At 43.6% G+C, this 61131-nt stretch overlaps 5 protein-coding genes and 1 pseudogene across 9 annotated transcripts; 3 read left to right on the top strand and 3 right to left on the bottom strand.

Annotated features, from left to right (window-relative positions):
- Positions 1 to 694: 694 nt before the first annotated feature.
- On the bottom strand, positions 695 to 4053 carry LOC103717114 (putative receptor-like serine/threonine-protein kinase At5g57670). Of its 2 annotated transcripts, XM_008805377.6 has the most exons (7): positions 3607 to 4050; positions 3251 to 3505; positions 2964 to 3121; positions 2821 to 2900; positions 2565 to 2700; positions 2306 to 2455; positions 695 to 1014 (listed from the first exon to the last, which is right to left on the bottom strand). In XM_008805377.6, exons 1-7 carry the CDS (start codon positions 3827 to 3829, stop codon positions 847 to 849), a joined length of 1170 nt encoding a protein of 389 aa, XP_008803599.2. In that variant the 5' UTR covers positions 3830 to 4050; the 3' UTR covers positions 695 to 846. The 2 variants fall into 2 exon arrangements, with proteins under 2 accessions (XP_008803599.2, XP_089785236.1); XM_089929110.1 differs by having other exon boundaries at positions 2821 to 3121; positions 3607 to 4053.
- A 7472-nt stretch (positions 4054 to 11525) lies between these two features.
- On the top strand, positions 11526 to 16737 carry LOC103717115 (U4/U6.U5 small nuclear ribonucleoprotein). The gene is made up of 2 exons (XM_008805378.5): positions 11526 to 12308; positions 16492 to 16737. Exon 1 carries the CDS (start codon positions 11645 to 11647, stop codon positions 12290 to 12292), a length of 648 nt encoding a protein of 215 aa, XP_008803600.2. The 5' UTR covers positions 11526 to 11644; the 3' UTR covers positions 12293 to 12308; positions 16492 to 16737.
- LOC103717113 (pentatricopeptide repeat-containing protein At5g06540 pseudogene) lies at positions 16640 to 43082 on the top strand (annotated as a pseudogene). Of its 2 annotated transcripts, none has more exons than XR_016399520.1 (4): positions 16640 to 16741; positions 16818 to 16853; positions 38502 to 38719; positions 39320 to 43082. The product of XR_016399520.1 is annotated as a pentatricopeptide repeat-containing protein At5g06540 pseudogene, transcript variant X1 (transcript). The 2 variants fall into 2 exon arrangements; XR_016399521.1 differs by having other exon boundaries at positions 16736 to 16853; positions 39320 to 39531; positions 39680 to 43082.
- On the bottom strand, positions 33677 to 35661 carry LOC148703033 (uncharacterized). The gene is made up of 3 exons (XM_088701865.2): positions 35124 to 35661; positions 34506 to 35032; positions 33677 to 34421 (listed from the first exon to the last, which is right to left on the bottom strand). Exons 1-3 carry the CDS (start codon positions 35383 to 35385, stop codon positions 33945 to 33947), a joined length of 1266 nt encoding a protein of 421 aa, XP_088557991.2. The 5' UTR covers positions 35386 to 35661; the 3' UTR covers positions 33677 to 33944.
- Positions 43083 to 43652: 570 nt separating the features above from the next.
- On the top strand, positions 43653 to 46499 carry LOC103717112 (ribulose bisphosphate carboxylase small subunit, chloroplastic-like). The gene is made up of 3 exons (XM_008805375.6): positions 43653 to 43973; positions 45044 to 45175; positions 46029 to 46499. Exons 1-3 carry the CDS (start codon positions 43821 to 43823, stop codon positions 46272 to 46274), a joined length of 531 nt encoding a protein of 176 aa, XP_008803597.2. The 5' UTR covers positions 43653 to 43820; the 3' UTR covers positions 46275 to 46499.
- Positions 46500 to 48364: 1865 nt separating this feature from the next.
- LOC103717111 (VIN3-like protein 2) lies at positions 48365 to 59568 on the bottom strand. Of its 2 annotated transcripts, XM_088716710.2 has the most exons (6): positions 59023 to 59475; positions 58829 to 58898; positions 57179 to 57656; positions 56978 to 57103; positions 50019 to 50326; positions 48365 to 49911 (listed from the first exon to the last, which is right to left on the bottom strand). In XM_088716710.2, exons 2-6 carry the CDS (start codon positions 58845 to 58847, stop codon positions 48671 to 48673), a joined length of 2172 nt encoding a protein of 723 aa, XP_088572836.2. In that variant the 5' UTR covers positions 58848 to 58898; positions 59023 to 59475; the 3' UTR covers positions 48365 to 48670. The 2 variants fall into 2 exon arrangements, with proteins under 2 accessions (XP_088572836.2, XP_026664244.3); XM_026808443.4 differs by having other exon boundaries at positions 56978 to 57656; positions 59023 to 59568.
- Positions 59569 to 61131: the final 1563 nt, after the last annotated feature.

Below are 61131 nucleotides of genomic sequence, written 5' to 3'. Positions count from 1 at the left end.
GTGTGCAGACTAACCCCACCAACATCCACTTGGCACTCGACAGGCCGAAACCTTCCTGCTATGGCATGTGCTTGCTGCCAAAATTAACAGAAGAGTACCCTGCCATAAGCCCACCATCATCACAACTGCACACCAAAAAAAAAAAAAAAAAAAAAAAAAAAAAAAAAAAAAAAAAAAAAAAAAAAAAAAAAAAAAAGAGAGAGAACACCAAGTGGCGGCAGGGGGCGGCGCACTTTCGGTCGGACTGTTATTGAGGCGGAGCTCCAAACAGCATGAAAAGGCATCTCTTATGCGAAGAAGATAATGAGTGCAAACAGGATATGTTTCAAGTGAGACTCCACTACGATGATTGATTGGATACGGAGTGCAAACAGGATATGTTTCAAGTGAGACTCCACTACGATGATTGATTGGATACGGAGAGCTGACCAACGGAGACGGTCACTCACTGATTCGTGAGACTCATAGACTGGTCAAGAATTTGGCTTCTTTTCAAGCAATGCACGTGTATCGAAAGGCAAATAGAGCTGCGGACTGGGTCACTATCCATGTAGCTCGGCATGCTGGAGAGATCTTTTGGACTAGTGTCATTGAGATTTCCCTCTCATTTGTATCATTTTGTTGCTTTTAACTTAGCAGGTTGTACTCAAGAGTTATTATATAAAAAATAAGAGAGAGAGAGAGAGCGCGCGCGTTGAGATAGAAGGGCCTCGACCTATTAAATCACGCCCATATACAAATGGGCAATATAATCCCATTTTGCTACAACTGAGTAGTTATGTACATTCTCTCCCTCCCCCCCACTCAAATGGGGTTAGGATATTAAGAGAGATTATCTAATACTAGTTACGGTTGGGAGCTTCTCGTTGATGAAGAGGATGATGGGGTATCACATTCATCCCATTCATCGTCGAGATCATCGAAGCCCAAGAACTCATCTTCCTCCTCTTCCTCTTCAGGCATCTTCCATCGATCTTGTTGCAGCATCTCGCCATCCTCCAATAGTTCCAATACCTGTCGTCATCCATGTTCTATTAGCAACAGTTGTGTTATATGAATATGATGCCATGGGATGGTTAAACTATTACTGCACTCAAACCTCTCTCTTAGATTTATATATATATATTGGGCATGGCATCTTCTGAAGCTTTGTCTTGACTTGAGATTTCCAAACTGCCAAGCAAAGCTATTGCAACCGCAGCATCCCGTGAGTCACGAGAGTGCAAAAAATGGGGGAAAAGGCAAGAACTGCTCATGGTATCCAAGGTTCCTACACTTCAAAGTAGAGGGTGGAAGGTCTCACTGAATATAAACGACACATGATAGATTTGTCAGGACACCACAAGTTGCATTTTTATCAAACAGTAGACCCGGTAAAAGGGTGAAAGAAAGGCGTGCCATCAGGACACTGTTTGATGATAGTAACTTTCACCCTTCTATCTTTTTGGTGCTTGCATGGAGCCCATTCACGCAAGCTAATATGGTATACGGATGCTCTCTAATGCTTGCGACTTTCGATTATTTGATATTTGGAAGAATATATTATACTGCAAGTTGCCTTTGAGCATAGTCTATTACCAAAACTCTAATTTGTTAAATAAACATATCCCTGTTACACTCTGCTTTTGTCATGCACTGGTAATTACATCTGGCAGAAGAATCAAGAGGAGATTTAGGAGCTAGTCAAGGAAAAGAGAAATTAAAGATCCAGAATTACGCAAGGGAAAGCTGTATATTACCAAACACATTAACAAAGTGATTCATGTCTTGGAACTAACTCTGTCTTCAAGGTGGCAAGATTATTAAAATGCAGTTTGATACTAGAATCTGCGACTAGTTCCCCGATCAAGTGAAGGCTTCACGGCAGCTAAAAGAAAGAACTTTTTGATGATAAAATAAGTATGTATGTCTGTATACAAGTAGATAGTTGAAACCTGTGAGACTAAGAAATACAAAAAAATATCTTTCGCTTAGCCTTTTTAAGTGAGGTCCTTATGACAAAAACACAAAAAGCTCACCAGCTTGTGAGGTTTCCTTATTAATTCTAGGGAAACATTGCTGAACCTTTCTTGTTCCGTGCCGATGTTGATGCTACATTTAGTTGGCTTTGTTGATCTTTCACAACTTTTAAGCATCATACTACATTTTGCTATATGTTTCTCTAATAATTATTTCAGTACATGCTTATTTTGGTAGATTATTATGTCTCTTCAACCATGTGGTGTGCATCTTTATGAATACGAGGAAGATATCTAAACATGCTGTCAGGAATTATTGGGCAACCTACTTGAAACAAACGCAGTACCTCGGTCATCGATGGACGCCATGTCGCAGTCGCCCTGATGCAGAGAGAGGCTATGAAGGTAAGCCTCTTCAACTGTCCCATGTCGCAGTCCTCCTCTAGTCGCGGATCCACCAGCTTTTGTGTCGTGCCATCACTTAAATAAGGTTTTGCCTGCGCCAGTATTGCTAATTTAGTGGAGAAGATGCCACCTTCAGTTTAAATTTAAAAGAGATGATCCATAAGGATATAGGACGAATCCAGGTTTGGATGAGATATTTACCCAGCTAAGCAAGCTCCTGTGAGACCCGTCCACTGGTTTCCTCCCTGATATGATCTCCAAGAGGAAGACTCCAAAAGCAAAGACATCAGTCTTCTCATCTACGACCCCATGCATGAAGTATTCTGGTGCCAGACACCTAGCAATATCACAAGCTCCATAAGATGTTGCTTGTGTATATATATATATATATACCATTTCACGTAAAATGTATATATATATCATCAAAACTTGGGAGAAAGTTTCATAGATCACCAACCCGAATGTCCCCTCAATTGGCGCCACGGCGCGGTGAGTCCACTCCGATGGAAGCCACTTCGCGAGCCCAAAATCTGAAATCTGAGATGGCGAAGTTAGCCTGAGGATCAATTGAGGACGGGAAAGAGGGGCCCTGCCTGGTACCTGAGGTTCGAAATTCGCCGTCAGAAGTATATTGGAGGCCTTGATATCTCTGTGAATAATCCTTCTTTGGCATCCCTTGTGCAAATAATGAAGCCCACGAGCAGTACCCACAGCAATGTTGTACCTGAGCTTCCAGGCCATTGGTGGCGAATTCTCATCTACAACAGCAAAAAAAAAAAAGAAGATGGGGACCAGACTCGAATCCACCTATACTTGGATCTTGTCAAGGAGAATGAATTTGGAGAACAGACGCAAGTACTGTTGGCTTTTATGGTTAGATTTGCTACCATGCAGATTGGAGGAGACGGAACCATGCGAAGAGAACTCGAAGATAAGATGAAGATCACGGTCGATGCAGCAGCCCAGGAGGGACGAGACATTGGGATGCCGGACATGGCCGATCGTCCCAAGCTCCTGCAAGAAGTCCTTCTCCTTCTGCTCATCGGTCGAAGCTCTCGTCAGCCTCTTCACCGCGATCACCTGCCCGTCCTCAAGCAGTCCCCGGTACACCTCGGCGTAACCCCCTCTGCCGACCAGATTATCTGCTCGATTCCAATGCCAGAAGAACATAAAGATTAGAGAAGTGCTGAGAAAATGTATTATTCTCGTTACAATGGAGAGGGGGGAGGGCATAATCGCAGACCTTGATGGAAACCATCTGTTGCTTTGTGGATTTCTTCGTATGAGAAGCATCTCCAACTCGGCTTCTGAGGCGGCTTCTCGTCCTGCGATGGCTCCATGGATTTGCCTTCATCCTGCCCAGGCGAGCCACGCTCCTCCGGACTTCCTTCTACGCTTCTCCTTTTTCCCATGGAGACAGAGAGAAGGCGCTTGAAACTTCTGCTGCCAAGACGCAAGTGCCGCATTCTAGGAGCAGCCAAATGCTCTGCAAGAAGATAACCAGGAGACAGAGGGAGGGAGAGAGAGAGAGAGGGAGACAGATTTTACTCCCTCTTTTATCAGATGTTCTGTTCGAAAACGTACTTTGGAAACCGAAGGGGAGGGAGGGAGGGAGGGATTCAGGGAAGGGAAACAGCAGAGGGGGAGGGGGGAAGGAGGAGACCCAGCCGGTGGGAACCAAATGGGCGATTGTGGGAGGACGGCTGGGAGCGAGTTTTAATGGCATTAAAGGCCCGGAACGGCAAAAGACTGTACGCTAACGGAAGCTTTCCAAAGCAATAACATCAGGTATTAATTTTAGAAGGGGTATTTGAAAAGGTACCATACGAATCAAGAGGTGTTTTATTAGCCGTTGGGAAGAGAGGGGGGAAATTGAAGTATGGTAGAATTAGATTAGATCCCAAAACTATTTCAGAGTCTGATGCAGTGCTTATCATTGATCATGCATTAAAATATTGGAGACATGTTGCACTTGGCCATCAAAAATGGTCTGATGGAAGAATGTAAACATATTGAAGGGACCCATCAGCGAGAACTATCTCATCCAGCCATTGATGACATGTTTTGTATCACATTATGTGGTGTCCAAGGTGCTGTATTTAATAGAGGGGCCAAAGCCCTTAGTTGTTTTCGGGGTAGGCAACTAATTAGAGGTGCCAATGGGTTTGGTCGCGTTAATTATGCAAGTATCCGATTTTTTTTTGAAATAGCCATGAGGTGCAAATGGATTAGGTTGGTCCTGCTCTAACAGCTAAAGCCTATAATATTCGTACCTAGTTACATGTGGTGGTGGGATCTCAAGCTCAGTCCTCGCAATTTAGATATCACCCAACTACGACCAAATGTAACCCTATTAATTCCAAAACTAATAATCAATTTAAATGAGTTAGACCTAAGTGCAAATCCTCTTGAAAAATTAAAACCAAACCAAATACCAAATAAGTAGCAAATCTAATGATACCCGTCAATTTAACTAACCAACAATAATGCAAGCTCTTATCTACCAATAATATCATCCATAACATCTTCAGATGCATCCGAATGATTGCTAAATGTATGCTAAACTTTAGAACGTAGTTCGGCTGACCAGCTGGTTGAGCAAAGCTGATTTCAAAAGTCAATAGCCATTAAATTTGCGAGGATTTCTATAGATACGTATTTAGTTTTATATTAGTTACTTGTTAAAAAATTTTTAAATATTTACATAAATTTTTAAAAAAATAGATAATTTTTTTTTAAGATGAGATTTTAGAAGTGGGCGATCCTGACAGATGGATGCTACAGTGCTGCGGTTGCGTTGTTTGCTTGATTACGGACAGAACGGCAACAGGGGCGACCACGTATTAAAAGCCTGTCGTAGTAGGTGGAATGTAACGACGCCGCCTCCTCGCTCGCTCCACCGTACGACACTACGATTGATTTACTCGTAGCCTTTTGCAAGAACCGGCCGGGCTTGGGAGTTGGGACCCGGATGGTCCCTTCTGGTTCACCCACCGCTGTCCATGATGGGTCCCGCAAACTAAATCAACGGTTGGAACTCAACAGTAGGCCGGGGCCCAGTTCCTGTTCCGATCACCCACCTTTCGTAGGTGATGCCCCACCCAATTGACGGCGGTGGGTGAACAGCTGGACCGCCCGCCCACTCGAGAGACCCGTCTTATTTTTTAAATTTTCTTTTAATAAACGCTCTCTTTAAAATTTAAATTTACATAGATATCTTCTTAAAATGTATATTTATTTTTATATTTTTATAAACTACTATTTTTATACAAATATCTCTAATATAACGGTTCTTTTAACACCGTTAATACAAACCATATTTATTTTAATTAAAAATAAAATAAAATAATTTGAAATTATTTTTTTGTCCTAATCGTCTTATAAATTTTTTTTTCACATCTACCCATTAAAAATATTGTAGCCATTTTAATTTAAAATCGTTAATTTTTTAACGGCATTAGATGGCATGGATAATGATATGAGAAAAAATGAATCGTTCAGCCCATAACTAAAAGGTCGTCCAGTTTCGGCCCAGTAAACATCAACGACAATCAGCTGAATCTTCACTTCAGCCTAGGGTCAGCTCGTCCTCGGGACTCCACCGAAAGCTCCACCACCAACTTCAAATATTTGCCGACTCCTCCGACTAAGCTCGGGGCACATTTGCCGATCCGCCCCAACCAAGCTCAGGGCGCTTACCCCAGTAGTACGCTCCGATTCTTGAGCTCGGAGGGCTCCACCGAGCATGCCTCGGGATTTAGAAAGCCAATCTACTCCCAGCATCCGCCAAGCTAACCCCGTCAAACGCATGACGCGACTACTTAACAAGCTTGGCCCCACCAACGACCGCACCCATGTGCGGGCCTACGCCCACCTACATGGTCGTACTTCACCACACTACCGTGTCATGTCTCCATGATCAGCCTACAGCAGTCAGACGGCATCTTGACTACTCTGACTATACCATGTCGTGACTGTTAACACCCTATTGTTCTCAAGAACGGGCAGTACTGCACGTCACCAGCCAACCAAAGCTGTGCGCCATCCGGCTCAGAGCCACGCTTCCTCATGATGAAAACTGACAGTACCTCTGCCATCTGGGCTACTCTACCGAGGCTATAAATAGCTCGGTCAGGTAACTTCTAAGGAACTTTTGGCTGGACCAACTTTATCCCACTCTAACTTGATCGTCGGAGGGCTCTCACTGGAAATATCGGTGAGGCTTTGTGCAGATTCGCAGCCGTCGCGCGGGAGGTGGCTCCCGTCTTCTCTTTCCAACCACCGGTAGCTCCCTCGGCTCTACCGGCACGGTCATCTTCGGGCCAAATTTGAACCACAACATGTACACGTACAAAAACAAAGTATTTTACGAAAATATGCATGTCAATACCAGTTTTGAAAAGATGCTCATACAAAATTTGATATTTAGAAAAATATTTATATAAAAAAAATTAATTTTTTTATTAAGAAATTCAATCGAACGGCTCAAAAACCAAAACCGAGATTATTGCATGCAAATTCCCTTTAAACCGATCCGCGTCTGCCGCTACGCCTTCCCGCGACATTATTTATGAAGAAGTTTGGAGAAAAGGGGAGGGCGCTCGTAACGGTAACGGTGATGGGTTGCGTTTTCTCGAAGGTCTCACGAATTCCTCGGTTCGAATGTTTGATTTGCCTTTTGTGCTCGCCGATGCCGGCGGTCTTCTCTCCGTCTAAAAGTGCGGTAAGTAAAAAAGAGAAGGTAGCAGTTAATAAATGAGAGCAGGAGTAACAGAGAGGGTGGGGGTAAGGAGGAGCGCAGGAAATTTATTGCTCGGGCCGCCGGCCGAGGCGCACGCGTGTCTGCTCGCATGTGAAAAATTTAAAGCTTCGGGTAATTAAATTAGAAAGGAGTGGTTGCAATCACTCCGCTTGGATAGCCCAGATTTTCTATGTTTCTGCAGGCTTGGATTAGGTTCGAGTCGGTTCCTAACATCCACGCGTCTCAGTTCTCCTTCATATTCCATCAAAATGGTGCCTGAGGTGTTGCTATAAGAATGGTACTTGTCATTAAAAAAAAATCCTTCAATTATTATAGATTGACCATGTTAATGAAGAATTATCCATTTATCTATCAATTGTTTGAAGAACTATAACGACAGCTGTTGCTGGAAATTGGACCCGGGGCCGCCGCGAAGCCGGGGAAGGAGGAGCTTCGGCGCCTGAGAGGGCAGACGGCGGGGCGCCGGCCGGCCGCGTCCTCCGCTGGGGAGTGGAAGAGAGCAAAGAGGGGTGGTGCGTCCAGTCCTGTCCTGTCCTGCAAAAAAGCCGGTGGCCGGGCTCCCCGGCGCCGGCCCTCCGATGCTTAAGTCAGAGGGGGAGTATGTGGAGAGAGCAAGCAGGAGAGCATTTGGATAAGATAAAGAAGATGAAGAGGATGATGTCCTCAATCGTGTCTGTGCTGTTTTCTTGTGTTTCAATCCCCTTTCCCCCTTTTTCCCCCAGGTTCCCTTTTATAGAGGGATATTGTGTTACCCGGGAAGTGACAGGGGAATTTGTCCTCTTTTGTGATAATTGGGCACGATTTGGCCTATTAATGGCGTAGTAGAAAATAAGGCCGACTCAGACCGGAACCAGGGAGTTGTCACGGTCGATCGGACCTGTTGGAGTGGTTGAACCGCCGGCTGTGGTGGGCCTGGGGTCCGTGGATGGTAAGTGCATTTATTACCGAATGAACCGGCGGTCAGGGAGAGCCATACGCTCTGATGGTTCAGTGATCCGGAGATCGTCTTGGGCCGTGCTCATTAAATGACTGAGTGCATCGGAGACTTGAGGGAGTCTCATGCATTAATGGCAGGTCGTGCCGAATACCTGCGGAGATCTTATGCCTTGATGGCTTGGAGATAGTGGCAGGCTGTAGTAGAGTCGCGTGTATAGCCGCCGGACCTTTCGAGAAAGCTTGGCGGAGAGGAGTATTAGTTAAGGCATCGGCTCGGCAAGGGTGCCGAGCAGAGCTGGTCGCCCAGAGGGGCGCCCTGTGGCGGGGTTGCTTCGAGTACTCCTGGTCGGCGCCCTTTGGGCGAACACCTTCTAGCCGAGCGCCTCTATTTGGCGCTGTCTCTAGTCAGCGCTTTCTAGTTGAGCGCTTCTCTGGTCGGCGTCCGCTGGTCGTGCGTCTTCCTGGTCGGCATTCTTTGGCCGAGCATCCTCCTGGTCGGCGCTCTTTGGCCGAGCGCCTTTCCGGTCGGCGCTCTCTAGCCGAGCACCCCTCTGGTTGGTGCTCTCTGGTCGGCACTTTTTGGCCGAGCGTCTTTCCGGTCGGCGCTTCTTGACCGAGCGCCTCCGTGGCAGTACGACTTGGGGATTTCCCCCCAACAACAGCAAACCAACTCTCCTTTTTGTTGCTTGTGGCGCCTCCATGAATGTATAAAGACATTGATGCTTTATCTTGTTTTGTGTCTATTTTCTTATATTTTAATTATTCAGTTATTTCCGAACTTTTTTTATATATATTTGTGTATCTTTCCCTCTAGCCTAAATATTCGACGCTATTTCAGTGTTGTTACTTAGTATATGCTTCATGCCGGTGGTATTAGCCTTCTGGACTGGCTTGTGATATGTAAGCTTGAGTTTGTTCGTATTTCGATTGATCTGTCTAGACTTGATATGTTGCTCCATGAATTAAGACCAAATCAAATAGGAACAAATATTTGAACATCCACTCAACTTAGGATTAGTTTTACTTAGTATTTCGCAACTTTAAAAGGTTTTAAAGTAGTCATGAAGTTGATTAAATGGTTAAATATAGTTCCGAACCATATTTAGTACCCAACGTTGTTAAGACAGCATCATAAAGGATAATTTTGCCATCACAAAAATACCTTATTTATTAAAAAATACACTCTTTTCTCCTCTTCTCATCCTTCTCCACTCCAACCACCTCCTCCTCTTATAACATTTTCTTCTCCTCTCTAAACCCCACTGTCGTCTTACCTCTCCTCTCTATCTAACCCAGTCTCATCTGAGCTCCATCTATTTCAACCGCCATCTTCTCTTCCAACATGTCGTGCTCTTTCTCTAGATTTTGTCACTGTCCTTGTCCTTCATTCTTTCTCTTTATCTAACATAGTCTTGAGCCTACCAAAGCCCCACCCTCTCCCTCCATCTCCTCCTCCAATACCTCCTCTACCTCTTCTCTAAAATCTATGAAATAAAACAGAAGAAATTTAGAATTCTGTTTCTAATAATAGATTAAAATTCACAATGACGAATGCTTTTTTATTCCTCATTTCATATATTTGTAGTTCCAAATATGAATCGATACAAAGCTTAATTAAAAAAAAAATACTTCATAAAACAACTAATATCCTTTACTTGTATAACATGCAACAATGTCATATATTTTTACCATATATGTGAAATATGTATGCCTGGCATATATGTCCATATTACACACTATATAAATTTCAGGCCGGGCTAAATTGGGTTATCTCATTAATCATAGGCCTTGGCCTGATTGAAGACCCAAAGATCAACATGGCCAAGCCCACAGAAACTATTGTGAGGCCAATATCCCATTACACAAAGACAAATCATTTTTGCAGACAGATCTTTCACAAGTGCGTTGGATAATAACTTAATAAATGTGTTATGTTCTCATAGAAACTGCGTGATCTTATCTTTTTGTTTTTTTTTTTTCCCATTAGAATTTAGTTGTTTGTATGAAAGTTTAATATTATAGTTTTTTAGAAAGAGGTAAGGAAGACCCGCATATATTAAGCACATCCAAGAGGAATCAAGAACTTTTGATTGCTGCGCAAAAGAATTTTTCCATTGAGCAAACCCCAATTCATACAGAATAATGTTAGACTCAGAATGAAAATTGAAACTGACATCAATGCTGCTCTGGTTATTCATCAAGCTGGAATAAAAATTTAGTGGCTTATATCTTGTATTTTAAAGGAATGGCATTCATGCCATGAAATAGTTGGATTTTGGTGTTTGGTTGAAGAAATAAGTACAGAGAGAATAAAATGCATTAGAATTCATGATATATTTGAATTTTGTGAAAAAGGCAAAATTACCCTCCTACTTTTAGATTAAATTAAAGAAGACATAAGAATAAAAAGGTTATTAAGTAGAATAAGTTTCCTTCTATTCCATGGTACAACGCTATTCTATTATTTTAGTGAAATATAGTGTTTGGCCCCCCTTATATCTTCACAAGGTACTGTATGCCTTGGTCACTTCTTAGGGCTCGTTTGGTTCGAGAAAAAAGAAGAAAAAATATGGTCAACGAGAAAGTAATTAGATGCCTCTTGTTTGGTTGAGTTTTCAAAAGAGAGACACAAAAAAGTTGTATTTCCATGAGAACATGATTCCTACATTTCATGGAAAAGTCTTTTCCGTGAGAAATATGAAAAAATTACCTTTCCATGAAGCGGAAATCACTCTATTTTTTTTCCAAAAAGACCCTTCAATATTAAAGAAGCATTAAAGAGGTATTAAAGACTTAATTTTTATTAAGAGCATAATAGGAATTATACATAACCAACTAGTAGTTTTCTTCCCTGACTCGCTCGGACACCTCGCTCAAACACCTACTTCCAGATTAGATGGACGTTACCCCCCTTCAGCATGTGGCCTCGTCCAGAAAGTGGATGGCCAACCAAACATAAGTACTTTGAAAATCTGTCACTTTTTTATGGTCAACCAAACATACCAAAAGTATTTTTTTAGGCATTCTCTTCCTAAAAATCTGCTTCGCATGAATCATATTTTTAGAAGAAAAAAATGCTTTCCGCGAACTAAATGAGCTCTTAGTTATTGTGCCTTATTTCATGGGTTATGTCGCCTGCCGAACGCCCCAAGATGGATCCATGGAAGACAGGAACCTAGCGGCGCACGCATCCTAGGTGACCCGCACATATCACAAATCTTGATGAAAGATCGAGGGCTCGCGCTACAGAAGGCGATCGATCGGTCTTGTGAATGCGGGGCTCGACCCGATTCCAATTGGCCAGGTTTGTTAGGGAGGCGATCCATCCATTTGATTCGTGTCGTGCTTTGTGCTCAGAGAAAGAGCCGGCCGAACGATTCCCATTCTAGCGTCTGGATTCAATGAAATCGACGGTTGAATCCTCTAAAGAACTCATCGCACGGAAGCCCTCCTTCGTAGGTTCACAGCGGTAGCAGGCTATGCCGCCTGGGTAAACCTCTTCAAGATTCCAGCGCTCTCTCTCTCTCTCTCTCTCTCCGTAGGGGAGCTTACACCGCGGCAGTGCGGGGAGAGAGGGAAGTATATGGCGGAGAGGCGAAGAGAGAAGGACAAACTTCGAGATCGAGACCTCTACGGCCACCGAGACCGCGACCGAGAACGGGATAGAGAACGCGACCGCGACCGCGACCGAGATCGGGATCGGGAGCGTACCAGAGACCGCGACCACCGGAAGCGGTCCCGCTCCCCGGACCGCCGCCACCACGCCCGCTCCCCCGACCCCCGTCGCGGCTCCCGATCCCGCTCCCGCTCGGCCGACCGCTCCCACCGCCGCCACGGCCACCACCGCCGCTCCCCCTCCCCTGACGACCACCGCCGCAAGCGCCGCCGCGAGGGCAGCGACGACGAGCGGGACCGCCACCGCTCGGCCGCCCCCTTGGATACCGCGGACGGCTCCGCCAAGGAGCGCAAGAAGAAGGGAAGCGGTGCCGCTGCCCCCGATGGCGGTGCTCCGGCGGAGGGGAACGCCGCGGTGCCCACGGACGCGGACCCGGACGAGCTGGAGATGATGAAGAAGCTGGGGATCCCGATGGGTTTCGACTCCACGAAGGGGAAGCCCGTGGCGGGGGCCGACGTGAGTGGGGTGCGGGCGGTCAGCAAGAGGCAGCCGAGGCAGTACATGAATCGGAGAGGCGGATTTAACCGCCCATTGCCCTCGGAAACGAACCGGTAGAATCGGAACGCCGGAGGTCTGGGTTTTCCTGATGCCCTAGTTTTGGATTCTTTTCTTTTCCTTCTTTTAAATATCCTGTAAGGTAGTTCTTATGTTGAATTGGATAGTACAACTCACGAATTAATACGTTCTAAATTGACTATTTTCTGGGAACATTTTGTAGAAACATAATGGAACATATGTATGTAATTTCATATAGTCTATACCCTAACGAAGACTTAAAAACGTTATTAGATGATGCCATATAAGAAGTTCTTTAGCTGTAAATATTGGTTGCAGAACACCAGGTTTTTTTACTTTCTCTCTGTCATTATCAAAATTATGTGTATTTTGTTTGAGTAACCCAGAGGATGTTTGATATTGATTATTAGATCGGCAGGAATTTTTGATGCATTTATCCTGAGACCAAATGATGCGAAGTTCAAGACGTGGTGTTTATGGTTTCATGGGAACTTGATGCAAGAGGCACTATCAATGTCTGAGAATATGGTTGTCTTGATGTTCAGCAACACACTAAAGGTCTAATGCTTGAGCATTGCACTGTCATGGATGGGCTACTTTTCTATAATATTTTTTATTTTTTTTAATATCTTTCAGCAAAGTCAGACCTAGTCAAATGTATTTTTTGAAACCTCGATAGCAGGCTTAGGACTTTTGAACATATATGCAACTAGAGTTCAACTTATACACTTGAGTGTTTAAGTGTTTTTAATGATTTATACTGTATGGACTTGCTTAGAAGCCCTAAACATTAGACAAGCTCAATTTGATGTATTCACGAGTTTGTACATTGAAGCACAGTTAAAAGCAGTTCTTCTTGGTCCTAGGGCATTGTTCAGTATCTAATCAATTTTGTATCCTGAAAAGTTAAGATTTTTAGCATTTATTACTGGGGTCCAGTTAGGAATCTGTGTAATAACATTATACCATGGAAAATAAAGCAAGCTGTATATTAATATTTTCATATACAAGTTAGATGGTAGAAGAATTTTGAAAGAGGAATCCAGTCTTGAGAATCAAGGAAATACAAAGTAAATGACTTGTTCTCTTGTTAGTTATGAATAGATCTATATATTTATTTTCACTTTCCAGAAATTATTTGATTATGGAACCTAGGAAACACATACTTCAAATCATATGTTGTTTCCTTATAGTATCCATATTAGATATTGATCCTTGTCAAATATATCTTAAATAATATGTATATATAACTTGAAAAATATATTATATGTATGTATATGCATAAAATCAATTTACATAGTTGCATATAATTAGATTTTTGAATTTTCATGTGGAAAGATCCATTAGTTCAGAAAAATTATACATTTGTTTGCTAATATCATATGAGAAGTTGTTGGTTTCTACAAGGTTTGAATTCTATATCACTTTAGAGATTTATGTAATTAAGATGCTAGGTAGAATTATAACTTGCAACTTGATTATGCATATATGTTTATTAGTATGTATCTATGTTTGTAGAGAGAGAGAGAGAGAGAGAGTTGTTGAACCCTGTAGGCTAACAAAACGTGAAGGATTGGGCTTTCATTAAGGAGAGTTCATGTGAAGTTTCAGAAATAAAGGATGGAATTAAGGGCACAAACCATTGTGAGTGATGTGGTAATAGAATTTTTAATTAGGAGGATGGGTTCAAAAATCAAGATACATGCAATGGAAATTGTAGAATCGTATTTTTTTGTACTTTAAAAATGGGGTGTTTATGCTGATAGGTTTCCTGCACTCTCTAGCAAGGAATATGAGTTCACAACTCAATTGGTACTTTGTTGTGGTTATATAACACATTTCTTTGGGCCATTTTGAGAGGACCTTGTTTCTAACTACTGTTATGTTTCTTTGGCAACATCATTTGCTCTGGGGTTGAGGGTACTAGTTTCTACAGATTGCCACTTCTAGCTGAGTGGCTCCAACGAAGCAGATAGTTCTTGATAGTTTCTGCATTGGTATAGGCAAAGTAGTTAAATCATGGATGAGACAAGCTTGAGTATATCATGAATAATTATGAATTAAAAAATTAGAGTAAATTACAGAGATGCCCCCCACCCCTACCCCCACCCCGACGTTTGGGGTAATTACAAATTTCCCACCCCACATTTTGGAAATGTTTGCCAAACCCCCTATCATTATCTTTCTGTTAAATAAGATAGCGGACCTTACTGACATCTCTACTTCTAACCTATTTGAGTTTTAAAATAACTTGTATTCTTAATTATTATTATTATTTTTATTTCTTTTGTAATTTCAATTTTTCCAAACTTCAAATTTTTATATTTGACCAAATTATTCCCAAACAATAAACTTGTGATGATGAAGAGAACTCAACCAAAGGAGTATGCTTATTAAAATCAAAGATGTTTGTACATAATTTACCAGATTCTAGAGATGGGCCATACCTGCTTTCAGCCATAGATTCCAGTAGCCATAGATAGCCACATGACACAAATGAGCTCATAAAGCCCAAATTTGGTAAATTATATGTAAATATCTTGGATTTTAATAAGCATACTTCTTTGATTAAGTTCTATTCATCATCACAAATTCGATATTTGGGAATAATTTGGCCAAACATAAAAAATTGAAGTTTGGAAAAAAAATTCAAATAACAAATGAAATAAAAAGAAAATAATAAAGATAAAGAATATAAGATATTTTAAGACTTAAATAGGTTAGCGAGTGATGATGGCAGCAATGTCCGTTAGCTTATTTAACAAAAAGATAATGGTAGGGAGTTATGTGTTATGCACATAGCAAAAGTTATGTAGTGGAATATATATTTCTGCAATGTTGTGTTGGAATTTGTAATTACCCTAAACTTTGAGGGGGGTCAATTTAATTTACTAAAAAAATTATTATGATGAAACCACCCTTAAAGGTGGAATTTTTAGCCATTGTATCTACTGAAGTACTTTGAGCTAAAAGCAGAAAATGATATGGTATTAGTGGATTAAAGAGGAAATGCCTATTTATACCATTTGGTAGAGGGTGTAACTAACATCAGCTACCAGAGTTATAGGTCCTAGGCCAAAGATATGTTCAAGATGGAAACACAGTTGACCAAAATTTCATGTATACATTTACTAAAATCTACTCTTTAGTGGACAGGAACTTTAATTATTTGTTGGCCAAACGCAGATTATTTCAACACTTAAAATCTACTTCAAAATAGGAACCACAAAACAGGAATCAAGAAACCTGTACATCGAACCATATGGATAGCAGAAGCAACCAATACATTGTTCAAACAAATAATAGGCTATGGATGACATCAAAGACACCAATAACCCGAATTTAGATACTTGAAAATCCACGTACCAAACCTTCCACCATACAAAAATCCGGATATCAAGAAGTGTTCACAAATAACACTTGATTACAACTACACCAAGTTTTAGATGAGAAAGAGTAGGGCTGCTAGCTACAGCAGAGAAAATCCAATATGTTAGCACATATTCTGTAGCTCCTTGGGCTTTCTAGCTTCTCTTGCTCGTACAAGTGTCATAAACAGAGCTGGTTGGTGTATAAATAAAACAGTAAGCGAGAGTTTATCAACTGACTCATGTGAATTACCTTAGAAACTGTTCAACAAAGAGTGCATCTGAAAGCCCTGGCTGACTGCTGAAAGCATGAATGCTCGTTATGTGTGAATTTGGATTAGGGAAATGTGAAAAGTTTATATAATTGTTTTCTCCTAAAAAGAAAGAGAAAAGTGCATATAATAGAAGGCATAAATAGTTAATCTTATAAGTGGTTCTAGAGCTAACCATATATGAAACAGTATTTTACCCTAGCCCTATTAATAGAATCTGAGTTTCTTTATTGGTTATAAAGTTCCAATACTACGACTAGCTGGATCTTTTTGGACATGCTAGAGGAAATGGAAGCTCAGAGATAATCTAATTTTTGAATTGTCGTGCAGAAGAAAAGCTATAGTTCCAAGGAAAATATTTATTGATTGTTTATTACTTGAAATGACTGGTGACTGGTTTTGGACAAATTTTCCTGCTAGCATACACATAATGAAAACGAGGATCTCGCTCACATAGTTTACCATGCAATGCTAATGTCTTACAATGGAAAAATTCAAAATGCACCTGTTCAGCTTGTGGGCCTTTCTTTTAGCCACCCATACATATTACCATATCGTTTTCTCAATGGCATTGATTTAAAGACTTTTGTTATTTCAGGATTCCGGAATCATGCTGGTAACACAGCACAAGTTGGAGAACTTTGATGTTCTGTACTCAACCCAGGGATGTACTTCGGCCCATCATGTATAACTTTTAAGACTCCTCTTAGATGTGACTTGTTTGAACATTCATAGGATAGCGGAGTTATTGGAGCTGCTTTGTTTCTTCTTTTGTGGTCTTGTGGCATTCCAGGACAACGTATTTTATTGAAACTATTGATTATCATGCTGTTACTTCATCTAATTTGGTGAGCTCCAATAGATTGCTTGCATAATGTATTGCTTTCGGATTTCCAATGCTAACTATTCTATTCGTTCTTCCAGTCTCTATTTTGCAGAAACACATACAAGGCCTGCCAGGTAGAGAATTCTAGTATCCCTTTCCCTTGTCATCTTTTTCTGCACTCTACTCAGAGTGTGCAATGAATCATCCAGCTTCAGTGTCATTTTTCTATTGCTTTCTACTTGTGTATAGGTCTCATGCGTGATTTATAAACTTATAATTCATGACATGTCAACTTAAGTTAGCAGTTGATCTCTGTTCTATTTAAAGTTTACAACTGCTTAATTTCAGATCTGCCATGTTCTGCACTAACTTCAAAATGAACCTGGTGGGCTGAGGCCATATTTAAATATGAAACAGGCAAGTTGCAACCATATTTTTGAATAGGGAACAGCCAAATTGCTGGACCTTTGAAGCACTCCTTTCTGCCCCTTTTTTTTTCAATTAGATTGTTCATGTACACCAGATGGTTTTATGACTCAATGGCCTGTCGAACTTGGCACTTCGGAGTTCACATCTTGGCATGTGAACACAAATAACTCTATTGCAAGTTGGTTTGCCACATCTTGCTTCTGAACTGAACATGCAAATTCATATTGCCAGTGACATTAATGGAGTTGTGGGTGGGGGGGCCATGACAGATCAACAACCTATCAGATCATGATAAGATGATAAGACTTTGGGTCAGTGTCTTTTTGTTTGTTAGGGACACACTAAGGGCCTGTTTGGATTTTCCTACAGGATTGGGCTAAAAATTCTGTAGCATTCGTGGATTGGGCCAGTACAACCAGTAGGATCCTATGCTACAAGCTGGGCTGGATCTATATTTATAAAATATTCTGGAGTAGCTTTGGAGTGGGCTCGTCCTGAATCCTATAGGAAGAAGAAAATGACCTCAGCAGGTTTTTTTCCTCCCTGCAGGAGTGGGCTGAGAAAGGTTTAGTTTACATGGGCCAGGAGTATTCTGTAATCCTAGAAATCCTTTTTCCAATCCTGAGAATCTAATAAGATTATCCAAACAGGCCCAAAGTTGAAGATCTAGCAGGTGGAAATTATATATTTGAGTAAAGAGGTTTCATGATGAGTCAACTGTTTGTTCATTTTTTTCAGATATTGGAATAATTTGAGCTAGTGAAGTATCCAAGGGTTTGTTGTACGAGTCGTTATCTGACTCTTTATAGTTTGTCACAGAACTTTTAAGTTGTTCATTGAACTTTTAGATTGTCATTTCACTTTAAGAAGACCCAACTTTTGAAGTATATCATATGTTTCTTTTTATTTTTTCAAGTGTGGGAGTCTTTCTTTGAGTGTGAAGCATCTAGGTGAGCCCTGCTTTGAAAGTAAAGTAGGTTTGAAGTTCATATTTATTTTGGATTATGTCGCACTTGTTCTTAAGCTTTTTATGTGCACGTAAAAAGTCAAAAAAAAAAGTGATGACTTCCCCATACATTGTAGGCTAGGGTTGTATGCTGTCATGTCTGCTTTTTTATTTTAGGCAAATCCACTAGGACATCAGTTTGGAGGTGAACCAAAATGGTCATCATGCCCTTGCTTGTGGGCATGGTTCAGGAGCTAAGGAATATCAAGTTCTGGACCATAACTGTGGAGCGTTATAGTCATGATGCTTGCTTGACAAATCATTCCTCTCATTAATCATTGCTTCTGGGGCTGTATCTCTTTTCTTTGCAGATTATTCAATATCTTTTTTTCAGAACTCCATTGATCTTATCTTTCTTAGGGCCACTTTTGTTCTTGACCTGTTAACACAAGTTTGAGGAGCTTCTCGATAGAAATTTTATTAGATCTGTCACTCATGACCATCTTGTTCCATTTAGTTCTCTTACCCTTTGCTTATATATGATGGAGCTCTTGTATTTCTCCAACACTCCATTCTTTTCCCTGTTTTAAACTTCTTAATCCATCTTAACATTCTTATCTCTGGTTCATTCATCTTGTGTCTGTGTTTCATTGTTAATGAGCCATACAGCAGCTAGATAATTTAGGTCGACAACAAATCCTCTTATCCATCATTATTAGTTAGTTTTCTCATCTAGATGATTCACATTATTGGAAAAGCAAAGGTTATGTTTCTTTTGCTGCCTGGGAGGTGATGTTGAGGATGTAATTGCAGCATAGCAACCCATTTTCGAGGGCACACTAAGAAATTGACATTTTATTAGTGGAAAACCAGCTGGAACATCTGTTAACAGCTGAGAGAATAGGGTTATGTCTGCCAGTTCCAGTGGAATCTCTGATGGAAGCGAAGGCACTGGCAGTCGAGGATGTTTGATCCATTTGAAAAATCATGTTTCCCTAGCGTTTACTTGGCACGATCCTCTTTCCTTAATGGTTTCTTGGTTCGAAGTTGCCATCTGAAATTGAATGAACAAACTGACCTATTAAAACAGGTCTGTTGAGTATTTCAGGTTTTCTCCCGCTATAATAATGCCTGGCTTGTAATGTCTTTTTGATCGCACAAGTTTTCAGATCTTTGCTGGTGTGCGTGAGCATAAATATCAGTTAACCGTGATTGATTTGCAGGACAGCTACATATGATGAACTCACATTCACTATATTTCCCTGTCCTGTTCAGTGACTTTTACATGCTGCGTGGATGGTGGTGGATTGAAATAGATTCATCAGTGGGTAACTGAAAAAAGAGAAGAAATCTGAAAAAAATATTTTGAGTTTCTGAACTCTGAAACGTGAGCACCAGAACAAAGCTTTTATTCTGTATGGTTCAATATATATATATTGTTTACAGGATTGAAACCATAGACTGTTGTGAGAAACAAGCACTCTCTGATTTGCTGTTACAACAACTGATTTGCTGTTACAACAATAGTGAATTTAAAGTTTAAATATCCGGTTGGATTGCTTGGGCTGAAGCTGATGTTTGAAGATCAGATTTGTTGGAGACAGATTACCTCGAACCAAGCTTATCCCAACGTCATGCCTCTCTTTGGATGGGTGTTCGTTCCGATTCTCAAGCCCTCATCTTATCACTCCATGTTACGTGGCTTGAGAACGGATGGTGTTTCGCTAATATCCTCCCTCAAGATGTGTCGGGGCGTGAGACACAGCTTGTTGCAAAGATGTTGAAGGGCGGCTTTGGGGAGAGATTTGGTGAAGATATCAGCAAGTTGTTCCGTAGAGGAGACATGGCGTGTGACAAGTTGACCAAGAGCAACCCGTTCTCGAACAAAGTGATAATCTAGCTCAATGTGTTTGCTTCTAGCATGAAAAACCGGATTAACTGTCATATAGAGAGCACTCAGGTTGTCACAAAAAAGAACTGGAGAAGTGCGTTGAGGAACACGCAAGTCACGCAAGATAAAGGTGAGCCACATGAGTTCTGCGGTGGTATGAGCCATGGATCTGTATTCTGCTTCTGTGCTAGATCTGGACACAGTAGTCTGCTTTTTGGCACACCATGAGATGAGATTACGGCCAAGAAAAGTGCAATATCCAGTGGTAGATCGTCTAGTGTTAGGACATCCTGCCCAATCTGCATCAGAGAAGGCAAAGAGATCAAGTGTAGAGTGTGAGCTGAAGTTTAATCCAAGATCTAACGTCCCTTTTACATAGCGCAAAATACGTCGAACCATTTTTAAGTGGGAGTAGCAAGGAGCATGCATGAATTGTGACACAAAATTAATGCTAAATGCTAAATCTGGTCGAGTAAGTGTGAGATATTGTAGAGATCCAACTAAACCACGGAAGAAACTTGGATCTTCAAGCGGTGTGTCATCCTTGAGACCACTGGTTTTGCTCTCCATTGGTGTTCCCATGGGTTTGCAGTTAATCATTTGGGCCCTGTTCAGAATTGTGAAAGCATAGTGAGTTTGAGATAGGTGAAGACCATCTGAAGTAGAAATGGCTTCCATTCCAAGAAAGTGATGAAGTGAGCCGAGATCTTTCATGGCAAATTCTTTGTTCAAAACTGCAATGAACTCAGTTAGCAAATCGGGGCTGGATCCTGTAACTAACATATCGTCAACATAAAGGAGGAGAATTAGTGTTCCATGAGATGAATGACAAATGAATAAGGATGGATCAGCTAGACTGCAAAAGAAACCGGACTGCAAAAGAAATGAACTGAACCGATCAAACCATGCTCTTGGAGCCTGCTTTAGGCCATAGAGAGCACGTTCAAGTTTGCACACATGGTTAGGATAAGCGGGATCCGTCATTCCAGGTGGTTGAACCATGTATATATCTTCTGTGATTCGACCATGGAGGAAGGCATTCTTTACATCTAGTTGACGCATTTCCCAATGACGAACCAGTGCAAGGCTGATGACTAGTCGAATGGTGCCTGGTTTGATCACAGGAGAGAATGTTTCGGAGTAATCTACGCCATCAACTTGATGATATCCTTTAGCTACAAGACGAGCTTTCAACCTTTCAAGGGAACCATCAGCTTTTAGCTTTGGTTTAAAAACCCATTTTGCACCTATCACATGCATGTCTGCCGTGCGAGGAACTAATCTCCATGTTTTGTTGTGATGCAAAGCATCCAGCTCTTCTACCATTGCAGCTCGCCATCTAGGGTGTTGGAGTGCTGTTTTGATTATTTTGGGTTCCTGTGGAATATCATGCCGAGTTACAATGAGTGCATATTTGGGATTTGGTTTTACAATACCATCTTTGAGTCTCGTGATCATGGGATGTGTGGAAGCAGCGGAAGTCAGTTGCTCGGGTGCAAGATGAAGAGATTCCGAAGGTAATTCAGGTGCTGCAATAACAGCATCATGATGTCGTTCTTGCTGATCAGTAGGTGAAGTACGGACCATGTCTACATTCTCTTCAGAAGTTGTGGGTAGGCTGGAAATCTCGCTAGCAGATGTTGAAGGTGTATTATCTGCAGAAGAAGTAATTTGGGCTGGTTGATAGAGAGTTCTGGAGACATTGATATCACTCAGAGGTATGTAAGATGGGCTGTCTTGGTGTGACATATCCTGCAAAGATGAGCAACCATTATTGTGAGTGTCATGCAGAACAATCCATTCATTAAATTCAGATATTGGTAGTGTGAGGAGATGGAGAGGAATTTGTTGAGTTGTTGTTCGATATGGGAAGATATTCTCAGCGAACGCAACATGTCGTGAAATCAGAAATTTTCGTGTAGGGGGGTGATAGCATTTGTAACCTTTGTAGTTGTCACTGTAACCTACAAAGACACAAGGGATTGTTTTAGGATCAAACTTGTTTCTTCTTGTTTCCCAAGTATAAGGGTAGCATCGTGAGCCGAAGACCCTTAGACTAGAATAGTCAGGATGCCGTTTATTCAACTTGAAGTAAGGAGTGTGGAACTCAATTGCAGAGCAAGGTAATCTATTCATTAAGAACACAGCTGTATGAAAAGCTTCCACCCAAAATTGCTTAGGTACACCACTGTGAAAGAGCATGGTCATGCCAAGTTCTCTTATCACTCGGTGTCTTCGTTCAACTGAGCCTGTCTGTTGAGGAGTATTTGGACATGAGATTTGATGTAATATCCCTTCGTTTTTGAAATGTAAAATCAGTGTTGCATTTATAAATTCTCCTCCTCCATCTGAATGAAATATTTTTATTTTCTTGTCAAACTGCCTGTAGACATAACGCTCAAAAGCCAAATAAGCAGAAGAGAAATCAGATTTGAGACGTAAAGGAATTAACCAACAATATTTAGAGTAATCATCAACAATGCAAGCATAATACCGAAATTTTCCAATTGATAACTCTGGAGCTGGACCCCAGAGATCACAGTGAATTTTATCAAATAAATCAGAACTAACAGTCTCAGACTGATTGAAGGGAAGTTTACTTAATTTTCCTAACTGACAACTCTCACAAGGAGTAGTTGTTTTATTCGACCCATTACTCCTAATTAATCCCTTAGACTTTAACATACGAATGGCAGCGACTTGTGGATGCCCAAGTCTCTGATGCCACACCTCTTCCGTTGCATTTGTAAACCGGTTTGAGAACTGGGCTTGATGAGGAGGTGAAAGCACATATAAGTCACCCTTGCGTTGTCCTGTCATCAGAGTTCGACCTGTCTCTCGTTCCTTTACACAAAAATTTATATTAGAAAATTCACAATTCAATGGAAACTGATCTGTAAGTTGACTCACTGAAAGAAGATTACGAGCTAATGAAGGAACTAATAATACATCTCTCAGAGTTAAGTTTGCATTACCATGTTTAATCTGTGTATCACCAATTGCTTTGATGGTTAGAGCATCCCAATTACCAACTAGTACAGAATCATTCCCAAAATAAGAACGTAAATTAAATAGGAGATCTGAATTACCTGTCATGTGATTGGAAGCACCTGTGTCAGTTGTCCATTCAGTATCCTGCACTGAAGTATCAAGTGTGAGAGCAGCTAAGGCTTGTGGAATTTCTTCAGATTGAACAGGCTTCCTTTTGTATCGTTCCCAACAGATGGTCGCAATATGGCCTTCTTTCCCACAAATTTGACATGTTTCATGTCGGTAGCGCTCTCGTTCAGCAGGTGTCATGCGCTGAAGGCGTGTTCCATCTGGTAGAATTGGTCCAGTGGCTCGATTACCTCCATCTCGTGATGTTGAAGCACTGATGTTGGTTGGCTGAAACCCGCGTCCCTTGGAGGAGAAATCAGTTTTGCTGATTTTGGAGGCACTGTGATGTTGATGGTGTTGCCGTTGGCCATAGAAAGCCATTTGTTGAGGTTCCTGCCATAGAGTTCTTTGCTCATACCCTTGAAGAAGGGACACCAATTCTGAATAACCTGGCATTGGTGGTTTGAGCATGGTGGTGACGAAGGTCTCATACCGAGGACCAAGGCTGGTAAGGAGTGAGTAAACTTTCTCTCTGTCATGAACTGGACAGCCAATGGCAGCAAGGCTGTCACACAGTTTCTTGAAGGCACGAAGATGATCAGTTAGTGTTGTAGCTAAATCCTTCTTGAGATATGTTAGTTGCTGTTTTAAGGTGAATTCCCGTTCTTGGGAATCCTGGGCGTAGGCTTCTTGGAGACCATCCCACACCTGTTTGGCAGTTTGGAGTCCTACAACAAGGCCCAGTGCTTCCTCAGTCAGGGTGCCGATGAGCCACCCTCGAAGCAGACGATCAGACTTCCTCCACTGAAGATAGTCTGAACTGAACTGGGTCATGTCTGTTGGTGATGTTCCTGGAGTGTACATGGTCGGAGCTGCCACGTCTCCTGTGAGATGGCCATGGAGATCTTGGCTTTCGGCCAGTGCAATGACCTGCTCACGCCATAAGGGGTAGTTATCTGGGGTGAGCTTGAGGGTAACGAAGTTTCCAACATTGAGTGAGATGGTAGCCATGGCGATTAGCAGATGAGAAGAACTCCCAGTGCTCACAAAGGCTCTGATACCAAACTGAAAAAAGAGAAGAAATCTGAAAAAAATATTTTGAGTTTCTGAACTCTGAAACGTGAGCACCAGAACAAAGCTTTTATTCTGTATGGTTCAATATATATATATTGTTTACAGGATTGAAACCATAGACTGTTGTGAGAAACAAGCACTCTCTGATTTGCTGTTACAACAACTGATTTGCTGTTACAACAATAGTGAATTTAAAGTTTAAATATCCGGTTGGATTGCTTGGGCTGAAGCTGATGTTTGAAGATCAGATTTGTTGGAGACAGATTACCTCGAACCAAGCTTATCCCAACGTCATGCCTCTCTTTGGATGGGTGTTCGGTCCGATTCTCAAGCCCTCATCTTATCACTCCATGTTACGTGGCTTGAGAACGGATGGTGTTTCGCTAATACTGTTCAGTGACTTTTACATGCTGCGTGGATGGTGGTGGATTGAAATAGATTCATCAGTGGGTAACGTGAACTTTGGGAGTGCCTTGGATGAGTTCTGCCTACATCAAGGTTAAGGCCCCATTTGTCAGTTGTTAGCGGCAGAACTTTCGGAAATAGAGCTTTTTGAAGTAGAGCTTTTATAAAAAGCTATTTGCTGTTTGGTAACTAGATTTCTAAAGTGCTGTAAAATTTTAATATGTGTTTGGTAAACAAATTGAGAAAATACTTTTAGTATGATAAAATAACTATAAATAACATTATATACGATTATACAACAAAGCATAATAAAATATGATACATCTTAATACATAATATATGATATAGTATAATATTACTATAATATAATATAATATTATTGTAATATAGTAATAAATATTGTATATTATAGCATAATACTATAACATAATTTGATATTATATAATATAATTATAATATTTATTATGGGTATTGTTTGGGGGGAATAAAGTTTCCCCCCAAATGACATAAATGCCCCTAAGAGCCGTACAACCTCCGACCCCGGACAGCCGAAGTCAGCGTCCGACCTCGGAACGCTCGGCCACAAGACGACCGACCCCGAAACCTCCGACCTAAGAGAAACCCCGATGTCCGAGGACCGTACTCTAACACCCCTCCGGCATTTACTGCGCATGGCCGCTGTAATCTTCCGGCACACCCAATAATAAATGCGGATCCCCGACTTACTCCACAATAAATGCGCATGGCTCCTGACATCTACGGATCCCCAGCTCTCCACGGCAAATCGACCCAGCAGGGTCTAGTCGACTATGATAAGTCTCTGATCTCGGCCATACCGCCGACATCAGTGCAATGATTCGCCTGACCGAGCGCCGACCTGAACAACATGCCAAGCCGTACTACGGCCTCGCCCTGTTACATCATAGGTAAACCGTCCCCCGCATATAAAAGGGAGCCTTGGCCTCTCAAGATTGGATGGGAACATTCATACACCCAAAAAAATCACTGTTTATCTCCTTCTCCCCACTATTTGCCCCCTCCCTGACTTGAGCGTCGGAGGGCCGGCGCCGGAGAACCCGGCCACCGGTTCGTGTGCAGGCACCCGGACGGAGGACGCCGCCAGCCAACGGATCGCCGCCCCGTTGCGAGGACCTGCTGTTCTTTCTCTCCGACCGCCCCGGACGGAGGACGCCGCCCGCCGACAGACCGTCGCCCCGCCGTGAGGACTAACAGTCGCTCCCTCTCCTCGACCGAAGATTGCCCCCGGGTCCAATTTCCAGCAACAGTTGGCGCTAGAGGAAGGGATCGAGTAGCAGTCATGAAGTTGAGAAGTAAGGGAGCCTCTAACGTCTTCCGGCGTCCCCCGCAAAGTCCTGGACACTCCGTCCAGAATTCTCCAACTCCGGCTGACCCAGCTCCTCAGGTCCAGCCGGAACAGTTCAATGCCCTGGTACAGCAAGTCCAGGCCCTGGCCGCCGCCGTTCAGGGCCTGCGGCGCGTGGAGGCTTTACCGGCACTTCCCCCGCAGGCCCAGGCCCCGCCGGAGTGTCTCCCCAACGGCCCGGTTCTCCCCAGCCAAAATTTGCATGGCTCCTCCAGAGCCAACAATGGAGAACGAGCTTCTCCCCGGAGAGAGTTACCGGGAGAAGGTTTCGACCGGAGACCCCAACTTTCTGAGGCGGAGTCAGCCCCGGATCACCGTGAGCTGGCGCAAACCACAGCGACAATCCCACGGGTGGGGGAGCTCGACCGAAAAGTCGAGCATCTGGAGCGCCAGATTGCGGCACTCCACAGCAAGAAGGCAAGACAGGAAGGGGACTTTGAGTTCACTACCAAGTCCCCCTTCTCCCGCCAGATCGAGGACGAGCCAGTTCCCGCGAGGTTCAAAATGCCTCAGGTGGAGCCCTACAGCGGAATCACCGACCCCCTCGACCACTTGGAGAGTTATCGGGCCCTCATGGCCCTACAAGGGTCCTCGGAGGCCATACTCTGCAAGGCCTTCCCAGCAACCCTCCGAGGGACCGCTCGGCTTTGGTTCTCTGGTCTGAAGCCGAACACGGTGTCCTCTTTTGAGCAGCTCGGCAGGCAGTTCGCCACCAACTTTGCTGCCAGCCGGCGCCAGCGACGGACATCAGACTCCCTCCTGGACATCAAGCAGAAGGAGGGGGAGTCCCTCAAAGAGTACCTGGACCGCTTTACCGCCGCCACATGGGAGGTTCGCGAGCTAGACCAGTCGATAGCCATGTCGGCTCTGAAGACTGGGGTCCGCTCCTATCGATTCCTCTTCTCCATCAAGAAGAGCTTCCCGGCCGACTTCACCGAAATGCTGGCCCGAGCCCGGAAGTACGCCAAGGCCGAGGAGGCAGTCGCCTCCAGGCGGGGGGCAATCGAGCCCACCTCGAAGAAGCGGAAGAAGCGCCGCGAGGAGCGCGGTCGACAAAGGAGCCGGTCTCCCCGCCGAGAGAAGAATCTCCCCAGACTGAGGAGCCCGCCCCGTCAGCAGGGGCGACCTCAGCAGAGGACACCTCCTCGTCCGAGGTCTCCACCACGGCCCCGGACGTACCAGGCGAGGTACGAGAACTATACACCCGTCAATGCTCCTCGGGCCGAGATCCTGATGGAAATTGAGGGTCGGGACTTCTTCCGACCCCCGCCTCCTATGCGAGACACGGGATTTCTCCGAAATTCCAGGAAGTACTGCCGCTTCCACCGAGATCGCGGGCACGACACGGAGGACTGCTTCCAACTCCGGGACGAGATAGAAGCGCTCATCAGACGGGGAGTACTGAACCGGTTCGTGAGGAACCGACATGAGGAAAGGAGGCCGGCGGAGAATGTCGCACCAACCGAAAATTCTGGCGGCAACAGGCCTATCGCCGGCACCATCAACATGATTGGGCGGACCTCGGCAGGAACAGCCGCCCAGGGAGCACCCCCGAAGCGCCCACGCACTGATGAAGTCATCTCGTTCTCGGACGAGGACTTAGAAGGGGTCGAGACCCCTCACGATGACGCTGTGGTCATCTCAATGATTGTAAATAGGTTTGATGTAAAGCGTGTCCTAGTTGACAATGGAAGCTCAGCCAATATTTTGTACTACCATGCCTACCAAAAAATGGGGTTGACAGAAGGACACCTCCGGAGAATCAATGCCCCGCTGGTCGGGTTTACCGGAGATGCGGTCCCGGTTGAAGGTGAGGCTAGCTTCCTTGTCACAGTTGGCCTCGCCCCCCGGGAGAGCACTGTGAGGATGGACTTCCTGGTGGTCCGTCTGCCCTCGGTCTACAACGCCATCCTTGGGCGCCCAGGGTTAAACGCCCTTCGAGCCGTGGTTTCAACTCGCCATTTGCTCATGCGGTTCCCCACCGGCCAAGGAGTGGGCGAGGTCCGCGGAGACCAACTGGTCGCCAAGCAATGCTACATGGCGGCCCACACAGTAAAGCAACCAGCCGAGGCACCAGACCGCCCGATGGGCCCTTCACTGCCCATAGAAACCCTCGATGCGAGGGACACCCTCTGGAAGAAGCAAGTAGAGCCCGGTGAGCTCCTTATTCAAATCCCACTACAAGAAAATTTTCCCGAGCTAACCGTGCAGGTTGGCTCCGGCCTCGGCGCCCATGAAAGGAATCGCCTCGTCAGCTTCCTGCGGGACAACGCTGACGTCTTCGCCTGGTCGCCCGCGGACGTGCCAGGAATTGACCCCGAGGTCATGGTCCACCGACTCCAGGTGAGGCCAACCAGCAGGCCTGTAAAGCAGAAGAAAAGAGGCTCCGCCCCTGAGCGACAACGAGCTGCGGCCGAGGAGGTGGACAAACTCCTCGGAGCCGGCTTCATCCGGGAGGTCTCCTACCCGGATTGGCTCACCAATGTAGTCCTCGTAAAGAAGGCCAACAGAAAATGGCGTATGTGCGTGGACTACACCGACCTGAACAAGGCCTGCCCAAAAGACAGCTTCCCTCTCCCGAGCATCGACCAGCTCGTCGACTCCACTTCAGGACACCAACTGCTAACTTTTATGGACGCCTTTTCAGGATACAACCAAATCCGAATGGCGCCAGAAGACGAGGAGAAGACGGCCTTCATCACCGACAAGGGCACCTACTGCTACAAGGTGATGCCCTTTGGCCTGAAAAACGCTGGGGCCACCTATCAGAGACTGGTCAGCCAAATCTTTAAAGACCAGATCGGCCGGAACATGGAAGTCTATGTGGACGACATGCTGGTAGAGAGCCAAGCGGCGGAACACCACATAGCCGATCTCAACGAGACATTCGCCAAGCTCAGAAAATACCAAATGAAACTCAATCCGGCGAAGTGCGTGTTCGGAGTCACCTCGGGCAAGTTCCTGGGTTTCATAGTGACCCAACGCAGAATTGAAGCCAACCCGGAGAAAATCCGGGCACTGCAAGAGATGTCGCCTCCAAAGACAGTTAAGGAGGTGCAGCGGCTCGCGGGGCGGGTAGCCGCCCTGGGAAGGTTTGTTTCTCGATCAGCCGAGCGTTGCCTCCCCTTCTTCAAGAGCCTCAAACGGCCGAAAGACTTCCGGTGGACCGAAGAATGCCAGCAAGCCTTTGAAGAGCTTCGGAGCCTTCTGGCCTCTCCCCCGCTGCTCACCAAGCCCCAGAAGGGCGAAATTCTTTACTTATATCTGGCCGTCTCCCCAGCTGCAGTAAGCTCGGTCCTCGTCCGGGAAGAAGACAAGCTCCAAAAGCCGGTCTATTACACCAGCCGGGTTCTCAGGGATGCTGAGACCCGATATTCTAAACTTGAGAAGACCATCTTCGCTCTCACCATCTCGGCTCGGAGAATCAGGCCTTACTTCCAAGCCCACACGATAGCTATATTAACCGACCAGCCTATGAAGCAGATATTGCAGAGGTCGGATCGTGCGGGGAGGATCGCCAAATGGGCGGTCGAGCTCGGGGAATTCGACCTAGAATATCGGCCCAGGCTGGCTATCAAAGCTCAGATACTCGCCGACTTCATCGTGGAGTGCACCCTTCCGGACGACCCCGAGCCGCCATCTGAGTCCGTGGAGGAGACCCCGAAGCAGCCATGGGTCCTGCACTCGGATGGGTCTTCGACCCCGGGGGGCAGCGGGGCCGGACTTATCCTCACCAGTCCAGATGGAGTGGTGGCCGAGCAAGCTCTGCGCCTCGAGTTCCCGGCCTCGAACAATGAGGCCGAGTATGAGGCTCTCATCGCCGGGCTCAAGCTGGCGAAAGAACTAAAAGTGGGAGACCTGACGGCCTTCAGCGACTCCCAGCTGGTGGTGAACCAGGTCCAAGGAGATTTTGAAGCTAAAGAGCCATCCATGCAAAAGTATCTCCAAAAGGTGCGGGAACTCACATCTGCCCTGAATTCTTTCAATATTCAGTATATTCCCAGAGCGGAAAATCTCAGGGCAGACCAGCTATCCAAACTGGCCACCTCCCGCATGAGCGAGCTTCCCAAGGGAACAGCGCTCGAGTATCTTCGGGTCCCCAGCACGGAGGAACCCGAGCCCACTATGTGCATCGACTCCGAGCCAAGCTGGATCGACGGGCTCGTCTGCTATCTTCAGGACGGAACTCTACCTCATGACGAGATGGAGGCTCGCCGAATCAAGCGCCAGGCTCCCCGGTATGTCTTGTACGAGAATAAACTCTATCGACAATCATTTACTTCTCCCCTTCTCAGATGCCTCCGCCCCTCCGAGGCGGACTACGCCCTCCGAGAGGTCCATGAAGGGATCTGCGGAAATCACCTGGGGGGTCGAGCCTTGGCCCATAAGATCCTGCGGCAGGGATACTACTGGCCCACACTCCAGAAGGACGCAACACATTTCGTCCGCAAGTGCGATCGGTGCCAACGAAACGCCAATATCCAGCGCCGACCTTCAGCTCTGCTGACCTCCATCATCGCCCCCTGGCCGTTTGCCCAATGGGGGATCGACATCCTGGGGCCCTTTCCCCTGGCCACCGGACAGAGAAAGTTCCTGGTCGTCTCCATCGACTACTTCACCAAATGGGTCGAGGCCGAACCTGTTGCCCGGATCACCGAGCAAAAGATGCGGGACTTCGTGTGGAAGTCTATAATCTGCCGATTCGGACTACCCCGTATCCTTATATCTGACAATGGTCGACAATTTGACAATGTTCATTTCAGGGAGTTTTGCTCTGAGCTCGGCATTGATCATCGCTTCACCTCGGTTGCCCATCCCCAGACAAACGGGGAAACTGAGGTAACTAACCGAACTATTTTGCAGGGACTCAAAGCTAGGCTTGATTGGTCCAAAGGACAGTGGGTCGAGGACTTGTACAATGTCCTTTGGGCGTACCGGACCACGTTCCGACTGCCCACGGGAGAGACCCCCTTCAACCTAGCATACGGCACTGAGGCCGTCATCCCATTGGAGATCGGCTTGCCTTCTCCGAGGGTGGAGCATTACGACCCCGATACCAATTCCTCCCAGCTCAGGAGCAATTTGGACCTCGTCGAAGAGACAAGAGAGGTCGCCCGGGTGCGCATGGCGAGATATCAACAGCGAACGGCCCAATACTACAACTCCAGAGTTAAGCCCAAGCTCTTCAAAGTAGGGGACCTCGTCCTCAGGAAAGCCGAGGCTTCTCAACCAACCGAGCAAGGAAAGCTCGCCCCAAACTGGGAAGGACCGTATCAAATCGCCCGGGTACAACGGCCAGGGGCGTACAAATTGAAGTCCCTGGAAGGGACTCTGATCCCACGAAGCTGGAACTCCGAGAATTTACGAATGTACTACTAGTGAAACCCCAAGGGGTTCAAGATAATCAGGATAATGGACTCAGCTCCTTTTTCTGCAAATATTTCTCTCATTTTGATGACTGTAATCCTCTTCTAATATTGGGTCGTCTGTGATCCTCAGATTCCCCGGCCAAAATCGGGATGCCTCGAGGCTCGACCGTAGAGTCCCAAACTCCCTCGACCTCGGGAAGAATCGCAGGACGGTGAAACGTCGACTGGTGCAAGATTCCTCGACTAAGGTCGAGATGCCCCGAGTGTCGACAGTGCGTGCCCAGACCCCTCGACACTTCGGGAAGACGGGGTAGTACCTTCGCAGTCCCCCGTGGCGCTCAACATCAACAACGGGGTAGTACCTTCGCGGCCCCCCGTAGCGCCTCCTCGACTAAGGTCGGGATGCCCCGAGGGTCGACCGTAGAGAACCAGACTCCCTCGACCTCGGGAAGGCGCCGTGAGGGGTGGAAAGGGTGGCTCCACCCGGGGCGCCACAAAGTGGACCCCCGGGAGCGGTCGACGATCCCCGATCTCCGAAGCGAGCGATCCCTCGACTAAGGTCGGGATGCCCCGAGGGTCGACCGTAGAAAACCAGACTCCCTCGACCTCGGGAAGCGTCGCCGGTCGGTAGAGCGTGCCAGGACCAGCCGACCTGACGAACGATCCCTCGACTAAGGTCGGGATGCCCCGAGGGTCGACCGTAGAGAATCAGACTCCCTCGACCTCGGGAAGGCGCCGTGAGGGGTGGAAAGGGTGGCTCCACCCGGGGCGCCACAAAGTGGACCCCCGGGAGCGGTCGACGATCCCCGATCCCCGAAGCGAGCGATCCCTCGACTAAGGTCGGGATGCCCCGAGGGTCGACCGTAGAGAACCAGACTCCCTCGATCTCGGGAAGCGTCGCCGGTCGGTAGAGCGTGCCCGGACCAGCCGACCTGGCGAACGATCCCTCGACTAAGGTCGGGATGCCCCGAGGGTCGACCGTAGAGAACCAGACTCCCTCGACCTCGGGAAGGCGCCGTGAGGGGTGGAAAGGGTGGCTCCACCCGGGGCGCCACAAAGTGGACCCCCGGGAGCGGTCGACGATCCCCGAAGCGAGCGATCCCTCGACTAAGGTCGGGATGCCCCGAGGGTCGACCGTAGAGAACCAGACTCCCTCGACCTCGGGAGGTATCACAGGTCAGCAAAGCGTCCACGAACCCGCCGACCTGACGTGGGATCCCTCGACCAAGGTTGAGGCGCTCCGAGGTCCGACCATAGGGTCTTAAGCCCCCTCGATCTCAAAAAGGGCTACAAATCAACAGAGCCTCTCCATATCCTCTCAACTCCGGCAGGAGTCGCCGGGTCCATGGGAAGCCCGAGCCCCTTTTACAAGTCAAAAATGACTCCGGAGGTCGACGAGGAAGGGAAGCGACCTACTCCACCATGCGAAGCATGACCCCGAGAATGCAAGAGGTACACCCAACTAGACGCCCTCCTTGTCAAATTTTATCTACATATTGCCGAGCGGGATCTCGTCCAATGTTGGAGTCTTATTTTGCCCCAAAGCCGGGCTTCTTCGCTGGGTCGGCTTAAGACCGACCTCCCAACTTCATTATGCCTGCTCTGTTCGTCAAGTCTCCGCAATCCGTACTAAGGCTTCATAAAGTAGGGCCCAACTCGGCTCTTCTAAGTAAACTCCGATGTCCAGCTGAGAAAGTGGTCCCGGCCACGAATGTACCAGCCAAGCACAGGTACCAAGGCAATCTTTGGGAATCCCAGCCTTGTTCACCGAAATCTCGGCAGGGTCCGAGAACGATAACTATGAAAACCTTCGGCAATAACTTGTTTATTAGCCCGCGCTCCCTATGAGAGGTTCGGAGTTGAGTTTGGAAACCCGACTAAACTCCCCGAATAGCGGCACGAATAGACCTATTCCAGTCCCACTTGAAGGGCTAAGGCCCGACCTCGGTGCCTTAGGATTTTCCTAAAGGCCGAACGTGGCAACTCCCACGACTCTAAGATCCGAGTTATAGGACTTAGAGAAATTTTCTAGAAACCTAAGCTCGGAGCTCCCTTTGGTCGAGACGACTGGAATCCGAGAAGGCTAAGATATAGCCAGGGAAAAGGGCAGCTTCGTTAAACAGCCCAAAGATTAAAATACGAAGTTAGAGGTCGTCGAGGCGGTTAGCTAAGGTTCTAGCCTCATCCACGACAACAGAGGGAAAGATGAACACAGAATGACAAAAACATTTCTTCATTAACAAAGGGCCGGAAGGCCAATTACAAAATTGGAAGTCGGCCACTCAAGGGCCGACCCCGGATACAATGGAAAAGAAAAGAAAAATATACTAAGTCCTAAGCGGCGGGAGCCACATCCGGGGGGTCATCCGGCACATTGATGACCTCATGATCTTCCTCCGGAACAGGCTCGGGGCCGGGAGCAGGAGCTTCGGGCGCCGCCTCCGGGACAGCGTCGATCTCGGCCGCCGGGGCCGCCTCCATGACACCGACCGCCTCGGCTACCCCCGTCGAAGGCTCGGCGGGGTCCTGCTCGTATATTCCCGCCTCGGACGTCAGGATGGCAGGAAGGGCTTGCACGTCGGACCCCCAGCCCCGGTCCTCCCTCGGACGGACCGTCGAGAAGTCGTACTAAGGGCAGTACCGGCGCACCTGCTCCCGGAAGTTCTCGAAGCCTCGAAGGAAACCGTCGACCGTCTCCTCCTCCAACATGTCGCGGAACTCTTGCGACTCTTTGAAGAGTTCCACAGCATGCTCGGCTCGTTCGAGGGCCCTCCTCTCCCGGGCCTCAAGTTGCCCGAGTCGGAGGCGCAAGACCCCCTCCTCATACTCGAGGGCCGCGACCCTGGCCTGGACCTCCCCTAAGCGCGCCTCCGTGCCGCGCATGGTTGCCCTGGTCAGGGCATGAGCCGCCTTCTCCTCCTCGAGCGCCCCCACCATGGCAAGGCGCTCAGCCTCGGTGGCTGTCCACCGAGCCTCGGCCGCGGCCAACGCCGCCTCCAGCTCGGCGACTCTTTTCTTGGCCGGCTCCAGTTGCTGGCCGAGCTGTTGAACTTCTTCCCGATACCCATGGGCGATGAACGCCATGGTGTCGAGCTCGAGAATATGCTGAAAAGAAAGAAACGAGGGTATTGTGAGTTGAAAAGCACATATGTACGCTAAAAACTCGGGGAAATTAAGAAGGAAGCTTACCCGGGCAGTGTTGCAGTAAGCACTGCCGACGACCTCCTCCAGCGAAATACCCCGGAACACGGCCCGGTCCGCTGGAAGCACCGCACGCCGCAACATGGAGCGTGCGACCTCGGCATCTTGAAAGGCCGAGCGCCCCTCGGGAATAGAAGAGTCCGGCTCGACCAACTCTTCTCGGAAAGCCCGGGAAGAGCTCGGCACGATCGAACCCGAGGTCCCGGAGCCGCTCGCCTCGGTGCCTCGGGTAAGCCCGGGTCCTGGCTGCTGCGGCCGGACCACGGACGGCTCCCCCCGCTGGGCAAGGGGGATAGGGCAAGGAGGGGCCGACGGGCCCGCATCACCAACAACCCGCTCCCGCCTCGGGTCGGCTGCAGGGGCCCCCGCCTCGGGGCCACTCGTCCCGGCCGACGAAGAAGCGCCGTCCGTCCTCGCCCTCTTCCGAGGCTGGGGCACAGCACCCCCGGCCTCGGCCTCTCGCCTCCTCAGGCGAGAGAAAAGTGATGTGTTGCTGGTCGGCATGCGTGGAATATCTGAAATCAAGAATTTTGTTAAGAGTCAGACCCGTGACCGTAAAGACGGAGAACAAGAAATAAATAAATAGAATAATGCAACCGCCCTTACCCTCGGGGCGCGCCGAGCTCAGACCCACGCTCGCCAGGGCGTCCTCCCGCAGGAGCTCGGTCAGGTCGTTGCCCCTCCCGAGGGCTCGCAAAGAGTCCAGGGTCCTCAGCTCCCTCCCCGTGGGCTCGGAGAGTTTGTTGAGGGCCTTCAGCCGAGGGTGTCCCCACCTTGGCTCGAACCCCCAAGGCGCCGCAGACGCCAGAAAGAAAAACTTCCTCTTCCACTCGTGAATCGAGGAAGGGGCGCCCCGGAAGAGTGACATACCGCCCCGAAAGGCGAAATACAACCACCCTACGTCCGCCGGGTTTTTCTTTAACAGAAAACACCGGCGAAAAAGGCCTACCGAAATCGGGATCCCGTGCCCGAGGCACAGGGATAAAAACCCGATTATGGTCCTCCATGAGTTCGGAGCCAACTGCGCCGGGACGAGCTGGTACTCGGCCAGCAAGTTGCTCACGAACTCATGGGCGGGAAAACGCAGGCCCGCCCAAAGTGTCTCGCGGTAAACCGCGATCCGACCTGGGGGCGGCTGCGTCACCCTGTCTTTCGGCCCTGCGGTTTCAAGGCGAAACCCGGGCTGGAAGAAGAAACGGGAGCGGATTAACTCCAGCTCCTCTTCCGACAGATTCGACCCAACCTCTTCGGGACCGGAACCCATTCTCACGGAAGAGTGGAGCAAAAGTTAAGAGTAGAAAATGGAAGTTGACGAGGAGGAGAAAAGAGGAAACCCTAGTGAAAACAGGAAGAAAACCTACTGGACATTGCCGGAAATCGCTCCGGGCACCACCAGCAAGATTCAGCTGAGGGAGGAAGCAGGGGGGAAAGACGACGAAAATAAGAGGCAGCCAAACAAGACCTTTAGGGCAGACTCGTGGGGTTTATATAGACCCCCTTGACGGCCCAGATCGACGGGGTCGGTTCCCATCCCCCCGACCGAGTTGCGCCACGTGTTGACCTCGGAAGCCGAGGCACCGTATTCACTCCGGTTTAATAAATCGGATACGAAATCGAAGCGTTGTCCCATCGGATCTCGGGGCCTCATCGTGGGTCCACAGAATCAAATCGTCTTGAGGAACGAGCGGACGTAACCCCCGCTCCCCTCGTTTAATAAGATCTGGGACACGTGGAGCCCCGATGAGGCCTCCACTTCTTCGGAATTATGATCCAGTAACATGAAATCGAAAGCGTCCGACCTCGGGTCGCGCCGCGTGTCCGTTTCAAACTCCGTAACGGCACACTCATTAATGAGCCAGAAACGTCGATTACGGAATCGAGACACCGCCTCGACGAGCTCGAGGTCCCCCGTCATTAATCCGCCGTAAAATGATCCTGGCGATTCAAGAAGCATGATGATACGAGCTCCATCATTAGCTCACCGGATAAAGCAGCCTCGAGACGCCAAAGGGCGCGTATCTCACCATGAAAGCTCCGGAAAGCACAAGGGGGCGGGCGAGACCTTCCCCCCAACCTTAGTGACAGACTTTACTTCCCACGTCCGAGCCCCATAAGCCGCTCGAACTCGGAAGTCGGGGGGTAGTGTTGGGGGGAATAAAGTTTCCCCCCAAATGACATAAATGCCCCTAAGAAGCCGTACAACCTCCGACCCCGGACAGCCGAAGTCAGCGTCCGACCTCGGAACGCTCGGCCACAAGACGACCGACCCCGAAACCTCCGACCTAAGAGAAACCCCGATGTCCGAGGACCGTACTCTAACACCCCTCCGGCATTTACTGCGCATGGCCGCTGTAATCTTCCGGCACACCCAATAATAAATGCGGATCTCCGACTTACTCCACAATAAATGCGCATGGCTCCTGACATCTACGGATCCCCAGCTCTCCACGGCAAATCGACCCAGCAGGGTCTAGTCGACTATGATAAGTCTCTGATCTCGGCCATACCGCCGACATCAGTGCAATGATTCGCCTGACCGAGCGCCGACCTGAACAACATGCCAAGCCGTACTACGGCCTCGCCCTGTTACATCACAGGTAAACCGACCCCCGCATATAAAAGGGAGCCTTGGCCTCTCAAGATTGGATGGGAACATTCATACACCCAAAAAAATCACTGTTTATCTCCTTCTCCCCACTATTTGCCCCCTCCCTGACTTGAGCGTCGGAGGGCCGGCGCCGGAGAACCCGGCCACCGGTTCGTGTGCAGGCACCCGGACGGAGGACGCCGCCAGCCAACGGATCGCCGCCCCGTTGCGAGGACCTGCTGTTCCTTCTCTCCGACCGCCCCGGACGGAGGACGCCGCCCGCCGACAGACCGTCGCCCCGCCGTGAGGACTAACAGTCGCTCCCTCTCCTCGACCGAAGATTGCCCCCGGGTCCAATTTCCAGCAACAGGTATTTTGGTTCAAAAAGAAAAAAAAAATATAAATCATATCAGTTTTTTGATGCATGCTAAAAGTGTTTTTTCGAGGAAGTTCTATTTGGAACTTCTTTCAAAAAGTTATTTTAGCTTTCTGGCAAAGCTAACATAGCTTTCTGATTTTTTTAACAAACCCTTCTATTCCATCCAAAAGTATTTTTAGAGGATCAGAAAGTGTTTTCTGCTCCATCAAAAGCTCTGCCAAATGGGGCTTAAGCAGTTTAGGGGGGTTAGGGGAGTGCTGGTCCCCTTCTCCTCCTCTTTTCTTTTCTTTGGGCGAGGGTGCTAGTCTATGTTCAAGGGAATTTTGGTTTTTGGCTGGGGGCACTTTCACGGTAAGGTAACACCGGAGAAACAATCCTTCCTCGATTAAGAAATGCCCAGCTCAAAGGTAATATTACAATGCCAGTCCACTAATCGATCTCTTTACCTATGAAGAATTATGTACCACGAAACCTCAAGCATGTCAAGAAGCCATCTCAGGTCAGGTACCAAGGTATTTCAGTGGCAGACCATAAATCGAACATTATAACAAGGGAAGGAAACGCGTTGGGGTGCGTGTCAGTGTACATGAAAGGTAAATGCAAATCCTCTTAAAACGCCGCTTGAGGATAAGTTGTTTATTTCTCGTCTACTGAGAATTTCCGTGTCATGAAGCCACTGGTCCCATGGCGTTCACGTTTTTGCAAGGACGTGAGGAATTCTAGGTTGCCTTCCGTTTAAATTTTTTTGTAACGTTACAATCAGCTTTTGGAAGCCCATGTCATGTTATATACTGCGTGATTGGTATTGAAGTAACGTCCGTTCTAGCTGTTTTTTTCTTTTCATATGATCAAAGCGTTTCCCTTTTTCGTGCATGCAGCCCATGTCTGTAGGATTTTTGCGTCTGTTCGAACCTGTCCAATTTAATATATAAATGGTCAAGAATTCCAACAAGGACATAATCTGTTTATTAAACAATACAACAAGACTTACGTAGAGTTGTTCTGCTCTTCATTTCAGGGATATTACAACCAGACTTACATATAGTCGTTATACTCTTCATTGGAGGGAAGGATTGAGGTGTCATCCTACTGGCACAACAACGATGGACGCTCCAAATTGAGAACTGCTCAGCACCGTTTATCATAATTTATATCATAAAAAGCTATAAATGTGTCAAAAATCGTGTGCTTTTTGAGGTTTCCTTTCTGTGCTTCAAGCAGGCATACAAATTGATGGTAGGTTAATGTTCGTGTGTGCCAACAAGTATTAGCATAACATTGTGCTGAGTGATTAAAATAGCATATTTTTGGATCCCTTGATTTATAGGCAAATGTCTCCCAAATCAAATGTTTTTTTCTTTTTGGTTTCGAAGTAGTTTTTATCTTCTAAATCATAATCAATGGTATTGATTTTCTATGCAGAATCTCTATCATTAATTTTGATTTGATGAGATTGTAACTTCAACCTTGCCAAAAGAAAGGTAGACCTGGTAGGTTTATATTTGTTGGTCCAGACCACTTGATTTAACATGGTAGAAACACAAGTTGATTTGACAAACATGGCACTAGCTTGTTTCATCTATTATTTATGGTTAAGTCATGAATTTCTCGTTCAATTAGTTTATTACTCTGTTAAGTCAATTGATTATTAAATAAATAAATTCAGATTAAGTGGGTTAGGCCTCTAAATCCAGGCATGATGATTTGATGAACAAATTATCCGTGCCAATTCGTTTATGATATGTATTCCTGAGCACTAACCTAGCCGGACTGGGCGTATTTACAATAGCAGTGAAAAAAAATATCCGGCTCAAGTTTGTCCTAGCTTGTTTTCAGGACTGAACTTTAGAATTCGAGCCCGGCCTGGTGGGAAAAGCAAGAGTCTACATTCAACCCGACCTACTCTCAAGGGAGGCCCGAGAGAGAGAGAGAGACTAGAATTTCATTTTTTTCCAATACTAATTTTTGGCTTGCTTGATCAAAGGCCTCCTTGCCTGCTGCATTTATTTACTTCCTCTGCATTCCACAGGGTTGCTGCCTTTTGAGAGGTAAAACATGTGAAACCTCTCTCTTTCATAGCTTCCTAGTTTGATGTTCCCCCCAGCATTGCATGCTATTGTACTCGGCAATCGATTATATCCGGTAGCACATGTTGGCTTTGCATGATATTAGTTGATGTAATAATGTTTGCTTTAGGAGATCCGTTTTAAGTGTTCGCTGTGATGGGGGAGAAGGGCTTCCTTCCTCTTCTTCGGAGGTCCGTCCTCCTCCTCCTCCACCTCCTCGGCGACGGCTGCGGTCTTCAGCTTCTTTAGCTTCTTGTTCCAACTCTCTGCAGCCCATGATCCAAAAAGCTGGAGATCTAGCCGAATGTTCGAAGCTATCGAGCTCATATCTGAAAAATAGGCTCGAGTGGATCTACCCATAGTGATCGAATAGATCCAGAATCCGAGTCGTGCGGCTAGTGGGATGCGGTTGATTTATGACATTCGCTGACTTTTAGGTGAGTGCGCCTTCCATCGAGCTACTTATGTCTATAAGGAAGTTAACAGTGTGGCGGACTAGGTGGCATCCTTACGGCTCAGCATTTCGGAGGCTTTATTTGGAACAATCAGGCCCTAGCTCCATCTCCTCTGTATTCTCTTATCATTTTTGACTTTATGGGCTGCATTCATACTGGTTGTGTGTGGGCTACCGTTGTAAAAAAAAAAAAAAAAAGGGCTTGAAGGCTGGCCGAGTTGGATTCGGATCCGGCAAATTTTGGCCCACCCGAACCCGGCCTGGGTAAACACTAAACAGTATCAGATAAATCAGATTCAAATCCATATTTCAGCGTCGGATTCGTTCGGAATTGCGCGGGTCCTCGCGGCGGACGAGCACGCTTTGTAATGTTACCGCCTCTCGCTCTCTCTTTCAGACAGCTCTCCCCATTGTTTATATGACTTTATGAGGCGAGGCATCTCCGGGAGGACCATCTCGGCTCTCTCCATTCCATCATCCCATCCCCCTCCAAATCCCACCATTATTACCACCTACCCGTACCTCTCCCTCCTCGAGACATCCTCCACCGTAAAAGAAGTGAAGCAACTGCACGCCCATGCCATCGCCTTGGACCTCGTCCGCTATACCTATGTCACCAGCCGAATCCTCGCCCTCTACGCCTTCCACCCCAACCCCGACATCCACTCCGCCCGCCTGGTCTTCGACCGGATCCCCGAGCCCACCATCTTCAACTGGAACACCATGATCAAGGCCCACTCCAGAACCCCCCACCCCGAGAAGGGTCTCCTTTTTTACTCCCACATGAGACGCCGAGGGCTCCCTCCCAACATGCACACCTTCCCCTTCGCCATCAAGGCTTGCGCCCGCCTCTCGTCTCTGTCCCAAATCCACGGGCAGATTGTCAAATTCGGGTTCTATCTCGACGTCTTTGTGACGAGCTCTCTGATCAGGTATTACTCTCATCTGGGTCGCCTGGAGTTCGCTTCTCAGGTGTTCGACGAAAGCTCTAACAGAAACTTAGTGTGCTGGACCAGTCTTATTAGTGCGCATTGTGCTCGTGGTCTGGTGGATAGAGCGAGGGAAATCTTTGAGCGGATGTCCGAGAGGAATGAGGTTTCTTGGAGTGCAATAATAACGGGTTATGTGCAGAACGATCGCCCCGAAGAGGCGATCGAATTGTTTCGCGAATTGAAGCGTCATGGGAGCGTAAAGCTCAACGACTCGTTGCTTGTCAGTGTTCTGAATGCGTGTGCTGGTTTGGGTGCTGTGGAGGAGGGAAGATGGATCCATGACTACATCGACAGGAGAGGGACACATTATGGGGTCGAGCTAGGGACCGCCCTCCTAGATTTCTATTCAAAATGTGGCTTCATAGAGAGTGCGAGGGAGGTGTTCTGCAAGATGGCTTGCAAGGACGTGACGGCTTGGAGTGCAATGGTCATGGGTCAGGCTCTAAATGGGCTTACCCATTCAGCCATCGAGACTTTCTCTGAGATGTTAGGGTGCAAGGTTATGCCGAATGCCGTCACCTTTGTTGGGGTTCTGACCGCCTGCAATCATGGAGGTTTGGTAGATGAAGGGTGGGCTTATTTGGAGGACATGAGCAGGGTTTATGGTCTGTCTCCAACGATCGAGCATTACGGATGCGTAGTCGATCTCTTAAGCCGTGCCGGGAGGACGGCTGAGGCCGAAAGGTTGATCCGGTGCATGCCTATGGAACCCGACGGCGCCATATGGGGGGCTCTGCTCCATGGGTGTCTGATGCATGGAAACGCTGAGCTAGGAGAGAGAGTTGGCAGGCGTGTGATCGAGTTGGAGCCCCACCATTGTGGGAGGTATGTGGGTCTGGCCAATGTATATGCCGCGATGGGGAGGTGGGAGGGCGCCGTGAAGGTAAGACGGGCGATGAGGGACAGGGGAGTGGCACCTGCTCCAGGTTGGAGTCTGATTGAGATAAATGGAGTCGGCCACAGGTTTCTAGCTGATGACAAAGGCCATCCCCGACAAGAAGAGATTTACAGGATGTTGGGTGATCTCAGTATGGAATTGGTATCCTGAGGCAATGGGGCTGTGCCATGATTGATGTACGGTAGGTCTCTTGAAGAGGAGCACAAGCATCTATTTGGGTGTTCAAGTATGAGCTTCTATTGATCTTGCATTGGTCTGGAAATTTGATCTATTTGATTCAGTTTTTGGTGCTGCTAGAAGCAGGCGTATGCTCGAATCCATTAACTGCCATGGAATGGGTATTGTTGCGCTTCTCAACTGGCCTGATATGGAGCCATTTGATTTCATACATTATGAGTACGGACACATACAATAATATCAAAAAATATCAGGTTATGAAGTGTGTTAGACAACTTTCTCTTTTCGGCCCACAGGATGCCTCTAAAATGAGCTATTCAGTCCGCCGCTTCGTTGGCCTTTTGCTTAGTCTGAAAGGTCATTTTATTTCTCATAAGGCCCATTTGATTTATATTTAAGTGTACTTGAGAACTAGCTTATTCTTTTTGGATTGGATCCGTCCATCACACATGATGAAACAGATTTTTGCAGTCCTCTTGGGCATTTGATCATGGATACCGAATTGCCAGTTCCCATTTGTAGCTAGAAACCATAATTCTGCGGACTGGCATTTGTTGGAGGCACATTGGAAGTGATGCCGGATCTTGACAGAAGGTTTGGGGTGGAAGAAGTAGATCGAATGGAAAGATTCTAGAGGCGGTTCTGCTCGGTACCATCATACCTATCCGGGATGATGTGATGGCAATGACTTCTTTATTAGCGACGGTGAAAGGCTGTGAAGGCTGGTTATTTCATTAATTGGCGAAGTATCGGCAACCTCAGAGTTCGCTTTAGAAATCAGCTTCAATGCTGGTTCTTTATTTTATTGATCCACCTATGAGTGCGAGCAGTTGGACAACTCTTTGCTAGTTAGAAGTAAGGCTGGAAAACGTCTTATTTATGCATGATCATTCATTTGTAATGGCTCATGTTTTGTGCTTAATGTAGTATTACATTCGTACCTGTTTTTTGTTGGTAAGTTATTAACATTTGTACTTGGAATAAAGCACATTGGCAGGCTAGCTTTTCAGAATCTTTATCTTGGTATTGCGGCCATTTTCTCCATTTGTTATTGATCATTAAAAAAATAATTTGCAATGGAGTCGGTAAGCTCTAGTCCACATACGTTGACACCTTATAGCAAAATAAATTACGTTGTTGATGCTGTCGTCCAATCTATTCTAGAATTGTTCTATTCTTTCTGCTCTTGTTCTTGTCTCCATGTTAAACGGCGAACGAGTCGAACTTCTCTACTTCAAGTAGGATCCTCCCCGTATGTGGTCGGCCATGGAGAATTTGCTCATGCATGTCATTATGTTGGAGATCATCGATCAGGGTCTTGGTTAGGAACAGAGGTAGGAAACGGGACAGAGACTTTAGACGGGAATAGGGAAAATAACTCACCAAACAGTAGAACTGACAGGCTGCTTCGTTGTTCGTGCCATACCATGGGCGACTGCCCCTGGCTTTGTCCTCTGCGTTTTTATATATTATTTTAATGCAATGACATGAGGTGGGCAAGGGAAAGTAGGAAGAGAAAAGGTGGTGATGACTCCAAAGGCCCCACCCCCTCCCAGAAGCCCACCATCCACTGCGAAAGAAAAAAAAAACTCTTCCTTGCTCCCATCGTCTCTCTCTCTCTCTCTCAATGACGCCATATTTTAATTGAACCGCCTTCCTTTGTCTCTTTCCCCAACCCCCTTCAAAACCACCTCCCTCGCCCCATACTCCTCGGCTCCCTCTCTCTCTCTCTCTCTGAGATACAGGGACGATGTCATCCGGGTTTCTGTCCGCTGCCCCGGTTGCCGGCTTGGCCTCCATCGGCCTGAGATCTGATGCCTCCGGCAAGCTGTTCCCGGAGACGGGCTCGGTTCAGTGGCGGGCGAGAACCGTCTCTAATGGCTCCAGAGTCCACTGCATGAAGGTAAGCATGCGAGTCATGGGTATAATTAATGGCTTGCCGAGTCACCGAGTTGTTTTTGGTCTTGATCATGACGAACCCGACCTAATGGTTGTGGCTTCCATCAACCCCACTCGGTGATCTGCTACTCTGGGGTGTTGTTGTTCTGGCTTAAGTCGGTTAACACTAAGTTTTCATCTAATTGGTTTAATTTAGATCTATGTCGAAATAACTACATATATATATATTATGGCTTGTAATTTATGCTATCTATAAAGTTCTCCTGGATTTGACATAAGTTCTTTTGGGATATTCTAATATATGTATGAGTTAGAAGTGATAGCATCTTGCTGTTAAGTCTCATGACATGAAGCAGAGGCTTCTTGCTAAATTGAAGCTCCTGGAAGAGGACCATCTGACTCTCATTTCAAATTATTGGAGAGGGAGATGCAATTGCTTAGGATTCTGAACAATGAAATTACAGGAACTTATTGTTCTTTAATTATTATTCCATATATTGCTCTCTTTTATTTATCTATTTTTTGTCAAGAAGATCGAGTTATTATTATGAAGAATAGTGCTTTGTTCTGCTCAAGTATATAGAGATGTTGATGAGTCAGTTTTTGCTGAAGGGTACTGAAAAGGTCACAACACCTCTCTTTTGGATTCTTTCATATCCCCTGCAACACTATACTTCTTTTTATTTGAGTGGATCTAGATAAATTATAGACTACTCTAATTCAACAGCGCAGAATGATTAATTGTGCAATGCAGTGGAATGTCATAAAATGAATACAAGTTGATTCTAGTTGCCCTTCTTTAACAAAAAGACATCTGTCATGAACATTAAAGCACAATAAACTTTTCTGCTACTTGTGCCATAAGATAATCTAGCCCAGCTCTGTATATATTTAGATTTTAGAATATTCTATTTAAGAATGTTTCATAGGCCACCGAGTCAATTCTGTAAAATCTGAGTTGCATGATTTGAGGGCAGAAGCTAGTTATCTTCTCTGATTTTTTAAATATCTTTTCTTTTTTACATTATTTTTTGATAATAGTTTTACTTTTTCCTTTTGTCTAAATGATATCAGACATGGAACCCAATCAACAATAAGAAGTTTGAGGCACTCTCTTATCTGCCACCCCTCGCTGAGGAATCAATAGCAAAGGAGGTCGATTATATGCTCTCAAAAGGATGGATCCCCGCCTTGGAATTCGACGAGGTGATATATTATTTGCAAAATTAATGTTGTTTCCCCAAATTTCAGTTCTATTCAGAAATGAACAATTCGATATCACCATCGGTTTTTAATAATCTACTTGTTTTAGCTGAACATATTCTATATCATTAAATGCAAGTTTTTTTTTTTTAAAATGAAATCTTAAAACCTGATTTGTCAGGCTTTCAAGAATTTATAAAATATCTTTCAGAGAATTCATAGAATATTTTCTCAAAAAAAAAAAAAATGTAAAATATGAAGCCCATTAATTTTATATTTAGAACTGATGACTGTGTATAATTTTTTTTAGATCTTAGTAGTTGAAAATCTTACCGATTTGGGATGTTGAGGTCCCTGCGGTGGAAGCTATGAGAAGCACATCTGTCTTTGGTAGCTTTGCTGTAGAAAATAGTCAGAAGATCCTTTGTTTTGTCTTATTTATTGGAACACAAACGTTGTATCGCCAACGTTTTAGGAGGTTAGCTAGTTTCAGCTTTTCATGCCATCCATGCAGCTTGGAACTGCCATCAACTAAGTTTAAGTTCTGCTCAGAAAAAATTGAAATGAAAAAGGCATTATCTAAATACTTACTAGGCTGTTGCAGCAGGTTTTACTTTTGCGACCTGCTTCTTTTACTCTCTGGTTCAATTTCTTAGAACATTTCAGAAGCAAATATTAATGACTTTTAAAATAGAACTTTCGAATGAGAGAGATAAAAGTCATCACTTTAGAGGTAAAGTTCTTCACTTGATTGTCCCTCTTTATCAGTGCAACTTCATTGCCGATAATCTGTGAGAATACTAGATGTGTGCTTTTTATCACATCCTTATCATACATAATCTATGGATCATTGAAGGTGGGAGAAGTTCATAGAGCCAACAGCCGGAACCCCGGCTACTACGATGGAAGGTATTGGACACTCTGGAAGCTGCCAATGTTTGGGTGCACTGATTCTGCTCAAGTCCTTCAAGAGATTGGCGAGTGCAAGAAGGCATACCCGAATGCTTACATTCGCATGCTGGCCTTCAACAGCAAGCGCCAGTGCCAGTGCATGTCCTTCGTCATCCACAAGCCCTCCACTACCAGTGCTGCTAATGCCTGAAGAGCCTTTTTCTGTCTTAAGAATTTAGTCTCTCCCCTGAACAGGAGAATAAGATGGGGACATGGGACCGTTCTTTTCCTTAAATCAGCCATCTCCTATTTACTCGTTCCTGCTTTTGAGCCGAGTTATGGTAGTAGCTTAATGAAAAGATTTAAGTAAGTGCTTGATGCAATATCTTGGTTCTGTCGACCAATGAAGTAAACCATTTCTGGCCTTGGTTGAACAGTTCGGTAGAATCTGCTTCCATTACCATTGCTCGGGTGCTTGCTTACCCAATTTGTCTGTGGCTGTTATGGCACTAACCAATCATTGTGCAGGACCTAACCTGTGACAGGACTTCATTTAAAGTGAGACAGATTCTGCCACTTTTTCTTTGATGGTTTTCTTTGGAGTAGGCCAGCTTAAAGAAAGCTAGAAAAGCCAAATCCTCAGCTGGCAGAGATCCATCCAATCTAATATATAAGACTATATCGCAAGCCTGGAAAGAATCAAAGAAATATTCTACTCTCGATGATGGGTGGGGCATGAGTGCCTCCTGGTTTTGTTCAGCCTGTGGGTTTTTGTTCAGATCAACCAGTCCGAGCTCGAGCAGGGGTACAGCCTCAGCTCAAATCCAACTCGTTTTGTAATCAAGGGAGCTGGTTGATTTGATCCCGAGCCAAAATTAAGCTTCACAGACAACTCATTTAAATATCGCGTTATAGCTGTTATCAAGGTCAATAACAGTTATGGTAGGGGTCTGGGATAACTTGATCGATATTTAAAAGCTAAAACCTTATCAAAAAAAAAGGCTCCGGTATCACAGCTAAATGCTTCATTCTCACATTCTTTCATACTGGCGAGCTGGCTTGCATGTTGATTGGAACAAAGGTTTTCTGCAACCCAGTGACGACCGAGAAACAAATCAGATCCAGTGGCCACCACTAATTGCAGCAGCCTCAACTCATGCCAAGCTGGTGGATGTCATCAACTTACAGCCCAGCCGAACACTGGCTGCTGATTTCAGGACAGAGTGAATGGTGCTACAATTCTGGAATAAGGATTTCAGAGACCGGATTTTGCCCAAGAATGCTGAAGAAATACAAAGGCTCTGATTAACCATAACATACTTTTATGCTACACTATATCCCCCTATATTATGTCAAACCGGACTTAAACATACAATGACATTATATCACGCTATAACGTCATACTGGACTTTGTCACACGACTATACTAATATCATGCTATGCTCCATGCACTACGTATTATAGCGATACTGGTCTACATTATAACTCTATCCGTTAAGTAATATCAATCTCGTTGGATTATAACGATACGGTATTGCAATATAACTACACGAAAATCAACAGCCATACAAAACCATACTCCATTATATCATTTCATACTGTATAGTACAAAATTATTATAATTCTATAATGTACCAAACTAACATTGCATAGCATGTAGTGTCCAGCTGAAAAGTAACATACCATCCAAGGGTCCCATATGACCACATAATATTACCATAGTAACCATGCAATGCCAGTTTGCAGTTTTAGATACATACACAACAGTCTAGATTTACGGGGAAGGAAATAATAGATTATGATTTTTATGACCAAAGAGAAGGCACATCTATTTGCAACTATCAACAGTAACATTCTATAATACACCTTGGTTGTGCTGATTCACCATGATAAAATTAGGCACACCAATTTAGTTTACAAATCTCTAGATTATGCATTAAGTTGAGTTTACCAGAATGTTTGAAAACTGATTCTAAATTACAAGTTTTTAAAATCATTTTTTTTCATTTCTCAATATAATTTTAGCATATAACACTACTGTCCATATTTTAATCAATAAAAAGTTCACATGCAGCAATTACTGTATTTTAAACAATAAAAAGTTCACATGCAGCAATTACAGTTATTATCATGCATAGGGATCTTATCTGGTTCCTATCCAGTCAATCCAAGCAAAAATGGAAAAAGGCCAATATCCAAAATTACAAAAAAAAAAAATCCATTATCTCTAATTTCCAAAAAATACTCATTCACTTTCATGATAGCTCAGTGTATAATCACCGATCCATATACCAGACCTGCTTTTAGCAAAGAGAATATAAGTTTAACCAGATGAATAGGTTTTGATACAGAAGAAAGAGTCCCTAGTATTCTTGTAAAGATAAAGAGCAGAGCATTACAACTCCCTAAGCACAGAAAAAGAAATAGAAAATAGTTCTACGAATGAAAGCTACAGTTATAAAGATGGAAAGCTTTAGTGATAATGAGCTAATGTATGAATCAACCTGAAACTACCGAATGAAATGTTTAATGAAGAATCGATGCAACAATTTGCATCCAAAGAATTGGGCTCATATATTACCCAGAGAAAGAATAGCTCTCTGAGTCTCAATGCCAGAGCTTCATGCAGAACCCAGTTGGCACTTGTGGAAGTCTCTTGCTGCAGACTGTTTCCGAAAAGGTGTCCACCAGCTGTCCTGCAAGGCTTGCAGGATCATCAATCAGAGTATCAACATAAACAGTCACAATTCTTCTGTCCTGTGGCGTTGCACGCAAACTGAACCAAGTCAGAAACTTAATCCTAAAGTTGGTCTCAATGTGCCCCTCACACTCCAGCCATCTAACCACCTTAACACAATACTCGTATGATCCTTCCAGTGACCCATCTTTGATACACATCTCCTCGCACTTCCCTGCATTTCTTTTCTTTGATGAGCTCCCTGGTTCCCTATCTGCCTTTGACGTACCATTCTCAAGTATAGTGCCCCCTGGCTTTACTTTGCTGATCCTTCCAGAACCTTCTTTACCAGTTTCCAACCGGCAGGGAATCACAGGCAGGGTGGAATCAGAGCGCCCATATGGAACAATCACCATCTCATTTCCAATCGGTGCATTAGATTCGTTCTCTGATTTTGGGACATCCAATGTCTGGTTGTGCTCCATTGAATTTGTGGAACCTCTATGAGACTCACTCTGAATAGTTGAATTGGGTTCCTCATCCAAGGCAGAACCAGAGAGTCCTGGTGTTTCCTCCGGCTCAGTACCTCCTGTTCCACTTACGTTGCCCATGAATGCATTCGGCGAATGGCTTGTATCCTTGCAAGTGTGTTCAGATATTTTTTCCAAGTCAAGAATCTCTGGCTTCTCACTATAACCGTAACAACTTTCAGGTGACTTGCTCAGATCAGCATACACAGTATTATTATTAGATTCATCTCCTTCCGAAGTATGATTAGAAAGGCCACTGCTGTTTGTCTTTGGACTTCCACAATGCGGTTTAATGGAAGCTGCATCCAATACCAAGTTCTTCGAAGCATTCTTTGAGATGCTTTCAGTAATGATTCCAACTTCCCACTTGCCAAATTCCCTCACATTGCTAAAGGCAATCACCTTGAACATGTATTTTGTAGCTGGAGTGAGTTCTGTGACCTGGAACCTTTTGTTTGGCTTACATAAAGTACAAGATGGTTCTGTGGGATAGGCTGCAGTTTCAGCCTTTCGATGCCACACAGTGAAACTGGTTATCTGTTGAGATAATGCCGTATTATCTTCTAAATCTAAGACAACAGTAAGAGAAGTTGTAGACATGGCCTCGAACTTGATAAAGCTAGATGATATCAACTTTTCTTCTGAAATTGCACATACAAGAAAAAAACAAATGTTCAATGAAAATGAGAAAAAAAACAGCCATTATTCACGAATCCTTAAGCTAAGGAAAATTTATAGAAAAGCTTGCCTTCTATTTGAGGTTCAACTGAAGGGGCACTAGAAAGCAAAGAGTCTAGTAACTCAACAGCATGTGCACACAGCCTCTGAACTTCAGCACCAACACACAGTCTGTTGACAATCCCACGTGCCATGTTTGGTAGATCGGTGATGGACCCAACCTCGGCCTCCAGTTTCTTCATTGCTGTGTCCACAATCTCATGCAAGCTTTGATATTTGGCTGTTAAGCTGAGAAGTTTATGACTAAGAGAAATCCGATAGCATAGTACATCTACTCGTCGAGCATCCTTTGCAATCATGAGTTGCTTTTTCCAGCATCTGCAGAAGAGGGAGAAATTTTTAATTTGACAGCATTTTGCAGCCCTTTTTTGTGCTACATAGTAAGTCTCAATATCAACAAATATAAATGAAGAGCAGCAAAGAACGATGTGGACAATATAGAGATTAGTAATTTCCTAAATGAGCAAGTCATGAATGTATATTACTGTGCAACTATAACGTCCAATAGATAGCAAGCCAAAGCTAAGAATTCAACTTCAGAAGAATATCAACATGTAAGGTCTACTTGAACCCAAATGTAATCGACATATCCAACTAGTAAAGAGGCATCAAAAATATCCTAAAGATATTAGACTAAGGTCCTGTTTGGAGGAGCTGTTGGCAGTAGAGCTTTTAGAAGTAGAGTTCTTGTAAAAAGTTGTTTATTGTTTGATAACTACATTTCTAAAGTGCTGTGATACTTTAACATATGTTTGATAAATAAACTGAGAAAGTACTTTTGATATGACAAAATGACCATAAAGAACATTACATAGTATTATACAACATAGCATAATAAAATATAATATATATTAATACATAAATATATGATATAGTATACTATTACTGTAATGTAATATAATATTATTATAATATAGTAATATAATATTGTATACTATAGCATAATAATTTAATATAATATTATATTATTTAACATAACATATCAATGTATTATGATATAATGTAATATAATATTATATTTAGAGTATAATACAATAATAAAGGTATAAAATATTATAATTATTAGCGTAAATTAATTTTTCTTAATATAACATAATATTAAATTATTTAATATAATATAGTAATGTATTATGATATATGTAATATAATATTATATTTATAGTATAATACAATAATAAAGGTATAAAATATTATAATTATTAGCGTAAATTAATTTTTTATAATATAACATAATATTAAATTATTTAATATAATATATTAATGTATTATGATATAATGTAATATAATATCATATTTAGAGTATAATAAAATAATAAAGGTATAAAATATTATAATTATTAGCGTAAATTAATTTTTCATAATATAACATAATATTAAATTATTTAGTATTATATAGTAATGTATTATGATATAATGTAATATAATATTATATTTATAGTATAATACAATAATAGAGGTATAAAATATTATAATTATTAGTGTAAATTAATTTTTCACCCTTCGAATGACCATTTATCTCTGTAACAAATTTTCTAGCAAATTTTCAGAATTATAAAAAGACATTTTGAGTAATTGTTATATTTTGTCATGGATATTTTGGTAAAACAATAGCTTTCCGACCGGACCTAAAAGTGTTTTTCGGAAAAGCTCCAAAATGGAGCTTCTCCTAAAAAACTGTTTTTAGCTTTCTAAAAAAGCTAAAACAGCTTTTCAAAATTTTTACCAAACACCTCTATTTCATCTAAAAGTGTTTTTGAAGAGCCAGAAAGTAATTTTTGGCCCTTCAAAAGGTCCACCAAATGGGGCCTAAGAATCAACCATAATCTATAATTGTTACAGCCCCAAAAATGTCCTTTGATGAAAAAATCCAGGCACATTTATAGAGTGGGATGTCACAAAAGGAGAGGCAACTTTTGTAAAAAAATAAAAGGCCATTGTTTAGTTATATTCCCAGCAATCCGGGGTCCTAGGTGCGGCGACTGGGGATAGACCTAACCTAAATTTTCTTTTTTTTTTTTATAGTGGCTGCTCCAAGACTCAGACCCATGCCATTGCACTTGTCAACCCAAGTCTTTACCATTGCACCAAGCAATAGCCCTTGCAAAGGCACCTTTCATATTGTGAGATATTCTATAACCATGTCAAGTTTTCAAATTTTATCAATCCCCCAGCATAACCATCAAGCTTAGTCCCAGATATATGGGAAACCTAAGTTTATATGTAAACTAACCTAACTAGGATAAAATAAGATAATAAAACAGGAATTATTTCTAAACCATGTTACCATGCAATGCATACTGAACCCAATTAGAACCATATTTCTAAATTTAAGAAAAGACAATTACTTGTTTGAACACAAGTAGTTATATATAACAAAAGACCTGTCTTGCATGGTAGTAACAAACTTCACTCATAATCATATTTTGTATCTTTCTGTAGTCATCCTCGTTGCCATAATGACAAATAAGTTTTTCAACATGGTCAGATGTTTCTACAAAATCTATGGATTTTGAACTAATTTGCCTTTTCTTGTAAAAGGATGCCACAGAACCATGAGCTTTTTAAAAAACAAATTTTTACCCCCCAAAAATTAAATTTTATAAATCTCTTTACATCTTAAACTGAGGTATACGCATGTAACCACTAATAGATACATATTAACCCCAAAAAATTAAATTTTATAAATCTCTTTACATCTTACAACTAATAGATACATATTAACCCCAAAATATTAATTTTTATAAATCTCTTTACATCTTAAACTGAGGTATACGCATGTAACCACTAATAGATACGTATGTAGATTCAATAGAAACCAATTCACTAGAAGCATGATAGTGAACATCCATCTATGCTTCAATAAGTTATATTGGGAAAAAAAAATAATGTTTCAGTCATAGGAAAGCATAGTCTTGGGAAAAGAAAGGACTAGATTGACAAGAAACACCACATCATATCAAAGGATAAGCAATTACAAAACCAACATGTTTAAATCAAATCAAGGAATGCAATATCAAATGAAAACACCCAGTTTGGCCGGTATCATGATGGAATCGACCACGAACAGGGATAGTTCATCGTCTTGATACATTTGCTCGAAATGGGACAGAAAAGGATCCGACAACCTTTTCTCCCTCTATTTCAAGGTAAGAGAAGAGAGAGGAGAATATGAGGAGAGAGGAGAGAGTGGAAAGTGAGTTATTCCTCCAATCCAAGTATTTCTCTCTTCCATTTCTCTTTATTTTTTGGTCACATCCTACAAACAGGCAGAAATTAAAAATATAGAAAAATCACGCCAAAATTTTGTATCATGCTTAGTTAGCATAATATGTATTATATAGTCACACTATTCTCTAGGCATGTAACATAAAAAAATTAATGCATATTTATTTAAACATCAAAAATGATCTCACAAAACCCTATTTTCCACAAAAAAATAAATAAAAGAAGCTTAAAAATCTTAGAAAATTAAAAATTTATATTTTTTGGTGTACGGGTATGATTAGGTATGGTACCGGTACCGTTCACATACTAGTCTCCTACCGATACACCATCCAATATTGAGACTGGGAACCTTGTTCCAATTTCTACATTCGTAGCTTGGCAGCTATCGTATATATGACAATCAGTATATGCAAACTTAAACCTTGGTCACAGTTATAAGAACAAAACAACTTTCTCAAAAATACAAAAAACAAAAAGATTATTTATATTTGAGATACAACTTTTATGTTTTAAGTTTCTCATACAATTAAGCCTCTCTTTTAGTGAAATATAAAGACTCATACGGGAAATTGTTGCTTCATTTCTGGTGTCCAACGTCAACATCACAAAGAACAATATGGGCTGTCTGATGCGTCTCTCTCTCTCTCTCACACACACACACACAAACACACATGCACACACACATGGGGTTCACTCAGAAAGTAAGAAGAAGAACAAAGAGTTTCTTTTGTCCTAAATCTATGCTTCATGTGTTACTTTGGACTGCTCAATTATGTCAAAGCCTTGAGTCAAATATCAGGACCACAAAGGAGCATTACTTACAGCGCCCTATCATGGAAAATCATCTTGAACACTTTATTATGGTTGGTTACAGTCATTAGATGGACAAACTTCATTTTTGTCCACCATTACCCAAATAACAACCCCAAATATGATGGGAAAAAGCTTGAACATGAAGAAGATGATGATGATTTACCAAAGTAATAGACACAAAAAGAAATATCAAGGTTAGTTAAAGAAAGCATGACTTTGTATTGCTGGATAGCAACATAGTAGAAAACCGTGTGAATGTAACTGGCTTATAGAAAGAAAATTTGAGGTACTCTGATAACAAAAGTGACTCAGATTGGTCTGGAGTGATTAAAAAAAAGTGAGGAAGATCTAACAAAGAAATAATTGAAGATGCAAGTACAGGTTTCTTCAAGCTATGAAAGACAGTGGATGATGGACGCATAAGTCTGACCAAGAAAAGGATGGGATATAAATAGTTGATCATGGTATGCTTCTGGACAATGCTAAAAGAAGGACTTGGTGTCTAACCTAGCCGCTGTGTAGCATGCAACTAGTTGATAAATCGATGTACATGGGCTCAGAGACAATGTTTGTTTAAAATGATCATTTGTAACATAAAATCTAATGGATAATAATGAAAATACCAGAAAGCCATGAACTTTGAGCATTTCTTACAAAGAGAATTAGAGGAAAAGGGGCTATTCATTAGTTTGAGATGAATTATTGTTAAGAACAAGTAAATTAAAGAAACAAATCTTCGACAACCACAAGCCTCCTTACAAAATCACAGCAACATTAAAATACCCCACAACATTCAATTGGGAAAAATGCCCAATTTTTTCAATGAATAATCTGCAAACAAGTTAAATGAGAAAATAGAACCTTGTTTCACTATTTAATAGTCTGGAGAAGATAAAACTCTAAATGAACCTAAATACTAAAAGGTCAACACATGGATAACAAAATAAAATTTTATTATATAGAAATAAAATTTAATTATATAGAAATAAAATTATCCCCTTATCATTTATTATGCATCAAATATCTCAAGTCCATCAAGTCAAAAGCAACTTTAATCTATTTTTTAACCTTAATTAAGTTGAAACCATACATTCCCTCCATTATATAGAAATAAAATTATCACCTTATCACTCATAATGCATCAAACATCTCACAAGTCAATCCTGAGTAAAAAGCAACTTTAATCTGTTTTAAACCTTATGTAAGCTGAAACTGTACATTCCCTCCACATTTCCTGAAGTCAATATTAGATTATTAGTTTATCATTTACCCAATCACCGCGTACTCATCTGCAATACCCTGCACCTTGAGCTTCCTTTCTTTCACCATCTTATCATTTTCTCCTTTTACCAAAGAAAGGAAAAAGAAAATTAGAAAAAAAAACACCATATACAACTTCAGCATGCAACTCATCTTGCCATGCTTATCCATACCTTCAAACTACTCTACCCTCAAATGTCCTGTCCTATCATCGGGAGTAAATCACAAGCCTCTTTGCATGCCATCTTCATCTTGTAAAACAAATGCTTAATATGTATCTCATCTTATTAGATTTATAAGTAAAACACAAACATCTTTGAAGACCATCTTCAATTCATATTTTCAATGTGTAACATATAATAGCTCAGCTTATTAAATAAACAAGACCTTCCCAGATCATTTACTTCACCAGACCACCCTCACCCATTTTTCCTAATAAGCATGACATATGGCGGACATGCATGCAGCAAAAAATGCAAGTATCATTTCAAACTGTCACATTGGCCAATACATTTCTAACTTTCCTGCTCTTGCACAACATCTGCCCACAATATCTTGTGGTCACAATGTAAAACTATGTCAACTGAAACAGCAAGCTTCAGATGTTGGCTTAGCCTATTACAATATGTCGAAATGCAGCTACATTTGCCACTTTCCATACCGCATGATTTATATGCACCTAACTAGATCTGTCTGCACATTTTCCAAATGTTGCAGACAACTAACTCGACCTTAAATGATGAGGAGACCAATACTTGTACATTGACAATCAGCAGGCAGTCTGGTGATGATGATGATATCAGTGACAACAGATTTGCTAAAGCTGGGCAATGTTACAGACTCATGATACAATTATGGACATCTTGAAGTTGAACTCTGGTCACTCACCACTGTACTTGGAAGCTCAAGAATAGCCTCCTTCAGTTTGTCTTACAAGATAAGACGAATTAACAAGAGGACAGGACCCAACATGACAATCATGATGCATTGTGGGTATACAAAACCTCAATGTATCACTGCAATCAGGAAAGTCCACAAGTCAATTGATGTGGGCATATGCAATATGGTCATTCATATGACATCATATGGTCATATCATATGCTGTTTGGATACATGGGATACATGATAGTGGACCATAAGCAAAGCATGGAGTTTATGAGAATGCATTGAGTGGTATGATTCAAATAAGAGTTGGGATCATGTCATCAATAAAATTATCATTGATATATCCTCCAGCTTGTTGAGAAACAACATGGATGACCATCCTTTCCTTTTGAGGCCACACTAGAACAAGTTCCTGGAAATAAGACTGCTTGTTACTTAAAAAAAAGTACAAAATACGCATGCCACTAGCACTTATCTACATTTTTCACTGATCCATATAATTCACAGTTAAATCATACTTAGAAACAAAGATAACAATTTGCCAAGGCAAGCCATAAGTAGTAATTAGCAGGCTAAACCCATCAAACTACCCAAACCATCATCTTTTTCCTCCAACACTGCAAACTCTCAACTAGTTCAGAGGACAGCTCGAATTCTTTTGAGTTCGAAGTAACAAAGGTCTGCAAGAGTGAAAGTGAAACTCCTAGATGCTGAAAACTTGCAATGAGCACTTAATAAGACAGCTCAATGAAACTAATCTAAGGAAGTAAAGGCATATGATATTACCCCAGTAAGTCATTAACTTTTCCACAGTATATGCAATAGTAGCTGCCATCCAATCTTGTACAGAGTCCACTTTTCAGAATGCCAGCTCTTTCATGCTTGAGCGCACACTCGAGGTGACATGACAAGCTGCAAGAATTACCTTGATAAGGAGCTTCTGAAGTACAAAACAGCCAAAGGCTAGGGTCCTTATTATCATCATACTTGTGACATATACAGCAGGAGCACCGTTTGCAGAACACATCCTCTAGGGTAAGAGTAGCCCTGCATGCTAAATTCTGGCAGTATCGGATGTTATTTAGAGCTTCATTTCCATCACTTGCTGGGAGACTGTTTGTTGCAACAGGTAGACGTGATGGATGATCATTCTTTCTCTGTCTTTTGGATGGAGTCTGAGAGATAGATTTTGGTGGTTCCGAAGTTGCGTCCATGTCTTCTCCATGCTTCGCGGATTTCTTCTCAGACACAACTCTAAAAAGATATTCTATCATCTTCTGCTTTGTTAAGCCTGTGTACTTCCTCTCCTTTCCAAGCTCTGCACATAAGATCTCCAAAAGGTCCCGGCGGCTCCATGCCTGTAGCTTTTCAGGGGCACTCTCTGGCCATTTTGACAATTCACGAATGAGTTCTCTCTTTTCCTCGATGCTCAGCTTACGACACTTAGATGGGTCAAGTACAAATCCTGAGTAAGAAAACATGTCAAATTGGAAGACTTAATGGCAAATGAAATAAGTAAGAAATATATTTTGAAGACTTTACATGTCATTAAAATGAAGTCAAAGGACATCTAATAGAAGAATTCAATGAGTCAGCATGAAGGTTTTTTCAAACAATGAAAAATAAAAATCTGATAAAGGACGAGATCAAAGATAGCATGGATCTATCTGTTGAGCAGTATAATTCTAAAGGTTTAAAGAATGTAGAGCATTTCAAAAGTAAACCTGGGGCACAAAAAAATTAGATGGTGTAGTGGTGTACAGTACTTCATGTAAGAAAGTAAACTAAACAACTTTTAATTCTCAGGCATGCTTGAATGCTTGACGTGCAGTTACGCACATGGATGACAAATACTATCTGTGCACGAAATACAAAGCCAGGAGTTAAAACCTTCTAAGGCAACATTAACAGTCACTCTCTACTATTGATCTTTCCTTGTTCAAAGCAAAGATGATATAAAGGAAAGCACATTTCACTTGAAAGACAAAGCGAGGGATTGAATTTATCTAATCTTACATAAAAATCAAAGAATTTATCTAATCTCATAAATTAAAAACAAAACATATAAAACGAAGCATACATCTGTGACCAGGCAAGACAGTTGACTTCGCTAACTCCGATGGAAGCAATTTCATATACTTTTTTTATCCAATTATTAGAAAGACTTAGGTTAGATTCGCAATTAAAGAGAAAAGTCGTAATTTCTTTAAATATATCCACAAACCTAATGGAAAATAAACTACAAAAATCGCATTCCAGTGGAGGAAATAAATGGAAGAAAAGATCAATCCAATGCATGAAGAAAAGGAATCTTAGCAGAAAGAAATAATGGAAACAAGAATCAGATTCGTTCATTCCCCATCTGCACACAAGATTAAAAAAAAAACTCCCAATTACACAAAAAAAATACGCAATCCTCCAAGCGTTACCCAGAACCCAACGAATAAACGGCAAGAAATTCAAGAAAACCCACAGAAACCCTTAAAAATCCAATCTTTACCGACCCCGCAGCCCAAGTTAGTTTTTTTACCCTACAACCCAATCCAACATCACAGATCAAGAACTCCCAACGCATCAACAGCCAAAACCAAACCATCGAAACCAAAAAAACGGAGGAAAGGGGGAAAAAGAACACACCGGAGAAGGGCGGATCCATGGAGGCCGATCTCAGCTCCTCTCCCTCACATTACCGCCACAAAGCCAACCCCTGCAACGACGTCCGCCCATCAAAACCAGAAGAAACCGAAAGAAAACAATAATTCCCACCCCCTTCAATCCATCCCAACACTATTACTTATTCCCATCGAGAAAGGGCGACAAGATGCCATTACCAAGCAACGAATCCACGGCCGACCGGTTCTCCCCCTCCTCCTCTCCGTGCGCTTTGAGATTCGCGCCCACCCCCCACCCAGCCAGCAAGTGAGGGCAGGAGAAGACACAAGAGATGATAACGGTGGGGGGTCGGTGTTTTATAATAACATTAAACAATATAAAGAACGAGAGCGAGGACACACAAAGCAGTAAACAATCAAAAGAAACGAACGAAATTATACAGAGTTAATTAATGATTAGGGTGGGGAGACGAGGAGAAGGATATGGAAAGGGGAAAAGGGGATGCGTATCATCTCTTCTCCTCTTCTTTTTCCCCCCTCTCCTGGGACCATCGTTTAGGGTTGGAGAGAGAGAGAGAGAACGAATAGAGAAGAAAGAGCAGAGAAAGAGAGAGGAGGTAAATAAAGGGGAAGGGTGGGCTTGCGTTTCTCCACAAAAGGTTCGGTGGTGGGCAACTTGGAATGGCATTCGGTCTTCCCTTGATGGCAAACTAATCCTCTTTTCCTTCCATTTTCTAATTTTCTTTTCGTGTTAAGAACGTCGTGAGAACATGTGATAGTCGCCAAGTTGGGATTAAAAGATATCCAATGTTAGAGTTCACGTAGGTCTTGCTTAGTCCAAATGTGTGCATGGTTATTCCGAGTCGGGCGGCTGCCGTTCTTGCTCCATTGAGGCGTGATTGATGTGACCGCACCGTGATGCTATACTTGTCTATATGCACGACACTGGGTACCGGCATGTTTCAATACGCGCCAGCTGTTCCTCTGCAAGCTGGTACTGAGTTGCCCCTCGTTTGTTACACGAAGAAAGGAAATATTTGGTGCAGTGGCTGGTGCAAATGTGACGTGTACAAATATTCGTGCGCTTGCTCTCTTTGGGGGTTAACCATCCTTTTACGCACAAGCTAATTTGCAGTGTTTAAGACTTCTTGGACAATGTGTATTCATAGGTGTTAAAAAATTTTAATATGAGTACATCCTAAATATCAAATTTTGTATGGCCACCCTTTTCAAATTAATATTTATATATTTATTTTGGTAAAATATTTGTTTTGCTATTCTATTCTTTTTTAATCTTTATTTTTTATATGTATTTACCCCATCTAACGTCGTTAAAAAATTAACGATTTCAAATTAAAATAACTAAACTATCCTCAATGAATTGATGTGTAAAAGGAAAGATTTATAAGATCAGGTCACGATGGAAGACAGAAAAATAATTGTAAAATTTGATTTTATTTTTAATTAAAATAAATATGGTTTTTATTAATGGTGTTAGAAGCATTGTTATATTAGGAGCATATGTGCAAAAACAGTATTTTATGAGGGTATAAAAATAATTATAAATTTTAAGAGGGTATTTATGGAAATTTGAATTTTTAGAAGGGTATTCATACAAAAAAAAAATCATAGATATTAATTTGGTTTAATGATGTTGGTGGATCATTAACGTGCTACCTTAGGCTGTAGATTAACTAAAGACCATGATATTTACTATGCTAAATATAAGCTATTGTCTCGCATGTTTTATGCCATGGAATTATTGGAGTAAATTTATATTAGACAAGTGCAACGAAAAGGAAAATGAACTCGATATCTTGAGTTAGCTTAAATAATAAAGCATGTTGATAATTAACCAAATTGCACCCCCCAATTACCAAGACCTCAACGAAATCTATTGTAAATTTTCCCTTAAAAAAAAGAAAGAAATTTATTGCAAAGTTGTTCTCGATTTTAGAGTGCTGGATAAACGAATGCTTGCTAACCTTTCAACGTTTAAACAACTTCAGCAAATCTTAATAGCTACATTCATAGGTATTTGAAGTTTGTATATAATCATTTCAAATTTTGGGGAGTAGGTGTGTGCATTGTGACTCTGGAAGAGGCTATATGTACATGGAAGGATTATTTTTTTGTTTTTTGGGTGAAAACTGAAAAGTAAGAAGAGAAGGAAGGAATATTGAGTATTGTCAAAATGGTGTCATATGACCTAACAGTTATTTCAGAGAGTTCTTCTCCTAGTACTTGAAGTAGTTTAAAAGCAGGATATATACTGCAATATAGTGATACTGATCAATCATGAGCAGTCCCATTACTGGCTCACATTGC

Source organism: Phoenix dactylifera, chromosome 2 (genome assembly GCF_051530095.1).
Source record: "Phoenix dactylifera cultivar Ajwa chromosome 2, Ajwa_hap1_PhDact_Kaust_v1.1, whole genome shotgun sequence".
Taxonomy (NCBI): domain Eukaryota; kingdom Viridiplantae; phylum Streptophyta; class Magnoliopsida; order Arecales; family Arecaceae; genus Phoenix; species Phoenix dactylifera.
Note: the sequence above shows the minus strand (reverse complement) of the source record. Positions and strands in the feature narration are given on the sequence as shown.

What these genes read in the sequence shown, in the direction of transcription:
- LOC103717114 (XM_089929110.1), bottom strand. Translation starts at nt 3,829, where the DNA reads ATGCGGCACTTGCGTCTTGGCAGCAGAAGTTTCAAGCGCCTTCTCTCT. An exon ending in AACAGATGGTTTCCATCAAG is followed by an intron (nt 3,506 to 3,606) that starts GTCTGCGATTAT and finishes GGAATCGAGCAG; the next exon opens with ATAATCTGGTCGGCAGAGGG. An exon ending in CGTCTCCTCCAATCTGCATG is followed by an intron (nt 3,122 to 3,250) that starts GTAGCAAATCTA and finishes TTGCTGTTGTAG; the next exon opens with ATGAGAATTCGCCACCAATG.
- LOC103717115 (XM_008805378.5), top strand. Translation starts at nt 11,645, where the DNA reads ATGGCGGAGAGGCGAAGAGAGAAGGACAAACTTCGAGATCGAGACCTC.
- LOC148703033 (XM_088701865.2), bottom strand. Translation starts at nt 35,385, where the DNA reads ATGTCACTCTTCCGGGGCGCCCCTTCCTCGATTCACGAGTGGAAGAGG. An exon ending in GAGCTCGGCGCGCCCCGAGG is followed by an intron (nt 35,033 to 35,123) that starts GTAAGGGCGGTT and finishes TCTTGATTTCAG; the next exon opens with ATATTCCACGCATGCCGACC. An exon ending in CTTACTGCAACACTGCCCGG is followed by an intron (nt 34,422 to 34,505) that starts GTAAGCTTCCTT and finishes CTTTCTTTTCAG; the next exon opens with CATATTCTCGAGCTCGACAC.
- LOC103717112 (XM_008805375.6), top strand. Translation starts at nt 43,821, where the DNA reads ATGTCATCCGGGTTTCTGTCCGCTGCCCCGGTTGCCGGCTTGGCCTCC. An exon ending in CCAGAGTCCACTGCATGAAG is followed by an intron (nt 43,974 to 45,043) that starts GTAAGCATGCGA and finishes AAATGATATCAG; the next exon opens with ACATGGAACCCAATCAACAA. An exon ending in CCGCCTTGGAATTCGACGAG is followed by an intron (nt 45,176 to 46,028) that starts GTGATATATTAT and finishes GGATCATTGAAG; the next exon opens with GTGGGAGAAGTTCATAGAGC.
- LOC103717111 (XM_026808443.4), bottom strand. An exon ending in AAAGTTAATGACTTACTGGG is followed by an intron (nt 50,327 to 56,977) that starts GTAATATCATAT and finishes CCTCTTCTGCAG; the next exon opens with ATGCTGGAAAAAGCAACTCA. An exon ending in AGTTGAACCTCAAATAGAAG is followed by an intron (nt 49,912 to 50,018) that starts GCAAGCTTTTCT and finishes GTGCAATTTCAG; the next exon opens with AAGAAAAGTTGATATCATCT.